This window comes from Vulpes lagopus, chromosome 23 (assembly GCF_018345385.1).
Source record: "Vulpes lagopus strain Blue_001 chromosome 23, ASM1834538v1, whole genome shotgun sequence".
NCBI classification, from domain to species: Eukaryota; Metazoa; Chordata; class Mammalia; order Carnivora; family Canidae; genus Vulpes; species Vulpes lagopus.
In genome coordinates this window covers 63,457,826-63,528,027 of record NC_054846.1, presented here as the reverse complement: position 1 = coordinate 63,528,027, position 70,202 = coordinate 63,457,826, and the positions used below count along the sequence as shown (strand labels likewise).

General features: G+C 53.3%; 1 protein-coding gene and 1 long non-coding RNA gene across 2 annotated transcripts; one reads left to right on the top strand and one right to left on the bottom strand.

Moving 5' to 3' along the window:
* The first annotated feature begins 36,700 nt into the window (after positions 1–36,700).
* Positions 36,701–65,998, top strand: SLC2A1 (solute carrier family 2 member 1). The gene is made up of 11 exons (XM_041738020.1): positions 36,701–36,704; positions 37,308–37,603; positions 49,864–49,959; positions 60,828–60,988; positions 61,126–61,366; positions 62,106–62,268; positions 62,359–62,546; positions 62,744–62,848; positions 63,278–63,379; positions 64,318–64,521; positions 64,909–65,998. Exons 1-11 carry the CDS (start codon positions 36,701–36,703, stop codon positions 65,107–65,109), a joined length of 1,761 nt encoding a protein of 586 aa, XP_041593954.1. The 3' UTR covers positions 65,110–65,998.
* On the bottom strand, positions 44,197–49,412 carry LOC121481557. Its single transcript, XR_005985316.1, has 3 exons — positions 48,923–49,412; positions 48,473–48,566; positions 44,197–45,509 (listed from the first exon to the last, which is right to left on the bottom strand). It is a non-coding gene; the product is annotated as an uncharacterized LOC121481557 (long non-coding RNA).
* Positions 65,999–70,202: the final 4,204 nt, after the last annotated feature.

Sequence of the window (70,202 nt, the reverse complement as noted above, 5' to 3'; positions counted from 1 at the left end):
CTGAGCGCCACCTCCCACTCCTTCACCATCATCGAGGTTCTGGAGCGCCGAGTGCCGGGCACGGGCTAAGGGCGCTGTCTCAGGTGCTGATGGTCTCCTTCGCTGTCCATCTGAGGCCAGGACGGGAGGTCAGGGTTGTTTACTGACAAGGAGTCCGAGGCTCAGACAGGTTGTCGCCTGCCCCAGGTCACACAGCCCTGCCATGGGTGGAACTGAGATTTGCACTGTGTCCTACCGAGTTCCGAGCTCTGTTCCCTAAGGCGCTCACCACCCTGCCTGCAAGACTCCTCTGAGTACAGGGAGGACCTCTGTGGCAGCATCAGTGGACATTCACGATGTCAGCTTTTTGCAAAGTCCCTCTCGCGGGAGTGTGCGTAACGCAGAAAGATACAAAAAGTAGAAGAGAACAGGGAAAGAGGTGGAGGAAATACAACTTTGACAATGTATTAGGCTGTGAGAACCAACACCTCATTTTTTTTTTTTTTTTTTTTTTTTTTTTGCTTTTGTGGGTTTTTTTTTAAGATTTTATTTAGGGACGCCTGGGTGGCTCTGCCTTCGGCTCAGGGCGTGATCCTGGGGTCCGGGGATCGAATCCCGCATCGGGCTTCCTGCGGGGAGCCTGCTTCTCCCTCTGCCTGTGTCTCTGCGTCTTTCTCTGTGTCTCTCATGAATAAGAGAGACACAGAGAAAGAGACAGAGAGGCAGAGGGAGAAGCAGGCTCCCTGCTTGTTCCCTGCAGAGTGGGGACCCCAATGCAGGACTCTATCCTAGGACCCCGGGATCACAACTCGAGCTGAAGGTGGATGCCCAACAGACGGAGCCACCCAGGCGCTCCCAACACCTCCTTCTTCTACTGGAACAGAAACTTAATTTCTGGAAAATTAGCATAGAAACCTGGTAAAGAAAGAGAACAAAGAAAACACTTGAAACCGGGTTCTTGGAGGTGCAGTTTTAAAGGGACTAGAAATAGCCTGAACAGAACTAGTGTTGTTCATCCCACTAACAAATATGTATAAGGCTCCTCCTGTGGAGCAAGCCTTGTGCAAGGTGCTGGGGATGTGGCAATAAACAGGACAGACTCGGCCTCTGTCCCCGGGGAACCTAAAGTGGGTGGGATGGCCACGGCCTCTGCCTGCGAGTATCTGAAGGGGCGTTAGGGAAGAGAGAACAGCCTTGTTCCGTGTGGGTGCAGAAGACAGAGCTGGGATTGTTGTGTGGAAGCCCCGGTGGGCAGACCCCTTCCCTGCGACAGAAGGGCTTGTCAACAGGCACCCCTCTTCTGAGAGGGGATGGCTGCCCCAGGGATGCAGAAGCTCCGTGTCCCAAGAGGACATGGTAAAGGGCCCGTCTTTGTCAGTAGGGCTGTCAAAACAAAATACTCAGACTGAGTGGCTTTATTTCTCACAGCTCTGGAAGCTGGGGAGTCCAAGATCAGGGAAAGAGGGGGGAGAGAGAGAGAGAGAGAGAGAGAGAGAGAAAGAGCTAGCTCTGGTGTCTCTCCTTTGTGTGTGTGTGTGTGTGTGTGTGAGTGTGTATTTTATTTATTCATGAGAGACACAGAGAGAGACTCAGAGACAGGCAGAGGGAGAAGCAGGCTCCATGCAGGGAGCCCAATGTGGGACTTGATCCCAGGTCTCCAGGATCACGCCCTGGGACTGCTGAGCCACCCAGGCTGCCCTGGTGTCTCTTCTTATAAGGGCGCTATCCCCATCATGAGGCCACTGTCCTTGTGACCTCATCTAAACCTAATGATGGCCCAGAGACCCCATCTCCAATTACCATCCCATTGTGGGGTTAAGGCTTTAACATATGGATTTGGGGGGCAGGGGGTGACAAATATTTGGTCCATAACAGGGGTCTCAGCAGGAACACGACAGCTGGACTACGCTTACCATGGAGAGCCCTTCTGTACCTGACTCTGTGCTTCTGGGGAAGCTGAGGCACACATGGACCCCCTGTGGAGGGTCACTGATGACTCAAGCTGCCAAACTTGAGTGGAGGGAGGGGGTGGCATGGTGTGGGGGGAGGTTGGATATCAAACACAACTCCTGTGTGGCTCACCCATGGCTCCCCTCTGCTCTGGGAGTAGAGGTGCAAGATGAGCCAAACCACTACTTGCTTATAAACCCTGAGCAAGTGCCCTGCCCTCCTGCAGTCTTCTCCACCTGAAAAAGGGGGTGTGAGGCTCCCACCTACTCAGAAAATTATTGCGAAATGGGGATGAAACCAGGAAATGTGTGCTAAAGCTCAGCACACCCTGACACGTGACAAGTGCTCAGTGGATGGGAGCTATCATTTCTTTTTTCTTTTCTTTTCTTTTTTTTTTTTTATTTTTTGAGAGGGGGAGAGAGGAAGAGAGGGGAGGGGCAGAGGGAGAGGGAGAGAGAGAATCTTAAGCAGGCCCCATGTCCAGTGTGGGGCCTGACACAGAGCTCAAATCTCATGACCCTGAGATCATGACCTGAGCCGAAATCAAGAATTGGATGCTTAACTGACTGAGCCTCCCAGGCGCCCCAAGAGCCGTCACTTCTGATGACTCAAAATAATTATAACAAGTGCCTGCCATGGGGCATCAGCCTAGGTGGGGAACATTCAGGAACAGCCCAGGTGATGACGGAGTGGAGTCTCTCTACCTCACAGGATGTTTCATTCTCACAGGGATCCCTCCTGGAGTAAGAATTAGGAACGACTTCCTGGGGGAAGGACATTCTGAGCAGAAGCCTGAAGAGGTAGAGGGGTTAGGGGCAAGGCTGTTGTGAACCAAAGGATGAAAGAAAACAGGCTTTTGGGGCCAATTGGAGAAAGAAAGTAGCTCAGGCAACCCCACAAATATATTCACCCATTCTCCCACTCCATCATTCACCACCCCCCACAGCCTCACCTTGCACCCTGCTGACAACTGCAATGGCTCCAGCTCTAAAATCACAACTAGAACATCCACCAAGTGACCACAACCTCCATGCATCACCACACATACCACCTCGGTCCCCTGCAACTCCGTCACACTGGCTTCTCCAGCCACTGGCTCTCTATGTTCTTCTAGTCCATCACCTCTCCTTCCTCATGTCCTTCCCCCCACCCTCGGGTCCCAGTAACCCCTCTCTACTCTCTGTTTCTATGAGTTTAACTGTTTTATTTTGTTTTTAGGTTCCACATGTAAGTGATACCGTCAGTATTTGTCTTTCTCTGACTTGTTTCACTCAGCACAATGCCCTCACAGTTCATCTGTGTCGTCACGAATGGCAGGACTTCCTTCTTTGTCACTGCTGAAGAGTATCGTGTTGTATACACACCAAATCTTCTTTATCCATTCATCGATAGATGGACACTTAGGTTGTTTCCATATCTTTTTTTTTTTTTAAAGATTTTATTTATTTACTCATGAGAGACACAGAGAGAGAAGCAGAGACATAGGCAGAGGGAGAAGCAGGCTCCCTGCAAGGAGCTGGATGTGGGACTTGATCTCGGATCCCGGAATCATGCCCCGGGCCAAAGGCAGATGCTCAACCGCTGAGCCACCCAGGCGTCCCTGTTTCCATATCTTGGCTATTGTGCATAACGCTTCAGTGAACGTGGGAGTGGACTTATCTTTTCAAGATTCTGGTTTCATTTCTTTTGGATATATACTCCAGACTGGGATTGCTGAATCAGGTGGTAGTTCTATTTTCAATTTTCTGAGGACCCTCCATACTGTTTTCCATACTGCTTACACCAATTTACATTCCTACCAACAGCGGACAAGGGTTCCCTTTTCTCCACATCTTCACCAATACTTGTTACGTGTTGTCTTTTGGATTGTGGTCATTCTACCAGGTGTGGGGCATGTCCTCCTTTAATACAGTTCAGAGTAAAGATCCAACATTTCCTTTTTTAAGATTTTATTTATTTATTCATGAGAGACATAGAGAGAAGCAGAGACACAAGTGGAGGGAGAAGCAGGCTCCCTGTGGGGAGACCAATGAGTGACTTGATCCCAGGACCCCAGGATCATGACCTGAGCCAAAGGCAGACACTCAACCACTGAGCCACCCTGGTGCCCAAGGTCCAACATTTCAATGACAGTCTTGCCAATGCCATGAGTTCTCTTGCTCCTGTCTTTCAATTGACTGGTTGAGCAAACCTCTCCCCATCTGCTTCCTGTGACTTCCTGTGCCTGGAAGCCAAACACTCCTGAGAGGTACACACCACAAGGCAGAGGGCTTTACCCAAGAATCTAGAACCCTCACCTCACCTCACTGAACCCTCGCCTTGCACACACACTGCCCAGTAATCAATCACTCTCCAGTGGCCTTGTTGCACCTTCATCACACTCCTCAAATCAGCTTCCTCAGCTCTCATTCTCAGTGGTGATCCTACCTTCTACTTGATAAAGACAACTCCAACCCTTATATTCTCTCTCTCTCTCACTTTCACACACACACACACACACACACACACCTCTACACCCAACCTCTTCTCTTTTTCTTCTATTTCAACATGGAAGCTGACTTTCTCATTAAAGATTGATTTTTTCCACCTGGATTTTAGTGTCCTCCCTTCACTCTTTCCTAGAAACTTTGTGTTTCTTATTATCTCTTATTTCTCTTGGATTTCCTATCTTTACTTCAGGGCCTGTGAGATCTGGCCTCCTCGCCCTTCTCTTCTCCATCCCCACTGCACCCTACACTCCCTCCATTCCCAGGCTCTCACCACACGGGCCTCTTTTGAGTCCCTTACTGGGATCCACCCTTCACAGGGCTTTGTACATGTTGTTTCTTATCTGGAATGTTCTTCCCACTCATGCTGCAGACCTTGGCTCAAGTGTCACTTCCTCAGGGAAGCCCTCCTTGACTTCCCCAAGTTGGTCAAATTATCTTGTCGCATCTTCACTCAGCACTCTATTGTGCTCTTTGTAGTATTGCCATGGTTGTGACTGGGTTATCTGTATGCTTATCTGTTTCCCTTACAATATCATTTCCCTCACTGAATTCCTAGAGTGGATCTTTGCTCACTATTGTATCCTCAGTGCCTGATCTAGCGGGCCTAGTCTCCAAGATTACTAATAATACTAAGTGTTCAATTAATGAGCATATAGTGAGCATCTACTGTGTGCCATGCTCTTCTGTATATTTGGTTGCATTTAATCCTCACAACAACTTTGCAAGTAGGTATTTTGCTCTTAATAAATGAGATCATCAAGGCTCAGAGACGCTAAGAAACTTACCCATGGTCACATGTTGGAGATGACTGAGCCTGAGCAAGAACCTGTCCATCTGACTGCAAGCCAGAGTTCTTATCTGTTTCTCCAGCTGCCAGGAAAGGAAAGGAAACATTCTCTTATCCACTCCCATACTCTGAGGGCCCGTGCATACTAGGTGCTTTAAAGTATTATCTCAGTTCATCCTCAGAATCAGCCTATTAGGTGATCTCCTTTTCCAGATGTGGTCATTGAAATATAGAAAAATTTTGTGAACAGCCCCCAAGTTACTCAGCAAAATAGCAGAATTGAGCTTCTAACCCAGGGCATCAGGGCTCTTTTCACTGTAGCAGGCACGATAGAACAGGTAAGTGAAAGCACAGCCAGGGTGGAGGATCTTTAAACCTCATTAAAACACTAAACTGGCTTCTGGGCCTCTTCTTTGGCCCACACTTGACAACCTGAGTCATCTTGGCTTTGAGGAATACTCGTGCCTGGAACTGTTCTGTTGACCCAAGACCCTGGATCAGAGAGTTTCCAGCCAAGGCAGGTAAGCAAGGGTAGGAGTCATGCCACATCCCTGGTGCCAACCCAAGGATTCATTGTCAAGATGGGAGGTGGCTGCACGATCCTAGAGCTGACCTTCCACCTCCACTTAAAAATAAACCATCTGGTTTTTGGGTAGCTTTTCAAGGACAGCTCTTGTCAGCCATCACCCTCCCTCACATTGTGGAAGCATGGGACAGGTGGGGCCCCAGCGGAAAGTACTAGGTGCTCCAGCCACAGGCTCTGGGCAGAATCAGCCAGTTTCTAGCTGGAATAGAACTAAGAGCCCTTGGGCACTGGAGCTGCTTGGGCCTGACTCTCACTGCCTGCCCTTCTGGTAGGAGAGACACATTGCCTACAATGGCCTATGCTAAGAGTGAGGTTCCTAGGAAGGCTTCCCTTGGCTGGCAGTGACAAAACCACCATCTGAGCGGTAGGATGGACATTGTGCTTCCCTGCAGAGGACCCACTAGTGCCACCATGGTTTTCTTTGCTCATGCCTGTATTCAAGAAATAACCGAATAGAGCAATGTTTCTCAAATTATTGACAACACAACTCAGACCCACCTTTTCGTATTTCACACTTAGATGTCAAACCAATGTCAAAGTGCTGCAAAATGTTTCTAGACACTTGCTCAGAATTTTGGTATTTAACTCACTGTGGTCTGGTAACGAAGAGTGGCTGGTTTCTGTCCAAAGGCTTTCTGTAGCAGCAGGATCGGAGGACTGATTGGGTGAACAAACATTCCAGCTTCCTCATTCCTCCTTGGGACACTTCTGCAGTGTGCTCTACACAGTTTCTCAAAGGTGTCCTGTGGGACAAAGACCCAGTTACTCAAGAGGCAACTTGCTCATCTTTTATTGACTTTCCTCCCTTCTCTCTCTTCCCCACTCCTTCGCTATGCTTCCTGGGGATGCCCTCTTAGATAAAGTACCTGCACCTGAATCTTTGAGTCAGCATCTGCTTTGCAGAGTCCCCAAATTAGGACACTTTCAAAGTTCAAGTCCCATCATTCCCTTTCATGTACCCTTAACTAGAGCCAACTTCAACTATAAACTAGATACTCCACGTGTTGCCATTCTGTGTCTCTGTGCTTTCTGTGCCTGTTACCTAAAAGTCCTTCTGGTTTTTATGTTCGTCATCTCCTATCTGTTTTTCAAGAACCAGCTCAGGTTCCATTTGTTTCAAGATAAGAACAAAGAGTGATGGCTCAACCCTTTGAACTCCCAGAGCAGTCTATCAGTTATGGTATGATCTTTGTCAACCCCACCACCACTCCTGCTGCCCAACTTGTGTTCGATCACTTACTCTCATGGCCACAACTAGACCTTACCATTGCTCAGAATGACGCAGGCTCTGGGATCTTAAATGCCAGGGTCCTCAGGGTGGCCACAGACACGTCTCTCACTCTGTCACTAAGGGCTTATGTTGTCTGAGGTTACCAAGATCTCCATCTTCTCCTCCTTCAGCTGGACCCACTCTTCCAGTCCCATAGTCTTTTGCCCACTCACCAGCCCCTTGACCCATTCCAGCCCTGCAGTTGTACAAAATCCAGCCCTGGTTCAGTCTGCCTATCAGCCTCTTGGGTTTGCTTTTTGCTAGTAGCCTGAGAAGAAATGCAAAGTGACTATGGGCACCCACAGGAGTTACCAAGGTTGGAATCCTGGCTCTACTACATACTTATTGTGTAACCTTGGACAATTACGTAAGTTTTGGGTCTGCGGGCTCTTCATTTATAAAAGAGAAAAAGAAAACATACCGCTCAGGTAGAGGTTCAATTTTCAAATGCCAAAGACAGGGTAAACTCTCCATAACTGCTTTTGTTGACATTGCTTTTATTACTGCATGTCCACTTCATTGCGTTGGTGGTGGAAATTCAATGAAAAAATGCATGTAAAGCATTTAGAATGGTGCCAGGCACAGGGTAGACACTCCATAAATGTTAGCTGCTAGTATTATTACTGAATTAGTTTCTTTTTTTAAAAAAAGATTATTTATTTATTTATTCATGAGAGACAGAGAGAGAAAGGCAGAGACAACAGGCAGAGGGAGAAGCAGGCTCCACTCAGGGAGCCCAACATGGGACATGAGGCCGGGACTCCAGGATCATGCCCTGGGCCAGAGGCAGGCTCTAAACCGCTGAGCCATGCAGGTGTCCCACTGAATTACTTTCTTGGACAACCGTAATAAATCATGGCAAACTGGGTGGCCTAAATTAACAGAAATGTATTGTCTCATAGTTGTGGAGGCCCAGAAGTCTGAAATGAAGGTATCAGCAGGTTAGAACCTTCTGAGCCTCTGAGGAAGACTTGATCCATGCCTCTCTCCTTGCTTCAAGTGGATGTCAGCAATTCTTGGTGTTTCTTGGCTGCAGCTGCATAACTATGACCACTGCCTCTGCGTCACATAGCCATGCTCTCTGTGCCTGAGTCCCAGATCTCCCTGACTTTCTCTTGCAAACATCCCTGCCACCCCTCTAAACCCAGGTTTATCTCCTTTTGAGATCCTTAACTTAATTACATTTCCAAAGACGCCTTTTCCAAATAAATTCACCCTCAGGGGTTCCAGGGGTTAAGATTTGGATGTACCCTGCAGGGGCTAGCATTTAATTCACTCCAGTGATCCTTACAAAAAGTTTCAGTGGACACAGGAGCCGGGAGCCGGGAGCCAAAGCCTGACCACAAAGAATTAAGAGACAAAGAGGGAAAACAAAGAGAGAAAGAAAAAAAAAAAAAAAAAAAGGAGGACAAAGGGATGATGAAGACGTGTTGATAATTACCAGAGAGTCCTAGTTAGGAAAGAATGTGAATGGAGAGGGAGCTGGAAGAGGAACAGTTAGAAGTGGAATTTTCTTTCCTCTTTGAAATTATAGGAGAAACTTGGGTTTCTTGGGGCGAAAGATGGTGGAGAAGAAGGAACACCTCCAAGATGCACGAGAGTGAGGGGAAGAGCAGCGGAGTGAGGAGCAGGCCCCAAGGTCGCCCTAGGTAAATCAGGGCTGAATGGCTGACAGCAAATCCCAGGATGGGCCATAGAGCAAGTCAGAACAGAGATATCATCGGAGGGGAAGAGGGTGAGCCAAGCAGCCACCAAAGACAAGAGAAAACAGAACCAACCAGCCTCAGAAGAGCCTGAGATGTAGAAAGACTGAGTCAGAGATCATACATTGGACAGTTTATAAATTGCTGTCTCCCGTCTCTCATCTGAAGCTCCAAATACTGCTGGAGGGCAGGCAGAATGATGACAGCCCTCAGGTGGGCGAGGGAGGGTCTTGGGGTTACCCCAGGATACACAGAGCCCCCAGGTGAGGAAGCAGGAAGCCCAGGGAGGGCCTGAGGGATCCTCTACCCCCTACCCCCCACCCTTGGTGTCCTATTGCTCACATTCCCTTTTGCACTCTCCTCCCTGGTCTTCTTTGAGATGGGTCGTCCTGGTGTCCTGGTTGTCTACCCCCTGGACCTTTCTCTCAAGCCTTTCCAGAGCACCTCTTCTTCCTCCAATCCTTGACAGACCCAAGACCAGATTTACCTTATTCTCCCCCCAGACTGGCTCTTCCTCTTCTGTTGGTTGGCACCACCAGCCCCAAACCTGCCTCAGTCTCTCCCAACATCCTGTCAATCACCCCCCAGGGCTGTGTGTCCTCCACCTCCTGAATACCTGGTGAGGTTGCCCTCCACGCCCATCCTGTTCTCTCCATCTGCAGGCCTCATCACCCTGTCTCACCCAAACCCTGCAACAGGCTTCCACCAGGTCTCCACTACCTCTTGGCTTCTCCAAGTCCATCATCCAAATGGCTACACCATGGTCTTCCAAAACCACGTAGACGATGTTTTTGCTCATCTGTTGTTGCTCACCTGCCTAAAGTTCTCTGCGGCCTTCCCACCTCTGTTGGGGAAAGCAGAACACAAACTAGCATTCAAAATCCTTCACAATCGGGGTTAATTTCCTCACGGGTTCTCCCCCACCCCACCCCACCCCACCCCCATGCAGTTAGCACAATCTCCCTTTGTGAGGCTGCTGAGACGCTTGCAGGAGCGACTGTGAAGTTCCTAGCACATAGTAGAGCACGGGGCCACGCACTATCCATGGCAGCTGTTACGCATATTTATATAGACATTGTATAAAATTGGAGTCATGCTGTTTCATAACTTCCCCTTTTCACTCACTAGCATATCTCGAGCGTTTCCTCACCTCTTTCATATTCTCTGAGAGTGTGAGATTTAATTCCCCTGCAGCCCTCCTTCTACGCATGTGGCATCGCCTCTTTACTCAGGCCTCTTGCCGTTGAGAATTTAGGAAACTTCCTAATTTACCCCAGTTATGAATAAGGCTGGGATAAATAACCTTTGATTTTTTTTAGGGCGCATCATGGAAGTAGAATTGCTAAGTCAAAGTATAACTCTTTCAAAAGCTTTCGTACACGCTGTCAAACGGTCGTGCAAGAAACGTACAATTTTACCTCCTCGGCGGAGGAAAAGGCTCTGGCTTCCCCCTCATCTTACCAACATCTGGTGTTTTCATTATTTTTATCTTGACCAATTCTACAGATAAGAAAAGCCGGAATCTCCTTTTCATTTGTACTTTGAGATTTCTGACATTTTCATAAGGTTTTTGTATTTCCTCGGTGAATTACGTTAATCATCCTTTGCCCCTGGTGTCCACAGGTCAGTTCCTCTCATTGTTATGGGTTTAGCAGGACTTGAAAGGGCCGCTGCAGATGGGAGCCCTTGGGCAGCTTCCTCCCCGCCCTTCTGACCCTCCTCCTCCCACATTCCCACCCTCCAGAGCCTTCCTCTGCTCCCCAGGGAACCTTTGTCATTCAAAGTAGCCCTTGCTTCCCAGGGTCTTTTCCCAGGACAGCCCATTCGCACCGCCCTCTCCACCTTTTGCTAGCCTCCCCTCTGGGAGCTCCACATTCTTGCAGCTCCCACCTCACCTCTCTACACGCCCTGCACACTCACCCCTGAAATTCCTCAATGAGGCCCAAAGCCACAGAGGACCCAGACTGACCTAGCCCTAGACCAGGAATCTCGGCCCTGCCCTGTTCTGGCCTGAAAGGGGGAGGCCTGAGGAGATAGGGGGCAGTTCAGAGGAACAGTTGTCCCCAGAGGAAGGCCTGGGGGAGGTAGGCCCCATTATGCGGTGGGGGAGAGAGCTCATCTTTGATGTCTTTTTGATGTTTGATGTCTTTAGCACAGAGCTCAAACCCCAGGTCGGTCCCTTGAAGGCTGTCCTTTCACTATCTGGTCAGGGTCACGAAGAGGGGGAAATGTAACATTCTGTGTAAAGCACGTGCCGCGGAGGGAGGTCAGGTGCACAGATCAGCGTAAGGCCCCAGGGAGCAGGCAGGCTGTGGCTTCAACTGCGGCTGAAGAGGGCGACTCGGGCAGAGGGACAGCTTGAGCCAGGACTAGGGGGCAGAGGTTGGGCTGAGGAGGTCCCGGGCACCCAGGGAGTCCCTGGGGTCTGTGCCAGGGCGGACGGGGAAGCCCCCACATCAGCTCGGGCGGTGTCCCCGCCAGCCGCTCCCCTCTGCCCCCTGCAACCTCACCCGCTCCCCACCCCCCCCAGGACATGAGGGTGGCGGTGGCGCCCCGCCCTGCAGGGGGAAGCAGGTCGGAGCCCCAGGGCGCCCCGAAGGCAGGGACTAAAACCGCGAGTCCGAGGCGGCTTCCCAGAAGCAGGCTTCGAGCTGGGCCTTGGGGTGCGGGGTGCAAGGTGCTCGGGCAGCGGGCGGGCCCGGCTGCGAGGCGAGGCGCGGTCTCGGCGGCGGAGGCTCGGCGGCAGAGGCTTGGCGGAGGAGGCTCGGCGGCGGGGCGCGAGGGGGCGCGGGGGGAGGGGCAGGACCCAGTGGGGGGAGGGCCCCGCCCCCGCCGCCGCCCGCGCACGTAGCGCTCGTCCGCTCCGCGCGCCCGGGCAGGTGACACGGGCCCCCCCGCGGGCGGGGCGGCGCCTGCCCGCTACCTGCGCGGCCGCCTGCGCCTCCCGGGCCCCGCCGGCCGAGAGGGGCGGGGCTGCCTGGCGCACCCGGGAAGGCGGCGGGCTCCCAGTGGGCCCCCCATCCCCCCTCCCGGCGGGACCCAGACCAGTGGGCCCCCATCCCCCCTCCCGGCGGGACCCAGACCGATGGGGCGCTGCCCGCAGGGGCGAGGCCGGCGGCCGGGCGGGGGCGAACGGGTGGTGACGTGCTCAGTCCGGGGTTTTGCAGGCGGGCCCCCCCCCCCCCCCCCGTCGTCACGCTTGGCCCGGCAGCCCCCCACCCCCGGCGGGAGGACGGGGACTCCGCCCCAGACCTCCAAGAAGGTCCAGGTCCACAAGCCCGCGCTGCGGAATGCCCTATCTGGGCGCCGACCTTGATGGACCGGTCTCCGAGCGGCTCTAGAAGCAGGATTGTCCTGTCCTGTCCTGTCCTCATCAAAGGGAGGGAGGGTGGCGCCACGGATGCGGGCGCTCACCCCCTCCCTCGTGTGGCCCACGGTCCCGCGTGCACGTGCGTGTAACCCCATAGCCCCGTGCCCAGCTCTGGGCCCCACCAGTCGCTCAGGAGAGCCCCACTGTCCAGAAAGGTTAGAGAATGAATCCCAGGACGATCCTTTGCATCATCCCCCCCTCGCTGGCCTCCGCTCCCCCCTTCACTTTGTCCTCCGTGCAGGGCAATCCCGGGGCAGATGGGGGAGAAGAATGGGGCCTGGCTCTTTGGAGATCAGAAGCACTTGGAGAGGGAATGTTTTCGGGTCGGGGAGCGGCGGCTCACCCCCGCCGCACCCACCGGCCAACCCCCATCAAAGCGGCTGAAGGCAAAGCCTGAGGACCACCCAGGATAGATTTGCAGGCCACCGGAGAACTGCCAGAAGAACTGCAGGCCGGAAGGCTGGGCCCCTACTATTTGGGGGGAGGTGTGGTAGTTGCCTCGGCCTTATCAGTAGGGTGGCTCACAGGGCTGAGCCCCGTGATCTGGCCCCTCCACAGTGCCCTTCTGCTCTGGACCTAATCTGCAGGCCCAGGGAGTGGGGCCCTGGTGTTTACAAATATCTCCCCCTTGCAACCTGGCATAGCATCCCCAGTCCTTGGAGAGGGAGCTCTGGGAGCAGCAGAGAGAAGCTTCAGAGAGGTCAGCTGGCCTGGTCCATCTCCCTTAGGTCAACCAGAAAGGCAGGAGACCAGGCCCCTGCCCTGCTGGCTCCAGGCACTGAGCAACAATTACAGACACAAAGGCCCACACAGGAATGCAGGGGCAGAGGCCTGGGGATTGGTGACCCAAGAGGGAGGGAAGACTCCCAAACAGATGCAGGGCTAGATACACAGGTGGCTCTCAATACCATGTGGTGACAGAATGAAAGAACAAAGGAGTGGATGAAAATGGGGATGACTGAATGAATGTCCGAGGCCATGGGTGTATTTGGGTCGAAAACCCTCAGCAGGTGGAGACTTTTCATGGGTTGTCACTGCCCTGACCCTGGTGGGTGTCATCACCCCAGCAGGCTACAGCTCCTGGGAAACACTTGGATTCTCCCTTCCACTCCTGGGGCCATGGCCTGACATCCACAGGTGGCCAAGTTGTGCTCTCTGAATATCTGGACCTGGATGTGTTGGCTGTTCGTTGCCCCAGACAGAACTTTTCACAGGCATCTGCAATGCCTGGGTCAGATTCCTTCCTGTCCTCATCCCAGTGTCCCCAACAGTGTTAGAGCAAACTGCCAGAAGACAAGGACCTGACGTGAAAGCGGGCCTCGCCACTTCCCAGCTGTGTGGCCTTAGCAGTCATTTCTTTCTCTCTCTCTCTGAGCCTTAGTTTCCTTAACTGTAAAATGGAGACAAAAATGCGGTCTTTGCTTTACTGAATGTGGGGTCACAGGCAGCTCTTCTCCTCCCTCTGAGTCCCTCCCCCTCAGCAACCTCCCCTCAGGGCCTTTGTTCACACTACATACCTTCCTACCTGCCCTCCCTTCCTATCTGACTTTTTACCTGCACTAGCCATCCTCTGAGGGCAGGAATTGGGTCTCTGCTACCTCCCCATGCCATCTATTACCCATCACTGCCTGAAACACAGGCAAGCCCGTGGCAGTGGGAGTAAATGTTCACCGAAGGGGAAGTGATGAGTGTAAGCATTTTGTTAACCAGATGGCTTTGATAGTGACAATAGTATTTTAAGTTGCAGAGCTTCAGGACTCAGATCTCACGAATGAACTGAATCCTCCATTGGACAGATGAAGAAATTGTGCAGAATGTGAAAGAAACTTCCAGAGATCCCCAAGGGAGGTTGTGGTGCTTGGACCTCAACAGAAGGCTCTCCTAACTTCCAGGGGAGAAGGGCTTTCTCTCCAGCTCCCCCACCATCCCAGGTCATTCTCATCAGACCCTCCCCCCCTCCCATACCCACATGGGGCTCCAGCAAGTGCAGACCCAGGGAAGCCCAGCATGTGCACCCCTGACTACCTTCTTCAAGACGCCTGAGAGCTATAAGCGTATCTGGGTTCTCGAGGACTGAAGGGGGGATGCCGCTGGAAAGAGACTGTGAACTCTTGAGTTTGTGCTGCAGGTGGAAGCAGAAGCATCGCTGCAGTGTGTGCATGGCCCAGTGGGGCCTTAAACTGGAGTTGCAGCAGAGCCTGGGGCAGTGGAAGCAGTGTGGGTTCAGAGTCAGGCCAACCTGGCTTTGAATCTTGACTCTGACACTCAGCTGGGTGAGTTAATAGGACAAGTTATTTCATCTATGAGCCTCAGTATCCTCACCTGTCATATAATTCATCCCTACTTGAGATGATTTGCTAAAAACATAGGCATAACCGTCGGTTGTGGTCTGACTGTATCACACACACACACACACACACACACACACACACACACACACACGCACACCCCTCCCTGCAATTTCATATGTTGAAGCCTGAACCCCTAGTATGCTGGAATTTAGGGATGGAGCCTTGAAAGAAGTTATTAAGATTAGATGAGGTCATGAGGGTGGGGTCCTGATTTGACAGAATTAGTGTCCTTGTAAGAAGAGACACCAGAGAGGTTGAGCTCTGGCTTGCTCCCTCACTCTCTCCCCCTCTCTCTCCTCCCCCTATGTGTACATGGAAGACAGACTATATGGCGACACAGGGAGAAGGCAGCCGTCCACAAGCGGGAAGAGAGCTCTCACCCAAAACCCAGCTACTGGCACCCTGGCCTCCGACTCCCAGCCTCCCGAACTGGGAGAAAATAAAGTTCTGTTGTTTAAGCTACCCGGTCTGTGGTATTTTGTTATGGCGGCCCAAGCTAATGTACTGTCTAATGAGTAGGAGGGCCATAACTGTTCCCCCTCTTGGCTATCTCCAGGTTCTCCTCTATTCCCAGGAGGAATAAGGGAAGAACCCTGGCCTGCCACTCCATCCTCCAGTTCAGAGGCCTTGGGAAGACGATTGTGAGGCCTGTGGTGAGCTGAAAGCAGTGCCGCAAATGATACCCACGTCAACTCCCTGGAACCTATGAATGTTACTTTATATGGCAAAAGATGTGATTAAGCTAAGGATTTTTTTTTTTTTAAAGAAGTGGAGGGCAGAGGGAAAGAGAGAGAGAGAAAATCTTAGGCTCTATACCCAGGGCAGAGCCCTACACAAGGCTCAATCTCACAACCCAGGTCATGACCTGAGCCGAAATCAAGAGTTCCAACCTAACAGACTGAGCCACCCAGGCACCCCGAAGCTAAGGATTTTGAGAAGAGGAGCTTCTCTTGAATTACCAGGGGCCTTAAATGTCATCATGAGTGACCTTATAAGAGAGAGTCAGAAGGACAGAGAGAGGAGAAGACATACATACAGAGAGGAGAAGGAAGCATGAAGTTGGAGACAGAGACTGGAGTGATGTGGCCACAAGCCAAGGAATACCCTGCAGCCACCAGAAGCTGGAAGAGACAAGGAATAGAGTCTCAGAGGGGACTGAAGCCCTGTTGGTGCCTTGCTTTCAGGTTTCTGGCCTCTGGAACTATGAATAAATGCATTCTATTGTTTCAAGCTCTCTAGTTTATGGTAATTTGTTATGGTAGCAGCAGGAAACCAATATAGGTCTCTTGGTTCTAGCTCCAACTCAGCCAGTCCCCTGCCTCTGGACTTGTCATCTCCCGGCCAATATCTGACCTAGAGACCCAGGCACTCACTAAGCCCCAAAGCCTAATCCTGGGTGGGGTGGGACACCTGCCACCCACAAGGTAGACTGAGTCCTAACTGCCACCTGCTCCCTGGCCCTATCTGCCTCTGTTGCACTCTACTGATAGTTTCTGGCCTCATCAAGACCACAGTGGGAGTGGGAGGTGGGCATGCCTGCAGGGGTCAAATACTGGTTAGTTGGGCGGGGGGGGGGGCGGAACTTGGGAAAATCAGGAGGCCCATACTATAATTTTGCCCCTATATGAACTTGGGCAACTTCACTTTAGCTCGCTGGGCCACAGTTTGTTCAGCTGCCAGATTCATAGATTGGAGCACATGCTTTTCCTGAGCCTTTTAGTTCTGACTGTGAATGAACAAGGAAAGGGGTGGGAGGACTTGAGAGGAAGGATGAAGATAATGAATGCTGAGCATAAAAATTCTATAAATGAGGTTTGGGTTTCTCTCATGGATTGGATGAGCAGTGTTAAGATCACAGAGTGACTCAAGTTTTATGAGGAGGCAGGGCCTAGGGTTGGAGGTCTATATGAGAGGTGTCCATTGCATCACAGGACCCACCATACCACACTCCTTTTCTTTTTTCTTTTCTTTTCAAGATTTTATTTATTTATTTAACAGAAAGAGAGAGCACACACAAGCAGGCAGAGGAAGAGGGAGAAGCAGGCTCCCTGTTGAGCAGAGAGTCCACCACAGGGCTCAATTTAGGACCCTGCGGTCAAGACCTGAACTGAAGGCAAACATTTAACCAACTGAGCCACCCAGACATCCCACCACACTCCTTTCAAGGCCATCACTTAGTCCCCAATCTTACAGCCCAAAATATATATGAGTTATCACATTTGTCCAGTGCAGATTGTTATTAAACATCTATAAAGGAATCACATTTTGTCCAGAGAATAAATCATTTCAGGATCTCTTTGTTGTGATTGTCGACATTTAGCCACTGTCCCTTATCTTTAGGGGCCTGCCTGTATCTGGACCTCCTGAGGCCCAGTGCGGTAGGATCTTCTTAAGAATATTCCTGGGGGGGGGGGGGGGGGGATATTCCTGGGATTTCACTTAGTGTACCATACATATTCTCACACTAATGCCTCTTCATCCTTTGCTTCTTGCCACTGAAAGCTCTTCATCAGAAAGAGATCAGGGTCGTAGTTTATAACTAAGGATTAGGTTAAGATTAAATTTAGGATTATGGTCACGGAAAACCTAATTGATGCTGCTCCTACATGTGTGTCTGACGCATAGTGAGTGGTGAGTATGTATTGTTCATTTAAATGAATGAATGAAAACTGATTTAAGCAGAAGGAAGCTGTTAGTTGGTTTCAGGTGGTTCAAACAACATCATGAAGGATGGGGAGGGGGTTGCTTGCTCTCTCTCTCTCTGCCCTGACCTCTACAGCATCCTTCAAACCACCAACCATCATTCTGCTAAAAGACTCCCTGTGCTTCCCTCTACTGTCCCATAAAGGAGTGTCTCCCTAGTAGCACCCATGGAGGAGAGAAGCCACTTCTCCTTCTCAGGATGCCAGAAGAAGTCTCCTTGATTTTCACTGGCTCTGATTTGGTTTGGGGCCAAGCTGGGACAACAGCTGTCGATATATGGACTGGCTAAAACCAACCAGAACCTATTCTTGGGGGTGCCTGGGTGGCTCAGTTGGTTAAGGGTCTGCCTTCGGCTCAGCTCATGATCCTTCGGTCCTGGGATGGAGCCCCTCGTCAGGCTCCCTGTTCAGCAGAGAGCCTGCTTCTCCCTCTCCCTCTGCTGCTCCCCCTGCTTCTGCTCTCTGTCAAGTAAATAAATAAAATCTTAAAAAAAAAAAAAAAAAAAAGGAACCTATTCTTAGTGCTGGGGAGGGAGCTATTTCCTGCAGATGTAGGGAGTAACGGGTGTGTGGTGATCAAAAATGACAACTGTCACCAGGATGTCAGGGTCTAGATTCGAGCTCCCAAAAGGCTCCAGCTCAGACTGAGCAGTGAAAAGGTTGAGTCATGGGTTTTGGGGACAGGATAAGGAGGAGAAGTGCCTTGCATTCCACTTTTCAGGCCTTTGCCTGAAAACAAAAATCACCTACCTAAAAGCTGTTCTTCATGGTGTTCTTTACGCAGGAGGGCGTATGACCTCGTAAATACATAAGGTTAGGGGAGAGGGAACACATTTTTATACACGTTATTGAATGATGGTAGTAACAATATCGTCTTCCTATGGACAAAATTATGGAAAAATAAATATCACTGGATGTGCTAGGATATTTAATGATATACAGGGATTGACTGAAAGCAATTTAAAAGTTTCAGTTTAGTTTTCCACCAACATCACAATGTTTGCATAACCATAAGAACACATCAGAACACTTTGGATTAGGTTAGGAATAAATGCTGGTGGGGTGGGGGGCATCAGACCGCCTTTCCTGGCAGGGTGGGAGGAGTGATTTAACCTCTGCAGGATTCAGTTTCACCGGAGACAATAGTGACAGCGCCACCTCACCACCTCGTGAGGCTACGGTGAGGGTTAAATGAACGCTTCACCTATGTAGTACAAGTACTGAGCACACAGTGTTTGGTGCACACTGACCTTTCTATGTGCCCTGGCGGTTAGGAGGAGGACAAGGGGAGGGGATGCCTTGTAAAGGCCAGAGTGGCTGTGACTGTACATAACTGGCATTGGATTTGTAAAACAGTTTTATTGAGGTATAATCGACATACAATAAATGGCACATGTTTAAATTATACAATCTGACAAGTTTTGACAAATGTACACACACTTGAAATCATCACCACCACCACCACCACCAAGATAATGCACATATCTATCACCACCAAAAGGTCCTTATTCCCCTTGGTGATCCTCCCACTCATCCCTCCACCACCCTCCATCACAGATTACCATGTGGCTGCCTCCTTTCTGTCAACATAAATTAGTTTGCTTTCCTAGAATTTCATGTAAATGGAATCATATACATCATGTACTCAGTCTCTCTCTCTCTTTTTTCTGGCTTCTTTCATTCAACTTGTTTTGAGATTTGTCCATGTTGTTGCATGTATTAAAAGCTAGCTCATGCTTTTTCATACCCATTGTATGGATAGATCACGATTAGTTTCTCCAGTGAACATGTGGATTGTTTCCAGTCTTTGGCTACTACCTAGAGTTGTTATATGAGCTTTTACATACAAGACTTTGGGTAGACATAAATGCTTTTGTATGTCTTGGGTAAATACCTACCAGTGGGATTGATGGATTATAATATAAGTGTGTATCTTTACAAGAAACTTCCTGGCAGTAAATGTGACATTCCAAGTGCACTTGGCAGGTGGAGCCATGCCAGAGTTCATCCTTGCAGGAGCTCGGAGCCAGGGGCAGGACAAACCCAGTGTAGACTTTGGGTGCCCAGATTAGGGGCAGATGGTAATTAGTCAATATGAGAAGTCTGAGGGGAGCCTCATCTGAAGGGGTCCCAGCATAAGAAAATAGCCTCAGGTGCCCCCACAGCCCATCTTTATAGGTGGCAATAGAAGGGAGGTGGTTCATGACATAAAGGTACTAGAGCCAGGAGTCTCTGCTCTTTGCCTTGTGGCCTCTCCCTTCAGGATCAGGCAGTGATCCCCATGTGACACCTTGCCTGGTTCATGGGAACTCTTTCCCAGGGCTGTACCTTGCCCTGATTCTGGCATGTACACCGTAGTCCTGCTGTGGACCTCCCAAGTCTCTAGACGCAGACCCAGTTGCATCTGTTGACCTTGAGCCCAAAGCCCAAGAGTTCCTAGAGTTCCTGCATGCCTCAACCTATCTTTGCCCTCAAGCCCTGGACATGCCCAGCTGCCCTAAGTGGGGCCAGCTCTGCAGCCTGTCTGTCCCATGCTCACCTTGGTTCTTATGCCCAGAGGAGCACACACCTGTTGACCCACCTACCTGTCCCTGCTCTGGTTAGGTCTTGGCTTCTCCCACCTGGACCATATATCTGGTCCTCTTCTGGCTGCTTGTCTGGGCCTCTCCTTCTCCAGCCCATCCCCTCAAACCAGCTTCCACATGTCGTCATTCTGAGATGCAAATCTGACCACGTCCCTCCTCTCCTCACAAACCTACAATGGCTCCCCATTTCCTAGGATAGAAAGTTCTAGTTCCGGGAAGCCCCTGTGGCCCAGCGGTTTAGCGCCGCCTTCAGCCCGGGACATGATCCTGGAGACCCGGGATCGAGTCCCGCGTCAGGCTCCCTGCATGGGGTCTGCTTCTCCCTCTGCCTGTGTGTCTCTGCCCCCCCCCCCTCGGTGTGTGTGTGTGTCTGCCATGAATAAATAAATAAAATATCTTTAAAAAAAAAGAAAGTTCTAGTTCCTTAGCCTAGCATTCAAGGCCCTTCGTGGACTGTGCCTCTCACTTCTCCAGCCTCCACTCCCTCTGTCCCTTGAGCCTTCCCTGTGCTCTAGCCATTGCAAACCATCTTTCACTGCCTTCAGACTTGCTATTTTCACCGCTTGGTAGGCTCTTTTCAAGTTCCTATTTCTTCATTAAGAATCAGCCTTCTCTTGGTTCCTCCCTGGGTTCTTGGCACCCTGTGCAAAACCTCACAGGGGCAGGGTGCCTGGCAGGCTCAGTCTGTAAGAGCATATGACTCTTGATCTTGCGGTTGTGAGTTCAAGCCCCACGTTGAGGGTAGAGATTACTTAAAAATAAAGTCTAAAAGAAAGAAAGAAGAAAGAAAGAAAGAAAGAAAGAAAGAAAGAAAGAAAGAAAGAATAAAGAAACCCTTCACAGTGGCAACAGTCACATTGCATTAGAGTTCAACCATTGGTTGTTTACCCACCAGCTGGGAGTTACATGAGGCCATATTTTGCAGATCGCTTCATCCTCAGGGTCCAGTATATGGTATGTACATGTTGAATGAATGAATGAAGGAAGAAATGAATGAGTGAGTGAGCGGGACAGTGACCTGGCAGCAGCCACAGTGGTGACGGCGTGGGTAGGGTTGGAGCGGGCAAGGGATGGTGAGGAACCAAAAGAACAGAATAGAAGCATGAAGATGGAGGAGATGGCTGCACCGGGGAGGGGAGGAAGTTGCTGCGGCAAGGTTCTAACCCCATCTCTCCGCATGGGGCCATCCTGTACCCAGGCTGCTGTGCTCTGAAATCCCCAGAATCCCTGTCATTTCCTCGTGTTTGTTATTTCTGCTACCCCTGTGAGGAAATGCTCCTTGACCCAGCCCTTGAGGGGAGTTGCTCAGGCCTTTACCCAAGGCTGTTGGCTTCTTCGTGAGCTGGGGGTACACAGAGCACCCTTCCCCCGGGCACCACAACCGTCCCAGCAGGGGCACCATGAGGAGGACCCCAATTGCTGGGCAGGCAAGGTCTAAGCCATAGGGGTGAGGAGGTTGGGCCTATGGGACAGGGGGAACCAGGAAACCCTGGGGTCTGGAGGCTGGGCCTCTAGGCTCTGCTGCTGTCTCTGAGCCCCCCAGGTGGTTTTCCTGTCCTAGTTCTCTTGTACTTAGCCACATTCCTGATGACAAAGCACTCCGCTCTGTGCTCAGCCAGCTTAGGGAGGCTGAACTGATGGAAAGTTTTGTAGGCAGGCGTGGAGTGTCTTCTATATTCACCACCGTGCCCAATACCAGGCCAGGCACATGATGAAGGAGCTCAAAATCTGTCGGATGAATGGATGGATGGATGAATGGATGGATGGATGGATGGGTGGATGGATGGAAAGAAGGTTGTCCTGTATGGGGCCAGAGGGCTATAGGGGGGTAGTGTCTATGGGGTCCATGCCTGTAAATGTGGCCATCAGAGTGTGAGACTCTGTTGGAGAGGGTAAGAGGCTGGGGGTCTGAGTCAGGGATCTCTTGTACTACCTCCCTACCTTCTCAAGCTCTCTGCTCTAATCTTAGAGACCTGAGACTGGTATCTCAATGAGGCCTATCCTTGCTGAGAGGTACCCCTTCTCCATAGCAGGGGTTCCCATACCTGGTCGGGCATCAGAATTTCCTGAACTAGAGATATTCCTGGGTCCCACCTGAGATCTACTGCTCAGAATATCGCCGGGTGGGACCACAAAATCTGTGTCTTTTCAAGTATCCTGAGTGATTCTGCTGTGTAGACAGGCATAGAAACTCCCCCACCTACTTGATCAAGTTTAAACCTCCAGGCAAGGCGTCCTGAGTCCTTTGCCATGTGGATCCAGCGGCCCCATGCAGCCTCATGTCTTGCCCTTCGTCCCAAACACATCGCCTAACGAAACAGCTCCGTGGTCCCCAGCCAGGCCCAGGCTCTCTCACCACCCGGGGCCTTCACTCAAACTCATCTCTCGACCTGCCCCCCCTCCTCTACCCGGGAACTTCCATACATCCTTTGAAGCCCAGAAAATGCCACTTCCTTCCTCAGGAAGCCTTTCACACCCTTCTTCTTACCCAGCCGGGCCAAATTTTCATCTCCTTCCTATAAATTTCTAGCACCTCCTAAGACCTGTCATCCTGCTCAGTCACTATCTGATAATGCCTGCACCAGACCGTGTGCACCAGCAGCCCTGGTCCTTTGAGGTAAATGGTGATGATGATGATGATGATGATCATGATCATGATCATGATGGTGGTGGCAAAGACCGATTAGGTGAAAAGCCTGCGTGAAGCCCTCTACTTAGGCCGCTAGGCCCTTAAATCCTCACAGGAGCCAGGTGAGGTTAAGTCCTGTTATTATCAGGCCCATCATACAGATGAGGCAACTGAGGCCCAGAGAGGCAAACGCCCTTGCCCTGAGTCACACTGGAAATGTTAGAGCCGGGATCTAACCCAGGCAGTGCTCCAGGTACCACAGTCTTACCCACCACACTTCAGCCTTTGTACGTTCGAGGCTCAGGGAAATATTTGCCCAAACTCGCCATTGTCCTAAGTAGCACAGACACCTGATTCCTGAACTCCATACTCCCACGTGGCCCCCCTGTCAAGCTTTTGGTCTGTAGTGGCAAGCCAAGCCCAATTCCAGCCTCCCTTCCACATCCCAGGACCCCCAGAGACCGGCCCTTTCCTCTTCCTGGACTGGCCTGGCCTCTAAGCTCACTCCTACTCATCCTGCCCCACCTCAGAGTTCCATGGGAGGAACATCCAGCACTTGCTGGGGCCATCTGAAGTCCTACATTGCTGGCAAGCTTTCTCCGTTCCTTCCCCATCCAGCATTCTGGACTGAGCAGTCTGGGGCAGTGGAGGAAGTAAGCCTCCTCCTCTGCCTGGGCCTCAGTTTCCCCATCTGGAAGGCAGACAGCAGCCTTGCTTCGGTTGTCCTCCAGGGCTGAGAAGAGGCTCTGGTGATGGCAGGACGAGAGGCTTCGTAATTGCTGGTGGTCCAGCCCTGAGCACCGCACTCCTGGGCCTGGTTAGGAGGGCAGGATCCCCAGTCAGCCTGAAACCCGCCCCCAGCACCCCATCCAGGGAATGGGATCCCAGGGGGAAGTGACTGCAGAGAGGCCCTAGGAGGTGCATGTAAAGGGCATAGCCCAGGGCCAGACCTCCCTGTGGAAAGGGGAGTGGTCACTAAGTGAAGGGCCCTGCCTCCTCCGGAGGGGAGAGCAGACCAAAGTAGAATCAGAGCTGTGAAGTCAGGTACCTTCTTGGACAAAAAAGCGGTAATGTACCTCCAGTGGTAAACTTGGCTCCCCAAGGCGGGTCCCCAGCCCAGCCAGCCCACCCACTGAGAAGGCTGTTCCAGTCCAGCCGGGCGGCAGCAGGGTTTCTAAATTGCACTGCAATTGCAGATGTTCTTTACCATGCGGCAGAGCTCTGGCGCCTGGCCTTTTCTCACCCGATCCTTTACGGAACCCGTAAAAATGAGATTGCTTGGGCTTTGGCTCCAGGCTGGCCTGAGCTCACGTTTCCAGATCTGCTACTTATTAGCTGTCTGATCTCAGGCAAGTTATTTTCCTTCCCTGGGCCTCACTTTGCCTCATCTGTAAAATGGGTAGGGTACTTCCAACCTTTGAGGCTCCTGTGAGAGTTACAGGTATTAGGCTTAGAGAAAGTCCCTAATCCTGAAAGCTCTATTACCCCCATGTTCTGGTGAAGAAACTGAGGCCCAGAAGCCTCCAAAGCTTGCTCCACGACTAGGAAAAAGCAGGCTGGCTCTAGTCTGGGACCTCTGCTACCATTCAGGAAGCTGTCCTCCAGATCACGAGTTATTGAGGCCATGAGGGATGGGTCTGACTGTTTAAGGCCAAGGACACAGGGTCCTGGAGCTTTATGTGCCTCTCCTCATAACTCTCAGTTAGTCATAGCCAACCAGGTCCAGATCAGCAGGCCCTCCAGAGTGGGTCAGAGGGGAAAGGGCCAGACCCAATATGGGTGTGGCAGGTGTTGCAGGTGTGGCAGGTGCACGCTGTCACTACCGGAAGACCTGCAGACACGGGACCGGAAAGCAGAGGACTTGTCCCAATCAACTGCCTGGTGAGGATGCAGTGACCTCATCTCCACTGCCAGGAGTTCAGCTGTCAGCACTGTGTTCCCTATAAGAGCCTGAGTCAGCGGACTCAGAAACACATTGCATCGCACTGGTTTGTGTCTACTGACTTTATTAGGGCCACTTCTGATTTTATTAGGGCCACTTGTAGACAAAGCAAGTTATATTCAGGATGATTTGCACTGATTCGAGCAGGCTTCATAAGTTTTTCCACGTTGGGGTTTGTCCTGTTGGAACACACTCTATTATTGGCCCCAGCCCTGGTGTTGTAAGGAAGCCCAGGCTCGGGACACCTGGGTGGCTCAGCAGTTGAGCATCTGCCTTCAGCCCAGGGATTGATCCTGGGGTTCTGGGATCGAGTCCCACATCAGGCTCCCTGCATGGAGCCTGCTTCTCCCTCTGCCTGTGTCTCTGCCTCTCTCTGTGTGTCTCTTATGAATAAATAACTAATATCTTTTTTAAAAAATTATAAAAAGGAAGCCCAGGCTCTGAGGCTTGAGACAGAGGAGGATGTGACACCGTGTGCAGAGGATGGCCCCGGCCGGCCATCCCGCTGAATGCCACTACATGAGCAAATTCAGCTTCACTCTGGGGAACAGAATTGCCGAATCTACAAAATCATGAGAAATAATACATCATTGCTGTTGAAAGCCACTAAGTTTGGAGTAGTTATCCCATTCCACGGCAATAGATAGTTGAAACACCCCAGAGTCCTCATTTCCCAGATTTTCAGAATGTATGTAGAGCACTAAAGCAGAGGCACCTGTGTCTGAGCACCCAGAGCCCTGTGAGCCACCTGAAGGCAGAGCCTCGCCTGCTCCTGATTATTGAGCCTCTACTGTTGGCCATTGTGTGGCTTACACAAACACCATCCCGTGCTAGGTGCTTAATACTCATTGAATAAGCTGATACATGTCTTAGCACACCACACTGCAGCCCTGTAAGAGTTGTTTTATAATTACTCAACCGATACTCATTCTTTTTTTTTTTTTTAAGATTTATTCACAAGACACAGAGAGAGAGAGAGAGAGAGACAGAGAGAGAGAGAGAGGCAGAGACACAGGCAGAGGGAGAAGCAGGCTCCACGCAGGGAGCCCAACATGGGACTTGATCCTGGGTCTCCAGGATCATGTCCTGGGCTGATGGCAGCACTAAACCGCTGAGCCACCGGGCTGCCCCAATACTCATTCTTTAGAAAGAAATCAGAAAGATGCAGACATTACAAAAGATGAAAAAAAAATTACCCCTAACTCTGCTACCCATAATTTCGATTAACATTTAGCATGTATGTACAGAGATTCAATTACATTACATATGCATCTTTACTTTGAAAAATGTGATGGGGCGCCTGAATGGCTCTCTCTCTCTCTCTCTCTCTCTCTCTCTCTCAAATGAATAAATACAATCTTTAGAAAAAAAGAGGGGCACTTGGGTGGCTCAGTGGTTGAGTGTCTGTCTGCCTTTGGCTCAGGTCATGACCCTGGGGTCCTGGGATCGAGTTCTGCCTTGGGCTCCTTGCAGGGAGCCTGCTTCTCCCTCTGCCTGTGTCTCTGCCTCTCTCTGTGTCTCTCATGAATAAATAAATACAATCTTTTAAAAAAATCAAAATAAAAAAGTTAAAAAAAAATTTTTTCAAAAAAAGAAAAATATAAACATGCTGTTCTGTAACCTGTTTTTTCATTCGAAACTATCTGGGCTTTCTTTCCATGCCCATGAATGTATATATCTCCATTCAACAACATTTGTAATGCATGCATGTGTTAGCCTTCATGCCTCTATTGGGATCATACACCTTCCTCTGCCCCACCCCCACGCAGAGGTGAGCCCTGCCAGCCTGGTATGTGCTCTATGACCCAATCACCTGACCACAGCCGGTTGGTCCCAAGATGAACATCGCACACACACTGGGCTGATCTCTCATCTACAAACTTAGAATCAGGACCCAGAGACAGTCAAGTCAGCCTGAGGGTCACTGAGATGGTCCTATGTATGTCCTGGCATCGTGCGATGGCATAATCTGCCAAGTGGAGACATGTCTGTCTGGGCAGAGAAAGAGGAATAAAGTAGGGATGAGTGACACCGAAGGTCCTGGTGGCAGCCTCCTCGCTGAGTGCAGAGTTTTGTCAGCACCCAGTGGCCTTTCTGCCCCTGGTTTGGGAGGCACCTCTGTAGTCTTTCATAAATTCTCCTTTGCTGGCTGAAGTTGGCTTTAATATATTTATACTTGCACCCAAAAATTCCCAACAATTATTACTCTAAGGGTGTAAGAAAGAAGGGACTCTCCCCCACAAGACTGGGCCTCTGGGAACCAGTAAAAAGAACCACCCAAGATAGAAGAATATTGCTCCAGCCCCTTCTATATGCAGAGGCTTTATCAGCCAGGCACTTTACAAAACTGGGTACACAGGGGCACCCGGGTGGCTCAGTTGGTTAAGCATCTGCCTTTGGCTCAGGTCATGACCTCAGGGTCCCGGGATTGAGCCCTCCTTCTACCTCTCCCTCTACCCCTCCCCTTGCTTGTGCTCTCTCTCCCTCTCTCTCTCTCTCTCCCCCCAAATAAATAAATAAAATCTTTTAAAAAACAAAACAACCCAGGTACACAGGATGGAATGCAAGCTGCCCTAGGGGAGGGCTCCGTAGCCGAACAGTCAAGGCCCCCTCTCTATGCCATGGTCTCCACCTTCCAGCCTCAGCAGCAAACATCTGTTAGGCACCTGCCTTATGCAGAGCACTGTGCCCAGGGCATGGATGCACACAGATGCATAGTGTTCCATGTGCGACTTTGGACAAGTCATTTCTACCTCTCTGGCCCTCAGTCTTCCCATCTGTAAATAGGTTGAAATGTACAATCTTTCCAGCTCTTTCACCTATAAATCTAGGCTAGGGTCCCCGTCCCAGCATTCCAGGAAGAAAGTACATATGACAAGCTCTGGAGTGGTGTTGGACTTGCCAAACGCCTTCATCCATTGTCTCCTGTGATTCTCCCAACAGCCCCACAAGGCAGGGCTCATTAGGCCAATTTTAGGGGAGTAGAAATGGGAGTCAGCAGAGAGGTTAAGCAACGTGCCTGGGAGTTCAAGCGGTTGAGTGAAAAAACCGGAATTTACATCCAAGTCAGAGCCAACTGCCCCACTGAGAGAAGCATCAAGTAACTCTGGACTCTTATTATCATAGTTTTAAAGATGAGGAAAGTTTCTGTGAGGTACCTAGAGCAGTCAAATTCATTAAAATTAATTAAATGCAATTCATTAAATTAATTAAAGTAAAAAGGTGGTCACCCTGGGGGATGGGAGATGGGGAGTTCTATTCAATGGGTATGGCATTTTACCTGCAAAAGGTGAAAACATTCCAAAGATGGAGGGTGGTAATGGTTGCTCAACAGTGTGAATGGACTAAATGCCATTGAACTATACACTTACAAATGGTTAAAATGGCAAATTTTAGGTTATATACTTTACTGCATTTTTTTTAAATTTTTTTTTTCGCATTTTTTTTTAAATGAGAAAAATGAGGTCTAGCGAGATAAATGGAGTAGACGTAGAGCAGTTTATGAGAGTTCTAGGGACAGACTGGGTTCAGTTCTCAGACCTGCCATTTTGCTTACTTGCAGGTCAACTGGGATATGACCCTCTGTAACTGTGCCTCAGTTGCCCTCCTTGGAAAAGGGGCTGGCATCCGTACATCTGGGATTGGTTAGAAGAATTAAAGAAGATAATTCCCTGCCAACCACTTAGCCATGTGCCTGGCACACAGCAAGCTGTCCATACGCATGACTTCTGATGACAAAGGTACGTGTTAACAACCCCTTCATTACAAAAGGGAGAGGCCGAGGCTTCGAAAGGGACAGTGACTTATCTGAAGTCACCCAGCAGACCTGCCTGCAGCAGAGCCACCACCCGCCTCTGAGTGCAGAGATCCCTGTCTCCAGCCAGCCCACAGCACTTTTCCCTTCTTTAGAGCTAAACTGCCACGGATTGGGGCATTAATCTCAAGCCTCAAGGCAGAAGGGAGGGCTTCTCTGGGCTCTCGACTGGTTTTCACTCTCCCTCTTCTAAAGTGTGAGTCAGCTCTGGTATAAATGGTGTGAGTCAGACAGCTGCTCCGTGATGAATGTGCATGTGACTGCCAGGTGGCCTCCAGGTGGGGACTGGGGGAGGGGGGTGAGCACAGCGTGACACCTGCTGGGTCTCAAGGCCCCTCGTTTGGGGCATGAGCTGTGTGCTACTTCTGGATCCAGACTGCTGCTCGGTGGCATCCAGCAGTTAAGAGGTCTGGGTTTCCTACCTTCCATTTGCTACCAAACTCCTCCTTCAGTGTGACCTCAAGCAAGTGGCTTTAACTTCTGCATGCCTGGGTCTCGTCTGCATGCTTGGGTCTTGTCAACCGCCCCATAGCCTAGTGAATAAATCTAGTCTTGCCCTCAGCACAAGGTGTGAGGAGCAAAGGAATGAGGAGTGGGAAGGCATTTGGCATACTTAAAAGTTGCATCGGCATAAAGGACATTGTTATTTCACTTCTCAGGAGAAATAAGTTTCTATGAACATAACAGAGACCAGTCAAGCTATTTATTTATTTTTCCCATTAGCCCTTGGGACTTCTCAGGGTCGCTGAGACCCTCCGGGCTCCTTGCTGTTCCTACCTTAGGGTGTCAGATGAATTCCTCAGTTTCAAACTTCATGGAGATTCTACTGGGCCCCAGGCCCAGGGTCAAGCCACTGAACCCTCCCCAGAGCCCCACAGGGTCAAGATTGTTCTGAGCTCTATCTTACAGAGAGAAAATAGAAGCTCACAGAAAGAGGGCAACTTGGCAAAGACAGCACCACCGGCAGGGTGGAGCTGGGCCATAAAGCCAACTTCTGGACTATTCCAGCACCCTCCCTCTCTGTAGTCTTGAGGAAGAAAGCCCTGGGGGCTGCATCAGGTCCCCTCCTTCCAACTCCAGAGACACCCCCTCAACCCCTAACCCCCAGAAAGCAACGCATGAAACTGAAACAGGTTGATTCCACCCACCGTGAAATGAAATAAATCAGGTTTTGCGAATATAAAATGCAGGTGATAATAATATTTACCATTTTTGAGTATCTATTTTTTTTTAAAGATTTTATTTATTTATTAGAGAGAGAGAGAGAGAGAGCACAAGCAGGGTGAGCGGCAGGCAAAGGGAGGAGAAGCAGGCACCCTGTCAAGCAAGGAGCTCGACTTGGGGCTTGATCCCAGGACCCCAGGATCATGAAAGGCAAACCTTAACTAACTGAGCCACCCAGGTATCCCTCAGGTATTTAAAATATGCCAGTCACGGGATCCCTGGGTGGCGCAGCGGTTTGGCGCCTGCCTTTGGCCCAGGGCGCGATCCTGGAGACCCGGGATCGAATCCTACATCAGGCTCCCGGTGCATGGAGCCTGCTCCTCCCTCTGCCTGTGTCTCTGCCTCTCTCTCTCTCTCTGTGACTATCATAAATAAATAAAAATTAAAAAAAAAAGAAAGTATTTAAAAAAAAATATGCCAGTCACCTGACAACCACGTCCTCACTTCCTATTCTCAATAAATTTTTGAGTTAAGTACTGATATTCTTATTTTACAGTTGGGGAAATCGAGACTCAGAAAGCCTTAGTAATATGTCCAGAGCCACACAGCTAGCAGATGTCTCTCCAATGCCTGTGCTCTACACCACATATCACGACAGACCCCTCAGTCGCTCATTCATTGCTTCATTTGTTTGTTAAACATTTTTTAAAAATTTTATTTATTTATTCATGAGAGACACACAGAGAGAGAGGCAGAGACACAGGCAGAGGGAGAAGCAGGCTCCATGCAGGGAGCCCGACGTGGGACTCGATTCCAGTACCTGGGATCATGCTCCGAGCTGAAAGCAGACACTCAACCGCTGAGCCACTCAGGTGCCCTGTTTGTTAAAAACATGTAGAACCTTTTCCTTGTGCTAAGTAACCAGCTGGTCAGAGGGAAGACAGGAGTGCCAGAGCCCCTGCCCCAAAGAGGTTATTATCTGGGGAAAGATAAGGCACAAACACTTGTAATCTAAGAGATAAGAGCCAGACCCAGGTCCGATGCTTGGGCTGGTGCTGGGCCAGGTATCTCAACAAGTAGTGTTTGTCAAGGTTTTGGCTCGTTTATTTTTTTCATCGAGGTGCTAGAACTGACACTTACTACCTGTTCACTACCTACCACCCACTCTCTGATCCTGGGCAAATTACTTCACTTTCCTGAATCTCTGTTGTCCATTTAAGAACATGGGAGAGAAAACATTCATCTCATCAAGTTCTTATGGGAATTAAATTAACTGGGATGATACTGTATTCATTCATCCAACAAATATGTACGGAGTCCCAGTTTGTGCCAGGTACTCTTCTTGGTGCTGCAGATGCTAGAGGAAGTGGATGGCAGACATTCCCTTGGAACCATGGAGAGAGTTTGATTTTTTAAATTTAAAAAAAGGAATTGTAATTGAGGCACAATGTGCATACAGAAAAAAGTGCAAAAACTGGATGCGTATAGCTCGATGAATTTTCACAAACTGAACACACCCATGTAACCAATACCCCAACGACAAAACATCACCAGCAGAGCAAGGAGGAGGCTATGGCAAATGAGGCACTCACCTCCACGGTAAAATTTTAAAGGGGTGTTTCCAATGCTCAGTCATCAAGATAATGAGTCAGTGTGATATTTTTTAAAAATCAAAATTAATGAAAAAAAAAAAAACACAATGACATGGGACACCTGGGTGGCTCCGCGGTTAACCACCTCTGCCTTCGGCCCAGGGCGTGATCCTGGAGTCCTGGGATGGAGTCCCGCATAGGGCTCCCTGCACGGGGCCTACTTCTCCCTCTGCCTGTATCTCTGCCTCTCTCTGTGTTGCTCATGAATAAATAAATAAAATCTTAAAAAAAAAAAATAACCCACCGTGTCAAAACATCAAAATTTTAAATAAAGAAAGGATTAGTCGTAGCGCCACATTGAGTCGTATGAAAGCTCAGGGCAAAAGGAAAACATCAGTAACGTTGATCCTGCCTTTCCCTCATCCCAGCCCTGGTATCAGCCCCGCTCATGGTCACTGCCTTCACTCCAAGGGTAACTATTATCCAGACTTCTAATCCCAGAGGTAAGTTTTACCCGGAGGTAAGTTTTACCCGATTTGACCTTTGTACACATGAAATCACAGTCTTTTGCATACAGCTTTACTCCCCATGACGTCTGTGAGATATAACCACGTTGTGCCCGGAAAGATGGTTAAACAAAGAAAGGATGAGGTGGCTGGATGTTTTAGAGAGACCGGTGTGGTGGCAGGTAGGAACAGGATACACAGGGGTCCTAGATTGTGCTGGCTTGGGACCAGTGGGGATGAAGAAGAGGGTCAAGCCCAGTGCTATTTTGTAAGAATAGAGTCTGCAGGACTGACTGGATATAGGGGATGAGGGGAGAAGAGTCAAGGAAGATGCTAGGTCTCTGGCTGGGCCAATTTGGTGGATGAAGGAGCCATCTCTGGGGTGGGGACTAGGAGGGAGGGAAAGATGCATTTTTTAAACTTTTTTATTTTATTTTATTTCATTTATTTATTCATGAGAGTCACAGACTGAGAGAGAGAGGCAGAGACACAGGCAGAGGGAGAAGCAGGCTCCATGCAGGGAGCCAACGTGGGACTTGATCCCAGGACTCCAGGATCACAACCTGGACCGAAGAAGGCAGGCACTAAACTGCTGAGCCACCCAGGGATCCCCAACTTTTTTTTTTAAGATTTTATTTATTTATTCATGAGAGACTCAGAGAGAGAGGCAGAGACATAAGCAGAGGGAGAAACAGGCTCCCTGCAGGACTCGATCTCAGGACCCGGGGATCAGGACCTGAGCCAAAGGCAGACGTTCAAACCACTGAGCCGGGGATCCCTGGGTGGCTCAGTGGTTAAGCGCCTGCCTTTGGCCCAGGGCGCAATCCTGGAGTCCCGGGATCGAGTCCTGCATCGGGCTCTCAGCATGGAGCCTGCTTCTCCCTCCTCCTGTGTCTCTGCCTCTCTCTCTCTCTCTATGTCTATAATAAATAAATAAATATTAAAAAAACAAACAAACACTGAGCCACCCGGGCGATCAGCGTTTAGATTTAAATAAGGTGAGTGTCGGGTACCTGTGGGCTGTTCAGAGGGCTGACCTGGAGGCAGCTGTACAAGAAGCCTGGTGCTCAGGAGAGAATGGGGCAGGGGCATGTTCTCCGTGTGCCCCCAGTATCAGCGAGCTGGTGGCAGCCCCGACGAGCACGCTTGCAGAGCCCTGGGGAAGGGCACAGAAAGGATGAAGTTCTGAAAAGTTCTTTGAGAGCAGGTGGTTTGAACAGGTGTGCGAATCAGAATGAAAATATTAAAACACACACCACCGTCCAGCTTGGCCCGTCGGGCCCTCCTGGAGTCCAGCATCGTGTTTACCTGCAGCCTGGGAGGATCTGAGTTGCACAACAGCCAGAGGTTTAGGGCTCCCCAGTCCCATCCCAGGCCAGCCCCCACCTTGCATCAGAGGCAGCGGTGGCGGCTGACTCAGCAAAGCTTTTTTCTCCGGGACGATTGCCTTTAAAAGGCAAAATGAAAAGGAAAAAAAAAAAGAAAAGAAAGAAAAGAAAAGAAAAGAAAGAAAAGAAAAAAAAGAAAAGAAAAGAAAAGAAAAGAAAAGAAAAGAAAAGAAAAGAAAAGAAAAGAAAAGAAAGAAGGAAGGAAGGAAGGAAAGGAAGGAAGGAAGGAAGGAAGGAAGGAAGGAAGGAAGAAAGAAAGAAAGAAAGAAAGAAAGAAAGAAAGAAAGAAAGAAAAGAAAAAAAGAAAGAAAAAAAGAAAAAGAAAGAAAGAAAGAAAAGAAAGAAAGAAAACCCTTTTCCCGGGTGCCGTCCGCCCTCCGCCCCGCGCAGGCCGCCCGAGCCCATGTGCGTGCTCCCAGGCACGCACCCCAGCACCCAGTGCCGCCGGCCACCTGGCACCGCCCCTCAGTCCCAGAGCCCTTCCTCTGGCTGGCTGGCGAGGCCTGGAACTGCTTGGAATGGGACCCAGAAAAAGTGCGAGTTCCTTCCAGGGCTAAAGGCAGCCTCCAGGGAACAAAGCTGCCAGTGTGAGCACAGCTTGGGGTGGAGGGGGAGTGGGGGGGCCCTCGGTCCTTGCAAGCTGAACCCCAGGACTCCCACAAACTCTGCAGCCTTCTTCAAAGCTTCAGAGCAGGGGAGGCTCAAGGGGAGGCTGCGATTTCCTCAGGCCCCTCCCCTGCTCAGAAACCATCCATGGCTCCCCACTTACCCCTGAAAGAAGTCCTAACTCCTATAAACTGGCAATTGAGGGCCTTTAGGACCTCACCTCTTCAGCTTCTTTTGCCCAGGTTCCCCCTAACTTCATCCCCTGTCTCTGCCACCTCCCTGCACGGCCTCCCCTGGGGCTGCTTAGTGGGGCTCTGCGGTTCTGTGGCTCAGCTGCACCTTCCTGCCAGGCTCCAGGCATTAGCTCATGCGCTCTGCTCCCCCCAGCTTCCAGCCTTCCAGGCTCAGATGCCATTTAGGCTTTCTCGGGTGTTCCCTCTCTGGTTGGACTTACATTCTGTTTCCCAGGACTCAACCACCCAAAAAATAAACTAGCCCGCCTGCGAATCTAACCTCAGATCCAGTGTTAATAATAGCTTCTCATGAATTTACCTCAAAACTATAGCCTTTAGCAGGCCATGAAATTTTTATAGAGAGAGAAGACCTAGAAATGGAATTTCAAGCAGATAATGGGGGTCTGTTTGGGCGCGTAGGGTGAGGTGCGCGGCAAGAGCAAGGCTGTGTTTCTAGCCACTCTGCTTTGTCTTCTAGTGCTACCCTCGCCAGGGGAAGGGGATTGGATGGGACATCATGAATTAGTACTGTTGGGGCACCTGTGTGGCTCAGAGGTTAAGCTTCTGCCTTTGGCTGGGGCCATGATCTCGGGGGTCCTGGGATCGAGTCCCACATCCGGCTCCCCTCTGGGAGCCTGCTTCTGCCTCTGCCTGTGTCTCTGGCTCTCTCTGTGTGTCTCATGAATAAATAAATACAATTTAAAAAATGAATTAGCACTGTTTATTGGGATAAACTTCTATACACATCCATTTTTCCTCAGGCCTGCCCAAGAGGGAATCATTAAACCCATTTTACAGATATGAGTCTTGAGGCTCAGAGAGAAGGGATTTGCTCAGTGATTTTTTGTTGTTGTTGTTGTTTTTGAAAGATTTTATTTATTTATTCATGAGAGACAGAGAGAGAGAGAGAGAGAGAGAGAGAGAAGCAGAGACACAAGCAGGCTCCATGCAGGGAGCCCGACATGGGACTCGATCCCGGGTCTCCAGGATCAGGCCCTGGGCTGAAGGCAGCACTAAACCCCTGAGCCACCCAGGCTGCCCTCAGTGATGTTTGTTAAGTAAATAGCAAGAGCTGGGACTCCAATCTGAATCCGGGCATCCACGCTCAGTCTCTGAGTGTGGTCTAGAGATCCTTCCTTCCTTCCAGCAGTTACTCTCTGCCTGTCTGCTGCTTTTTTTTTTTTTAAATAAAGATTTTATTTATTTATTCATGACAGACATAGAGAGAGGCAGAGACACAGGCAGAGAGAAGGGATTTGCTCCGTGATTTTTTTTTTTTTTAAAGATTTTATTTATTTATTCATGAGAGACAGAGAGAGAGAGAGAAAGAGGCAGAGACACAAGCAGGCTCCGTGCAGGGAGCCCAAGGTGGGACTCGATCCCGGGTCTCCAGGATCATGCCCTGGGCCAAAGGCAGGGGTTAAACCGCTGAGCTACCCAGGGATCCCCCGTCTGCTGCTTTTGTGCATGTTCTTCCCTCTGCCGAAAATGGCCTTCCCTATGGTCTGCCTGGTATTCAGCCTTCCACACCCAGCTCTGCATGCCCCCTATCTTCTCTGAAGCTCTCTCTACCCCCTCGCCTTCCTCTATGGCACAAGTTCTTCTCCTGTACACATTCTCATCCCTGCACACTCCACTTGGTATTATTGCTGCCCATTTCCCCTCTGGCATCCTTTCCAGTTCGGGGGCTCCCCAGGCTAGCAACAGACTCACATGCCTCTGACCCTGGGGAAGTGACCCACACAGGGCTGGCCTAGAGAAGGAAAGGGAGCCTGGTGGTGAGTGTGACCCGTGGGCTGAATGAGACATACCCCCAGCTGAGAAGAGGCCTACACAATATGCCTGGAAACCGGGAGCTATGGAGACTCTGAGCAGGAAAGTGGCAAAACCAGAAAGGTACTTAGGGAAAGACTTCAAGTGTTGGCAGAAACAGGCAGGCTAGCTCCTCATAGGATCATTCATTACTGCCTGCATTCACTCCTTCCACCCATGTGTCTCCCCCACAGAAGCCATCCTCGGTGGGGCTCCATCTGGGGGAAGACAGGACCAGGAGCTCACTGAGAAACACCCAAGGGTAAAGAAGATAAAGCTTCTTTCCTGGGGGACTCTGGGACCCTTTCCGGAAGCCCCATTCCAGAGGTCCTCTGTGCCATCAGAAGCACTGTGGCACACTGAGGGTGGCTCAGAAACAACCCGAGCAAAGGTAGAAACAAGAAAATGCCCAGTGGGAGAGGTCAGGCAGGAGAGCTCGTGAACTAAGCCAGGGCCTGCTCCCTCTCAAGCAGCATCAGACATATGAGCCTGAAAGTGCTGGTTAGGACTAGAGGAGGTGAGAGCAGAGGAGTGGAGGCCCTGCAAACAGCAGGAAGGGAGGGAGGATGGGGGGGAAGGGATACGTGGAGTGAAAGCAGCAGGACTTTGTGGCCTCTGGTACTGGGGTGGAGGCTTGTGGTGGCAAGAGGAACCCCCACACTTTGCAGGCTGAGCAGCTGGGAGACCAGAGAAATAGAAGCGGTGGGCAGCGGTGTGCCTGGAAGGCTCTTGCTCCCCGTCCATGGGCTGCTCCACACCCAGCCCGGGTGCCCCCTTGGCAGCACTGGACACCCAGTCTGGACAGATGAGTCCAGCAGTCATGTGGTCAGCTCAGCCTCCTCCTTTCCAACCAGAAGTAACCCCTCCCTGTCCCTCTCCACAGGGAAAGGGGGACACTCAGCCTGACCTCAGGACTTTGGACAGGGGGGTCTTTCCCTTCGCCATGTCTCAAGTAAGACTTGGGTTTAGAAGAGGAAATAAGGTGAAATGTTACCACCGCCATTAGGAAAAAAAAAAAAAAGGACTTCCTGTGTGTCAGCAAGTGCTGAGAACTTCATCAACTTTCTAGAAATTCTCTCATGACAGCACATGAAGCTTGGAGGTGGTATTGATTCCGTTTTACCTTTGATGAAACCGGCTCAAAGGCCAGCAGGTTGCCTAGGATGGTGCTAGGACCCGGTGTACTATACAGAACTGGCTCAAACCCAAGGACCCATGTGTTCTCAGCACTCACCTGTCGCCATGGGTTCGCATGTAGTGTCAGGGGTAGAGAAGATTTCACCAAGGCGGTGACAGGAGAGCCCAGGGAGGAGGTGGGTATGATTTTCCGGCAGAGGGCCCAGCCCGTGCTAAAGCAAGGCTTGGCTTGCAAACAGGAATGTCGGGGGTGGAGAGGGGCTAGGAGAAAGTCGCGGAGCGAGACCTCCTGTAGTTGGTCCAACAGATCCTGACCTACTGCTTACAACGAAACAGATGCCGCCCTACGCACTCTAGAAACGTTAACTCGCTCGAGCTTCCTAAGGAGCCTAGGCTCGGTCCTCTGTCGGTCCCGAGTTTCCCCGAGGTCCTCCGGCGGCGGAGGGAGGACTCCAGAGTCCTCCCTTCGGCTCCGCCATTTCGCAGGAGGGCGCCGAGGCTCAGAGAGGTGCGCACACTGGCTCGGCGTCGCCCAGCGGACGCGCCTCCCCGCCCCAGGGCGCCCCGGGGGGCCCCAGCGCCGCGCCGGCCCGCCTCGCAGCCCCCTCCCCGCCCCGCCCCGCCCCGCCCCGCCCCCGCGGGCCCCGCCCCGGACGTGCCCCGGGCCCCGCCCCCGGCCCTCCCCCACGCCCCCCACACGCCGGCCGGCCAGCCAATGGCCGGGGTCCTATAAACTCCCTCTCCGGGCTGAGGGCGACAAGCTGGAGGCTGCCCGGCTGGCGCGCAGGTCGCGGGCCCCGGGTCTCGGGAGCGAGCTCGCCAGGGAGCGGGAGGCCGAGCGACCGCGTCCGGTTCGCGGCGGGAGCCCCGGGGAGCGGAGCCGGAGCCGCAGCCGCAGCCGCAGCCGCAGCCGCAGCCGGAGAGCGCAGCCCGCCCGCCCGTCGCCGCCCGCGCACCCGGCGCTCGCAGAGCCTCCGGCGCAGCGCGGCCATGGAGCCCAGCAGCAAGGTGAGTGGCGCGCCCGCCCCGCCCCGCCCCGCCCCGCCCCGAACCCGGCGCGGACCCGCCGCCCCCGGCCGCGCTGGCCTCCGAGCCCCCCGCACTCCCGGGCGCCGCCTGGAGCGCCGCGCCCTGCCGGGGCGGGGGGCGCGGGCGCGGGGCGCGGGGCGCGGGGCTCCGCGGCGTCCTCGGCGCCCGCACTGCCTCTCCGGCTTCCTTCCGGGGGCGCCGCGCGGTCCACGCGGCCGGGGGAGGCCGGGGGAGGCCGGGGGAGGCCGCGGCACCGGGGGCCCGGGCGCCGCACGTCGCTCACGACCGCCCCGGCCGAGGCCCCGCGCCGACTCCTCCCGGGGCGGGGGAGGGGGCGCGAGCGCGGCGCCCATTGGCTGAGCCGGCCGAGCCCCCGGCCCGGCCCCGGCCCCGGCGCGCGGAGGCGGCAGGACCCGCCCCCACCCGGCGGGCTCGGCGCGGCTGCCCTGCGCCCCGGGGCCACGCTCCGCGCGCGGCCTGCAGCTGGGCGGGGGACCGGCCTCGCGCGCTCCCGGCGCCCGCCCTGCGAGGGCCCGAAGCGCGGGGGACGCCTGCGGCCGGGATGCCCGGGCCTCCGAGGCCCCCTTCTGCGTGGCGCAGGCCCCAGTGCGGGGAGAGGTGCTCGGAGGTGGCCGGGCCGAGGGCGCGCCCACCGTCCCGGGGGCCCGGCCGGGGGGGGCCCAGCAGGAGCCCCAGCGGGAGGTGCGCGCGCCGGGGTCGGCGGCCCGGGGGCCCCGCGGCCGCTGCCGGGGTTCGACGCGGTCTCTTCCCCTGGGGGCAAGCAGCTGCCCATGTAGGATCTCTTTCTTCCTCTTAGAGACGCTCGTCGCGCTGGGGAGCTTTGTGACTCTCAGAACGGTTCCTTTTCAGCAAATACTTACGGATCCCCTCAAATGCGTGCGGGGCATTGTTTCTTACCCTCTCTTACCCCTTGCATAGAATCTTTTAAAATGACTTTCTTTTTTTGAAGCGCCCCCTCCTGAATTTTCTCAGGTCCTTTGGCAGGGGAGGCACAAGGATGTCCCCCTCCCCACCCCCACCGCCACCTTTTTTAAACCCGGAGTGCGGGTTAGAACTGCGCTCCCGCGGGCTGCCCAGGGGTCCAGCGGGACTGCGAGGGGCCCCCTGGGGTCTCGCCTGGGCCGAGCGCGCCTGCCTGAGGCCCGGCTGCCCTCTCCGCCGGGAAAGGCTCCTTCGTACCTGTTGAATTCAGACAACTTGTTTCACCTCACCTGGCCCTTGGGCTTGAAATGAGACCCCGAGGGATCCCTCCAAAGGGTGGCGCAGCGGTTTGGCGCCTGCCTTTGGCCCAGGGCGCGATCCTGGAGACCCGGGATCTAGTCCCACGTCGGGCTCCCTGCATGGAGCCTGCTTGTGTCTCTGCCTCTCTCTCTCTCTCTCTCTGTGACTATCATAAATAAATTTAAAAATTCTAAAAAAAAAGAAATGAGACCCCGAGTCTCCCCCCCGCCCCCAACCCCAACAGTCCTGGGTGAACCTTTATCCTGGCATATGGATATAACGAAATAAAAATCAAACAAGTGACTCCAGCTACTGATAAGGGCTTGAGACCCTGGAGTCCACATATTTACTGTTTTATCTCGGGGCTCTCACGGGCCACTTAACTTCTCTGGGCCTCAGTTTCTTTATGAAAGAGAAGGACTTTTCTCTTTTACTTCCTCAAGAGTCAGAACTGTCTTGCTCCGCAGGACCTGGGGTTTTTTGTTTGTTTGTTTGTTTGTTTTGGAGTGGATAAGAATATTCTGAGCAGAGACAGAAAAGTGTAGGAGAAAAATCAGTAGCCACTTAACAGTTTACTAGACTTCTGGCTAAAATGCCACCGTGTCACACTGACCCTCTGTAAGGAGCCCTAGTGGCTCACACGCCTGGAGCTCAGAGAAGAGAGGTAACTTTCATGAAGTCCCACAGCTCTAAGCAGGGCTGGATTTGAACCCAGGCCGGTGAAAAAGGGTTCTCAGTCTCCGCTAGCCCGTCTCACCACATCCTTTCTTGAATTTTGGGCTGATCAGAGAATTTGCCTAAATTCTAAGGCTGCTCTTGTATGAGTTGGTTCTAAATGCTGTAGCTGGTAGGTGTTTTCGAGCAATACTCCAAGCTTGGACCGTCTGCCCATCAGTAAATAACTTTGGAGCACATCCTGCTTAGTGGTTTATCTGTATTAATAAATTCATATACATACACTGTTATACTAGTAGATTATATGCCTACTTAAGATAGAATTGGGGCAGCCCAGGTAGCTCAGTGGTTTAGCGCCGCCTTCAGCCCAGGGCGTGATCCTAGAGACCTGGGACCGCCGTCCCTCCCTGCGTGGAGCCTGCTTCTCCCTCTGCTTGTGTCTCTGCCTCTCTCTGCATCTCCCTATGTATGTCATGAATAAATAAATAAAATCTTTAAAAAAAAAAGAGAGACGTAAAAAGACGCAGATAACAGTTATGGTTTAAAAAAAAAAAACATTTTTTTTTTTTAATGGTTAAACCCTCTCTGGGTCACTAGTATATATTCTGGAATAAAGACTCTCTCTTTGGAGGCTGCCAGTTTGATCAGCAAGTACAGCCCTTTTGTACAGGGTGTATAGACCCAGGCCTGGAGAGGTTACCTCCCTTACCCGGGTCTTTCAAGCAGGTGTCTGACTCTGAAGTTCTTTCTCTCTCTTTTAAAGTGGGTTTTGTTTTTGTTTTTAATTTTTAAGTAATCTCTATGCCTACCTTGGGGCTCAGACTCGCAACCCCGAGACCAACAGCCGCATGCTTTACCAACTGAGCCAGCAGGGCGCCCTGAAGTTCTTTCTGCTGTGCTCCCCTTCACCTCCTAGCCCCTGAGAATAGACTCTACTGACCTCCCTGCGTTCTGTCCTTTTCTCTGCACATCACACTAAGTTTAACTGAGTAGGAAATGGGGGACAGGTTGCATGCCTCCTCTCCCAGCCAGAAGTTCACGCATGCCCCCTCCTGGGCAGCAGGCGAGGACATCTCCCCAGCCCTTTGTGAAGAGTTCCTCGCTGGTCCCTTGTGGTGCCCTGGGCCTCTGTGGGGCCTCTGCCTTCCAGATAAAAGAGAAATCAGAAATCTGCAGAGCTCCTCAGCCCCCCAGTGGTATGAAGAGCATACACTTTTTTTTTTTTAAGAATTTATTTATTTATTTGACATAGGGACGCGGTTGGGCGGGGGGGGGGGGGGGGGGTTGCGCAGAAGCAGGAGGAAATGGCAGAGTGAGGAGAGGCTCCCAGCGGAGCAGGGAGCTGATGGGGGGCTGGATCCCAGGACCCCAGGATCATGACCTGAGCTGAAGGCAGACGCCTCACTGACTGCGCCTCCTACACGATCCAAAAGCATAGACTTTTGAAGTCCTGTGGATGTGGTTTTGAATTCCAGTTTACTTTAGTTGCCTCATCTGCAGAGTGATGTCATTTTCATTATTAGAGTGTAAGGATTCAGACAAAAATGTGTTTGTCTCCACAGACACTCCATAAATATTCCTTTCTTCTTTGGACTTCCACGACTCACTGCACTTACCTGGGTCCCACCTGGGTTGTGGCCTCTATCCAGAAGTCTGGCATTCTGACAATATGAGCTTTTGGGGAGCCCCGGGATGCCCAGGCCTTGAGGGGCGGTTGCTAAAGATCCCACTGGCTAACTCTTCTGCAGCAGAAGTTTGTTGGGAGGCTTGTTTGCAGAGGTAGCACCTGGCTGGGAGTCCGGGCCCAGAGATGGGTCAGCTAATGTGGCTGCCCTGCCTCCCCTGTGAGGGAGATACAAGCCGCGGTGACATCACTGTCTAGTGAAAAATGACTTTCCCAAGGTCACACACTGAGCCTCCTACTGCAAAACGTGCTGCCAGCCTTTCTAGGATGACATAAGAGGGTAAAGGAAAGTGGGAGCAGGAAAAGACTTTCTAGTGCATGGCCTAGCCTTCCATTGGACAGATGGAGCAACTGAGGCCCACGAAGGAAAGAAACTTGTCCAAGATAAGGCTGTTACAAAGAATTTGAGGTGTTCCAGAGTGTTTTAAAAAGGACACTGTTTTCCAAACCCTTGTCCAGTGTGCCACCCTCCACTCACCCCAAATGAGCAGGAATTCCTACACTCTAGGACTTTCCAAGCTCCTGGGTGCAGTAGGAGTTTAAAGGTTGGATTAGACATAACTTGACAACTGAAATCCTTCTGTGAATGGAAACAAAACATGACCTTGGGCAAGTGGCTTTCCTCAGAGCTGTAGAGCTGGACGCCTGCTCCCCCGTGGCCAGGTATGGTGAGACCGGCCAAGTTCCCCAACTCAAAGTGGTGGCTATTTATGTGGGAAGACCCTTTCTATGGCTGGTTTGGGTGCACAGACAGTGTAAACATCTCCATTACGATCCTTGTCCCATGCTGAGCCATTCGGGGACCCAAGCCTACTTGCCCCGCTGCTGGGTCAGTCCCAAATCCCCCGTAATCAGCTTGTGACTTCAGGGAGCTCAGCTATACCCAGTGCCTGCTGGTCACGGGGTGGCAGGGCCTAGAGCTCTCCTCTGGCTCTGAGGGTACAGGCATCCAGTTCCCCCTCCCCCAGAGTTGGCAGAGCCGGGTAAGCCCGGAACAAAGGGGGAAGTGTGCAGCATTGGCTTGGGACTTGCAGCCTCATCCTTCTCCTGCCCCGCTCCTGGGCACGCAGGTCACAAAGCCATTCAGTTCAGTAATGGGCAGCCAGGATGGTGGAGGCTGAGAGTGCTGCTTCTCGTTGGCTTCCTGGGCCCAGAGAGGCTGGGACCAGGCTGGCAGGTCAAGCCTGGCCTCCAAAACAAACCTCTGATTGTTACCTCCCTCCGTGGGAGGGGTGGAGTGAGGCTGAGGCTCTGCCCCCAGCCACCAAGCCAGGGAGGCAGTAGCCAATGCATAAACGTTGGGATTTTGTAGTTAACTGAGCAGGGCTCCTCGGCCTGTACTCAGGGTAGAACAAGGGCAGAGTTTTGTGTGTGTGTGTGTGTGTGTGTGTGTGTGTGTGTGTGTTTAAGATTTTATTTATTTATGAGACACACACACACAGAGGCAGAGACACAGGCAGAGGGAGAAGAAGCAGGCTCCATGCCAGGAGCCCCATGTGGGACTCAATCCCAGGACTCCAGGATCATGCCTTGGGCGAAAGGCAGGGGCCAAACCACTGAGCCACCCAGGGATCCCCGAGGGCAGAGTTCACCCTCTCTAAGACCTCAGCACCAACCCTTTGCTGGCTTTGGCCTCCCAGGGGCCTTGGCACCCCAGAAGGGGAGAGACCTCTTGCCAGAGCCAGCTTATGGAAGCTTTGGCCACCGAGGCCTCTGCTGGACAGGATGTGTCCCCCAGGTTGCCTAGCCCAGAGCCGGCCTCAGAAACAGCTCTATCATTTGACCTCAGGGAAGCCACACATCCTGTTGAAGCCTGTTTCCACTGCCGTGGGGGTGATAATCTTACCTCTCTGGTCAGGTCGTAGATGTTTGGAAGTGATAGTCAACTATAGAGAAGCATACCAAGTAAGAGTAAATGTCTTCTCCCAGTTGTAATGGTTTGGCATTTCTCCTCAACAGACCTCTTTTTGGGCAGGTGAATGTGGGTGCCTATAACTGGATCGCGCTTTCTACATGGTTCTTTGCGCCCCACACACCCTATCCTGTTCACCCACCACTAGGTGGGTGACAGGTCAGTGTTTACAGTTGTATCTACTCTGCACATACAAGCCAAGTGCCATTATACAAGTTCATTTTCTCCTCCTTCCTTACACAAAATGTACATCCTACACATTGTTTTTCACCTTGCTTTTCCCCTTAGCAATCTACCCTGGCACTCGCTTCGTATCGGAGACATACAGATGTGCTTCATTCTTTCCAACAGCTGCATAATATTCCGTTACAGGCATGTCCCACTGTGATTAAGATACAGCACTTTCTTTCTTCATACCACTCGCCACCTGATGTCTTTTAGGTTTTTATTTTCTGTCTTCCCAACCCCAACTTAAATATCAAGTTTCATGAAGGCAGGAGTTTGGTTTGGTTTATTGCCGAATGCTCATTGGCTAGAATAGTGTAGGGAACAAGCATTCAGGTATTATCTTTCCTTAGTAATGTTTTTTTTTTTTCCTTAGAAATGTATTATTAGGAAACTTCTCTTGTGGAGAAAAAGAAGTCTGGAGGGATTGGGCTTTTTGAAGGTCACACAAGTGAGGGGAGCTGGGACTTGTCCACCAACAGGGACCTCTGCATATTCTCATGTTCTGACCAAATTAACTCATCAGGTCGATTTGGTGCCCATCTCACCATTGGAATGGGTACCTATCAGGGGTGTCCACTTTTTCAGATGTTGGGACCTGCCCAAGGCCCATGCACACAGCCCCCCACGGAACCACTTTGTTGCTTTTAACATCCTGGTTTTTTTTGTTTTTTTGTTTTTTTTTGTTTTTTTTAGATTTTATTTATTCATGAGAGACACACAGAGAGAGGCAGAGACACAGGTAGAGGGAGGAGCAGGCTCCATGCAGGGAGCCGGATGTCGATCCTGGGACTTCAGGATCACGCCCTGGGCTGAAGGCAGGCGCTAAACCACTGAGCCACTCAGGGATCCCCTAACATCCCGTTTTAGGACAAACACCTTTTTGGTTACTTAAAGAAGATGCTCTGGTATGACGTGGAAGGCTCGGAAAATCCTGTGTGGTTCTTGTGCTAGGTTTGCACATAGCAGTTCCAAGGACTTACGGCTTCAAGTAGAAGCTGACAAACCTTTTCTGCTCCGTGGCCCATGCAGTCCCTGTGCCATTGTAGCACAAAAGCAGCTATAAACAATATATAAATCAGTGAGTGTGACCGTGTTCCAATAATATGTTATTAGTGGTCACTGAAAGAGTTTGATATCCTTTTCATGTCACACAAAATATTAGTCTTTTTTTTTTCCCCCTTTTCCAGCCACTTAAAAATGTTATCCCATTCTTAGCTGGCAGGCTGGATTTGGCCAACAGGCCATAGTTCGCCAACTGAGGCTTAGAGCAAAATCCACCCAAGTGACCAGAGGTTTCTGAGCTTTGGCCTGGGCTATCCTGGCTCGGACAGGGCAAGGCCCCAAAGGTTGCTAGGATAGAATTTGACCTACACAGAGAGCACAGGGTAGAAGCCTTGTTTTCTTCAGGGGCCAGTGCCCAGAAGCAAGGGGGAGGACAGGGGCAGGAAGGGCATAGGACTTGGTGTCAGAGACCTCCTACCAGAAGCGTCACAGAAGCCAAGGACCTTCTGGTTATCCACCTTTTCCTCTCCAGCCTCCCGTTTTCTCGTCCGTGAAGTGGGAGCAGTGTCTCCCCCAGCGCCTGTTCATGGTGGAACAGATGTGGAAGCAGACCCTGGCATGGTGCCTGGTGCCTCACTGGTGCTGCAGGTACTGATAAATGCAGCAGCTCCCTCCTCTCCTCTCTGCTTTTAAGATTGATGAGTACCTTCTGCCCCCAGGGCCACCGTGGGGTGCAGGGGAGGCTCAGCCATGCAGAAGTTCTGACATCATGGGGAGAGCTCTGAGGAGATGGCCTCCAGAGGAGCCAGTGCCTGAGGTCACCTGAAGGTTAGGCTTTGGAGGGGTAACCCATCACTCTTCTTTTTTAAAAGACTTGGCAGGATGGAAGAGGTCAGAGGGTAAACTGTCAGTCAAGCAATCGAAAGGACTCAAGTTCCAGCCCTGGCTTTTGTTTGCTGACTATTCTGGGAGTTTGCTCTCTGACCTGAGGTCCCCATCTGTCACACGAGACTGTTACAGCAATTCTGCAATTCCTTGGGCTTCTCTTCTCTTCTCTTCTCTTCTCTTCTCTTCTCTTCTCTTCTCTTCTCTTTTCTTTTCTTTTCTTTCTCTTCTGTCCAGAATTTTGTTCCAATGAGATCCTAGGAAAAACGTACACAAAAGAAATGAAAAGGGAGCTGTTATGGATTCTACTCCCCTGCCTCGCCCCCTCCTGTCCTCCTTAGAACTGGGGACCAGGCAGTTAGGAAGCCCATGTCGTGTGCCTCTGTGCACATCAGGAAACCATGAGGGAGGCTGTGGGAAGCGGATAGGATGGGAGCAACATCTGGATTGTGCCAACACCTGGGCCTTCCTCTAGCAAGGAATGCCCTACCTCTGAATGGCAGTAGCCACATGCCCTCCTTCTGCCAATATTGACCAAGGGCCTACTGTAGGCCAAGCCCAGGGCTGGAGCACTGTGCTGGGAAGGGCACATGGGCATGGGTCAAAAGGCCACGGTGCTTAGCAAGTTACGTGACACGGCCGGTGCCATCTGGCATCCCGGTGTGTGGGAGGAGAGGTCCTGAGGCTGACACCTCATCAGTGGCTTCCCAGGAAGGGGAGGCCCCTCGCCTTGGGATAGGGCTGATGGGGGTGGGGGTGTGACATCCTTCTCTATGCCGCACCCTGAGCCTGGGCGTTTGCTGAACTCAGATCTGTGGCACTCCTTAGTCAGGATTTGAACTCGGGTCTGCCTCATTTCACCCGGGAGTTGGGAGTTCCTGTTAGCCTGTGTCTGCCTTCAGAGCTGATGTTCTAGTACCCACCAGGGGTTTGATAAATGGCCAAGGTAAAATCTCTTAGGATGAGCATGGCTCTGGCAAAATGGATACACATGGAGCCTGTTTTGCCTGAAAGCGAAATCCAGAAGTGGTTTGTTTTACAAATGTTCTGTACTATGCCCCCTACCCTGGGCACTCTGGCTGCAGGGCTGGGTAAGACCCAGGTCCCATTCTTGGCGGGAATTCCCCAACTGGTGGGTGAACAGCAGGTGGGTATTCTCAACTGCTAGAAGCCCGAGCTGGAGACTGCAGAGGACACCACGAGAAAACCCCGGAAGAGGGTAGGATGTTCTAGAAGGTAGCCTCAGCCCTAGGGTGGTCACAGATGGGTGTCAGGGCGGGCTCCTGGGAGTCACAGATTCCAGACTCCACAATTGTTCCCCTTCTCTAGGTCTCCACCAAGTAGTCCATCAGCTTGGCCCTGAAGGAAACCTGTGAAATGAATGGATTTCATCAGGGCCCTTCAGTTGCAGGCAGAGAGCTGGTGGGGGCAGATGCGCCGAGGTGGCCCTGGGGAGAGTGGCTTCCCATCCTTCCCTAATTCAGCTTGTCAGGGGAACCCTGCCAGGCTCTATCATGTCTTGACAGCAAGTCTTTAGGGAGAAGGAATTCTGATCCCCCATTTCCTACGTCAGAAAACTGAGCCCAGAGACCTCCAGGTATCCCAGCTCCCAAGTGAAGGGCAGCGGTTCTCTCCGGCTTTCTTCCCACATCAAGCTGGGTGTGGTAGGGGGCGTGCCTGCCCGGGGGCTGCGGTGGGCTCCCCCCCTGCCCTGACACCCAGCCACACTGAACGCTCCCTGTTTGAGCCAGCGCTCCCTGTTTGAGCCAGCGGAGTCAGGCCCCTCTTCCTTCCCCTGCACGTACTGTTCTGTCTACCTGGAATGCAGTCTTGCCACTGCTTCCCCACTTGGCAGACTCTCTGCACGTCCTTCACGGCCCAAGTCCAATGTCACCTCCTGCAAACCTATCTTTGATTGTCCCCAGGCAAAATTAGAAGTCTCTCCCTCCAGGGCTCCCACCACACCTTCTCCCACCTTGGTGTTGGAATTCAGACCTGGGGGAGGCCCCCACCCCATCCTGATGAAGGGTCAGGACGCAGGCCTGCTTCATCCAGGGCCTGGAGCCCGGGTCACTGAGTCTTCCTGAGTCCTCGTGCAGCAGCCGGCCCAGGTGGCTCTGGATGTAACCAGGGCGTGGGTAGGCGGGTTTTCTAAAGCACAGTGTGACCTTGACCTGCACCAGCCCAAGGGTCTGTCCTTGGCTCCCGGGAGCCCCCACTGCCAGAGGCCATAGCTGCTCAGCCGAGCCCCGAGAGCAACTTCGGAGGCCCAGACACCCCAGGAACATCAGAGCCACACTGGAAACAGTTCCTGTGCCACCGGCATGGCTCTTAGAGATCCACGCGTCCTCTGTATTACATTTCACTTATATTTTTATCTAAATGCTTTGTTCTAAGTAATATGAAACCAAGGGGCTTATAAAGAAAATGTTTTGAGTACACGACCCACTCACATGGTTCAAAATTCAAAAACATGCAGAAGGGTGTAAAAGTAAAGTCTCTTCACCCAGCCTCTGCCATCCAGATCCCCCAAGGGGCCACATTACCCTTCTTGGGCGTCATTTTAAGCAGGTAGATAGGTATGGTCAGCCTCACCCCCCACCCTCAGCCTTTTCTTCTTCTTCTTCTTTTTTTTTTTTTTTTTTAAGCAGGCAATGCACCCTACTGTGAAGCTAGCTTTTTACTTAATGTATCTTGGGAAGTGTCCCAAATCAATAGGTAAAGAGCTTTCTTTTTTCTGTATTCTATCATAAAGCCATGCCACACTTTATGAAATCCTATTTATATTTATTCTAATGTGAACTAGAGAAATCTATCTGGCTCTCCACTGATCCCACACTTTGGACAACCCCGTGAGAAACCCCGTGGGAGCGAAGACGTGTGCCTCACCTTGGGGGCCTTCAATGCCACTCTTCAGCCCTTCTCCCTTGACCCTCTGCGCCTTGTGACAGCCTCTCCCTTCATCTCAGTGGTCACCCTGTGAGTTTGCTGGGCTAGGGCCCATAGAGGACATCTGTCCCGTGCTCCCCACCCACACAGGGCCGACAGCCCTGGGTCTGGAGGCTGCCTGGAGAGCTAAGAGAAGGGAGAACTTGGGAAGGATGGGAACCAAAGGGAGTGCGGCCCACCACGAGGAAAGCCCCGGCCTAGGATGAATGTCCACAGTTGGGCCAGGAAGGGGCCAGGTGGCCCGGTGGGGAGAGACCGTCCCAGCACACACCTGGTGAAGAACAGACTCTGCTTATGCGCTCAGGCTAGCCGGAGCCTCTTCCTCTTTCTCAGTCTCTGATGGGAGATCGTTGGCCTGACAGCTTCTAGAAAATGAAAAGACAGTACTAGGAACCTGTCTGATTCGCCATAAACCCGGTGCTATCTGTGAGGATCTTGAAGTCAGGGCTGCTTCTGGGTTCTGTGGGGAAACTGAGGCCAAAGCCTGTGGCTTGGTGCTCCTGACCGTCCCCTCTAGCGCCCAGCCCGGTGTGGCACACAACGATCAGTGGTGAGCACCAGTCCTGCTTTGGCGCCCACCCCCTCTCTGCCTCCCCAGTTTGATTCTCTCACAATCAGTTAGGGACCTCATGTCACATCTCTCGGCTTCTTCATGTTGAAAGGCAGAAAAGTCCTCTCCCTTTCTCCAGCAAGGCACCTTGCTCACCCAGGGCTCTCCTACCTGCCGGCCTCTTCCCTGCCTGTGATCTTCATGCCCCAGGCTGCCAGGGGCCAGAGCCCCACCACCTTTCTTCTTCCCCAGCCCTTTGCCCATCGTAGCACGTTGGCCCAGCACTCTTACTTGCCCAGTGTCATGTACTTTTCCAAAGCGCATTCCTGCCTGTTATGTCATCTGTGTCCAAATAACCCTGGGAAGCTCATGGTCTGTGGATGGTTGCCACGAGAGGCACGAGATGGGGACCCAGGAGCCCTGAGCTCCAGCCTGGCTTTTTGCAGAGCCCTGAGTAATCTGGGGCTTGTCTCCTCTCAGGACTCAGTTTCCTGCCCTGTGAATGGAGGGAGGAGAGGGCAAGACCACATCTCCAATGCTGTCAAGCATGATTTTCCTGCCTTATACACAAGAAAATGGGGATCCAGGCAGGATTGAGGAAGGGTAGCAGCCTGCTGGAATTCACAGAACTAGTAGCAGGTTGGCTGGAATCAGAAGCCATCACTTTCCAGTCCAAATCCAGGGTGCTCCCCCCTACCTATGCTGCTCCTCCTCCATAATTTATCGTCCCTCCCCACCCCCCCACCCCCAGCATAGGGGAGTTGATTCCTGGGCCTCCCAAACAGAGTCTGGAGCCACCTGGACCCTGGACATAGCTCCACCAGAGGAATGAGACTCCACAGAGGGTCAAGACCTGGCTGCAGAGAATTCTAGAGAAGACCCTAATTCCCCTCTCTTCCCAGGAATGAGTCTGGCCAGCCCAGTGTCTAGAAGTCACTGGGGCTGGTGTGGGGCATCTGAGGTCAGGAAGTGGCCGAGTTTCCTGGGAAAAAAACTGGTATGGTGCCAGGAGTCAGGCAAGATATCTGACCGAGGGAACCTGCCAGCCCATGCCCTGCCCTGCCGCCTGCGCCCAGACATACCTGTAACAGTGTGGTGTTTTTCCTCTGCAGAAGCTGACGGGCCGCCTCATGCTGGCTGTGGGAGGGGCAGTACTCGGCTCCCTGCAGTTTGGCTACAACACTGGAGTCATCAATGCCCCCCAGAAGGTGAGTGCTGTGCCCTCCTTGGCTTGTCTACACCAGCTTACTCTGCTGTGTGCTGCACACCCCACATGCTCACCCTCCCGCTCACCCTGTCTCTTGGGTGTCCGTCATTTACATCAATTCACCATCTGTTCCCACCAGCCAATTTTCTGGCTCTGAACAGATCAAAAACTCTTGGTTTTAGCGTCGGAATGTTGGGCCTGCAAAATGGTGGGATCTTTCGAAGTCCTCTTGACCAACCTCCACCCCAACAGAGACATTTGTAATCATCAAAGCTATGCTTGATATGGTGATGCTTCATTTATGTGACCCTCAAGGGTTACAGAGGGCTTCGTGGGGCTTATCTCACTTGCTACTCACAATGTTCTCCAAGGTAGGCGGGCGGGCAGGCAACAGTCACTGTTCCCATCCTGCAGGTGGGGAGAGTGACCAGAGAAAGGAGACCTGCCCGGCATCACCCAGCTAGGCAGGGACGAAGCTGGTATCCAACCCCAGGTTGCCTTGGAGCCCTCCCAGCGGGGAGGTCCCCAAGCCTGTGCTCACACCCATCCATAAGCAGCACCCCCCCTTGTACGGCATCCCGTTCCACTTGGAAATAGCCTCCTTTCCCCAGAGACCCTGTGCCAGGCCCAAGTACAAGTGGCGTCTCACTGTGGGGAAACCACAGGTAGTAGGGATCTGTACTCACTTCCTTCTCCCCGTGGCACTTCCCACTTGTTCCCTTGAGGGTGGGAGGGACCCCCATGATCACCCCCAGCTCAGCCCACCTGCTTCAGGGAGGAGAGGAGAGGAAAGGAGGTCAAAGGGCAGGGAAGGGTACCATAAGGAGTCCCTTCCCTATACCTGCCTTTCACATATGTTTATGAGGTTGGGTGGTGAGTTCCATTTTATGGACCCAGAGACTGAGGCCCTGGGCAGATGAAATAACCAATGGGTTCAAGGTCACATAACTAGTGAGGGGTGGATTCAGAAGTCAGACTGTACAACCTCAGGCTGTCTTCCTGACCAGCTGCTTTATCAGTTTGAAAATCTGTACCTTCTTGGGGAGGACAAAAGGAGAGCGGACAGTCTGGTCAGGACCACATTCTGTTGTCCAGAGGGTGAGGCCAGAAGGTGAGTGGGGCTGACCCCCGAGAACCGACAGCCTGTCCAGGGGAACTGGGCAGTGTCGGGAGTCAGAGCTGGTCCTCCTCCAAACAGGCGGAGGGTGGCTGTGGGGGGCCACGCCTGATGCCCGGGAGCAGGTCACCAGGAAGGCCTGGCCTGCTGAGTCATGCTCAGCTGCAGCGGAGGTGACGGGACTTTTCCAGACTTGTGTGAGATGGCGCCCGCACTGGGAACAGCCCCAAGCCCTGCTTTAGCTGAGTATTTTGAACAGCTCCTGCCAAGGTGTGTGCCTCGGAGCTGGCTCCTTTTGGGAATCATACAGATGGAAATTCTGCACGGCCTGAGAGGGAGGTTGGGTTCTGCACTTGAGTGCACCCCCCTGGATGCTCCCGAGTCTGATGTGTTTGATCTGGGATGCTGTTTGGGCATCGGATGTTTAACACGCCCCAGCCAATTCTAGAGTGTGGCCAAAGTCAAGAGCTCCTGGATTAAGTGAGGTCTCAACTGTGATCGCCTAGTGAGTTAATGACAGAATGAGGACTCCAAGATCTGAGTAGAAGTGTTTTCCAGAAACGGAACGGAGTTGGGTAGGCAGAGGAGAGAGAGACTGGTGTGTCCCAGGGTAGGATGGGCGGGAGGAGAAAGAGGTCTGGGGCGGCCAACAAGGTAAACCCAAGGCTGACTTACAAAGGGTCTTGTTGGGTAGATTTCATCTACAAAATACCAGCCACTGGCGCGGCAAGGCCCCGTGAGGACAGGCACATGGGCACTGGGTGGGCCCAGCTGGGAGGATGGACTTCAGACCGAGGACAATAGGGACTCGTTGAAGAGGACAGATATAATCAGATTTGCATTTTAGGGAAAGGACCTGGGCATCTGGGCAGTGGGAGGGATCTGAGGATGGGGAATGAGAGATAGGGAAATAGCGAGAAAGCTGGTTTGGAATCGGGATGGGAAAACAAACACCAAGCAGGAAGAGTGGGCAGGATTTGGTCATGAGTTTAGTGTGAGGCCGAGAGTGGCGTTTAAATGTGGCTTCTAGGTTTCTGGCCTGGGTGGTGCGGGGCCTGGAGGGGGAGCAGGTATAGGAGGAGCTGACAGGCGCAGGTGGGACACTCCAGAACTGATGGGCCACAGTTGGAGATGGCAGGGAACACCTGGACATGGGGCCTTGTTTCTTGGGCGGGTGGTCAGCTGAGTCAGCTGGGGGGAAACCGGGAGTTGGTCAATGGTACCAAATAGCAGGAGAGGGGGGTGTCCTAGAGAGACTGGGATAAAAGGAGAAGAGTCGAGCTCTCAAGTTTCCCAGAAGGTGACCTGGACAAGTCAGCCCGTGTTGCCCAATGCCAGACACTGGATGGTGCCCGTTGGTGACCAAAGTTTGAGTGGGAGGAGCCACGTGGGTAGAAACCTCCTTGCAGCCCCTGGAGGATGGAGGGGGGATGGGAAAGAGCCAGGATGACCCTTCCAAGAGCCTTGGTGGTGGTGGAGAAGAAAAGAGGGTGGTGGTGGGAGGGGTGGTCCACCCGGGATGCTTTTTCATATGTGATTTCATGTTTTAAATGTGCTGTAAGGAATCTGCGGGGGGAGTAGGGGGAGAGATGGAGAGGGGTCCCAGGAGGCAGGGGCTGGGGGAGCAGAGGCACAGGGTGAGGGTGGGGGGCTGCATTTAGCTGGGAGCCACTGAGAAACTTCTTAAGTTGCCGATGTGGACAAATGCGCCGGGGGGTTCCTGCATCCTGGGGCCTCCGGCCCTAATCAGAGGCCATTGGAGACCGGCGGAGGGGGAACAGCTTAGGAGACAGGGGTGGGGGGGTGTCACTGAGGGCCCCATGTCTACGGGTGCATTTGGGGGCAGCTGTCCCCGGCTCAGGTCGGGAGCCCGCCGGCAGAGCCTGTAGCGCACACTCCCTGTGTTGACACCTGCACCTTGCACTCACGCACCGCGTGCCTGGCCCCAGCCCTGCCCACCGGAGTAGAGCGGATTCGAGGACCTGATAAACCTAACCTGTGTGAGGGGATCAGGTGATGCAAGAGTAGGAGGCAGTAGCAGGGCCTGCCGGGGCCACCCTCGGTGACTCAGGCCTGCTGACACTTTCACTCAACAAGGGCTGCGCCAGGCTCTGTCCCAGACAGTCGGGAGGGGTAGAGGGTGACACACGGTCTGAGCTGGGCCCCACCCGGCCCGGCCCTAACCTCCAGCCTCCGAGGACTCGAGGGGGCGGGGACCCCCCCCCAACCGGAAGAGCCAGAGCCAGCTAATTAATGCAGGGTTTCCGGGTGCCTCCAGAGCCCAGAGGACCGCAGGCTGCCACGGGCCTGGGGGGGGCGGGACACGGCCCTGCAAGGAGGAGTTGGCAGCCGGGTAGCCCCTGAAGGGGACTCGCCCATCAGGGGAGGAGAGGCAGGTGGCCCAGGCAGCGGGGACTGCCCTGCTGCCGTGTGGTGGCAGGGAGCGTTGCCCGACTGCCCCTGGGGGCCTAAGAGGGGCCCTGGGCTGCTCCGGTCGGCCTGCTCCCTGAAGGAGACTGTGCCGCACCAATGGGGAGGATGCCAGAGGCCGGGGCTCCTCCATAAAACAAGCCCCAAAGGGCTTCCTCCTGGAAGTGGTTAATTAATCATAACATTATCTTAAATGTTTACAAAGCACCTTCCCATAAATTCCGTCCTCATGGCAGCCCCACACGGTGGGTGGGGCTAGGTTATCTTGCCTTCTCAAGAGGAAGCTCAGGCTGGTGAGGTTACCTGGAAAGTGAGAGGCTGAGCTCCAGGTGGCCTCCAGGCCTCACCCTGGAGTGATGACCACATCCCTGTGACGCCCTTGCCAGGCCTCCTGTCTCCTGGGGAGGAGGGAGGAGGGAAGCCCAGCCACAGAGCATCCTGACCACCATACTGGGTGGAGAGAACTGCCTCTCCCTTCCTCAAATGGCTGAGTTGCCAACAGAGATGACTAAAGGCCATTTAGAAACCATGAGGTCCTGGCCAAGGGACAGTGTCAGGCATGTCTCAGAATAAGGCATCCTCAAAAACCGGGGCTGGGGCTGGAAGTGGCCTGATGGTGCACTGGCTCAGCCCTCCTTGTTTGACAAAGAAGGAACTGGGCTTGGAGAGTAGACGAGATCTGCCCTGGGTGACCCAGCCTGTAAGTCAAAGGACTAGAGGCAAGACCTCCCATCACAGTGCTCACAGTGCCCATTAGGGCTGCTCCGTCCTCCAGGTCCTCCAGGCTCTGGGCTCTCCCTTTCCTTATCTCTGTCAAGATCCAGAAAGTTCTGGGTCCCTCCCCTCTCCCATTCCCTCACTTCCACTAATACAAATCCTTAGAGCTTACTGTGTGTGCCAGGCCTTGTTCTCAGTGCTTCAGAAATCAATTCAGTTGTTTCTTTTTTTTTTACTAACCTCATTAGGGAGGCACTATAATCCCTGTTTTTTAAGGAAGTGGGGCACAGACAGGTTAAACAATTAAAGCAAGGACACACAGCTGGTAAGCGGCAGGTCTGGGATGTGAGTCCAGGGAGTCTGGACCACCGTAGCATGAATGGAAGTTTTATACTAGGGCCAGATGGGTCCCCAAACACCTTTCACACACCTACAACCACTACCCAGCTGGTCGCTCTTGCTCTGACTTCCAGGCCAAGTCAAGCTCAGTCATGTACAGACCTCTCAACGGTTTCCCACACACAGTTGCACAATCTCTTACACCATCACAGCCTGTCACAGCTGTATCATCACTTCAGCCCCTCAGATTCATGGTTTTCTACCCCCAGCTCTGTGCTGGGACCCAGTGACACAGATAAATCAGACGCCCCCAATGTTGAAATTTAGTCCCGAGGGAGCACATGTTCCTTTGAAATAAGCTGTCCTGGAGCAACATGGATGGAAGCATGGACAGGGGTGTGGACAGGCCCTGCAGGAGCAGAGAACAGGGAGGGAGAAGGTACCTGGCCCACAGAGCAGGGGTTTTCTCCACATTGACCTTTGGGGCCAGATAGTTCTTTGGTGTTCTGGGAGGCTGTTCCACGTGGTAGGATGTTCAGCAGCATTCCCGCCAGTGTGACCAGCAAAAACATCCCCCCCACACAGCCCGGTGTCCCCTGCAGGGCCAGATGGCCCCGGGTTGAGCACCACCACCCACCACCGCAGGAGAGAAGGGGGAGGGTGGGTTCAGAGGGGTATGGGTGTGCTCTCTGCAAGGTGAGGAACAGCCAGCTCGTCGGGGAGAAGGCAGAGAAGCAGCCCAAGCAGAGGTATGGGGTGCCTGGGTGGTACGGGGGGGTCGGTGGGGGTGCGAGGAGGGCAGTGGGGAGCCAGGAAAGGCTGTGAGGGGACCACACAGGAACTTGAAGATCCGTCTGCCGGCAGGGAGGCTCTGGAGGTCAGGGACCAGGGAGGAGGCCAGAGCGAAGGCCTGGCCTGGGTTTAGAGAGAGGCTGTGTCAGGGCCCTTCTGGAGCACCAGTGTGGGTGGTCAGAACCTCTGCTGTGGGGTCGGGGCCCAGCTCCTGGCTCCAGCCCGCTGCCTGGGCCTCTTCCAGGCCCCAGAGAGGGGCCCCAGGGTACCTAGCAGGTGGGGCTATCTGTCCAGCCCCACCTGTAGCATCTGCTCTCAACTCCCAGCTGACCCTGGGGTGTGACCAAGGGTTGCTGTGGAGACAGAAACTCTGGACTGAGGGAAGCTAGCTTCGGGGGAGGGGGAACACAGGGCCTAGGAAGCACCAGCTGAGGCACCCAGCTGGGCACACTGGCTCTTTCCTCTTCCTAACTGGGGCTCAGAGCTGAGGTGGCTCTAACCCTCTCACCCCCCAGTAACATCCTAGATGAGAGCGCAGGGGCTGGAGAGCGAGCTCTAACTCTCCGACTCACAGGATGATCTAGAAGACTGTGGGGTGGAGAGGGGAATCTACGGGGAAGGATGTTGCGACCAGCCAGAGGTTCCAAAGCATACCCCTTCTCTTGGCAGTAATCTAGAATTCTAGATCAAGAATTTGGCAGGCAGGCCAAATCCAGCCAGCAGCTGTTTTTGTACGGCCCATGCGCTAAGAATGGTTTTTACATTTTTAAAGGGTTGGGGGACAGGTGGAGAAAAATCTGCACCTGTGGCTGTACGTAGTCAGCAGACCCTACCTGATGCTTTCTATCTAGCCTTTTATTTATTTATAAACAAGTCAATTTTTTTAAAAAAGATTTTATTTATTTATTCATGAGAGACACAGGGAGAGAGGCAGAGACACAGGCAGAGGGAGAAGCAGGCTCCATGCAGGGAGCCCGACACGGGACTCGATCCCAGTTCTCCAGGATCACGCCCTGGGCCAAAGGCAGACGCTCAACCGCTGAGCCACCCGGGCTGCCTGTCTATCTAGCCTTTTACATACAATGCTTGGCAATCTCTGCTCTAAACTTTGGCTTGTATGCTTTCTGCTGACAGGGAACTCACTACCTGTGAGGTGGGCAATCTCATCCTCTGAAACCTAGAAGGGTTTTCTTCCCTGAGCTGAAGTCTGCGCCCTGGGGCTCTGTAGGCTGCTGGGTTTCTGTGCCTGGGGCAGCCAGGCAGGGTCTGAGGACACACTCCTGGAGGCAGGCCCCTAGTTCTTGAGGTTCTTTCTGGCACTGCGAATTCCTCAGGATAATTTGTCTCCGGGCACTTTAAAAATGGGGACCCTTGGGATCCCTGGGTGGCACAGAGGTTTAGTGCCTGCCTTTGGCCCTGGGTGCGATCCTGGAGACCCAGGATCGAATCCCACGTTGGGCTCCTGGTGCATGGAGCCTGCTTCTCCCTCTGCCTGTGTCTCTGACTCTCACTCTCTCTCTGTGACTATCATAAATAGATTTTAAAAAAAAATTTAAAAAAAATGGGGACCCTTGTCTGTGCCTTGTGCTCCCCTGAAGATGGCACTTCTCTGCTGGAGAGAACAGGGGTAGCGTGTGGAACAGCTGATTCCGTGTGCGGGCCGCGGACTCTGGCTCATGCCCAGGGCTGACTGCAGACACTGCCCAGACACAGAGGAAGTCCGAACTTCCTCTGCAGACACGCATGCATGTGGTCCTTCTACAGTTACGGGGCGGGAAGCAGGGGGATTCCCAGGGAGTCAGATGTGATGCAAGCTTGCCACCCCCAGGAGAGCCCCAGGCTGAGGAGGAGCTGTTCACTGGGAGCCCCTGTGCAAGGGTCTCAGCTGCCCAGAGCAGCTCGCTTCGCCACGCCGTCCCCCACGGGGTCCCCAAGTGGGCATCTGGGGTTAACGAGGGGAGACTGGACAGCTTGCACCCTGGCTGCTGTTTGAGGATTCCCTTTGTGAGCTGGCAGGGGCAGGATGCTTGGGCAGACCTATCTGCTTTTAAGGCCATAGAAGGATCTACCCCCTAACTTTTCTGAGACTGTCATAGGCAGGGTTGGGATGGCCTCTCCTTATGTGTCCCCAGTAGAAATCTTTGATGTGGCCTAGTGCATTTTTAAACTAATATTTGTTCCCAAAAAAGTCCTTGAGCCCCTGTGTTTTTTGGTTGGTCCAGATATTAGTGAATTAAAAATTGCCATCATTGCTGGGGAGATGGGGGGTAGGGAGCAGAGATGGCAGGTGGATGGCCAAGCCTGGCGCCTGTGCGTGCAGGCCTTTGGTGCCCTGATGGGGAGTAATTGAGTCCTGGGGAGCAGATGGGAGGCGTCAGGGGCAGAATCCAGGTGAGGCCTAGGGCAGGTGTTGCGTGGGTAGAGACTAGGACAGATCCAGAGGGAGAATTGGCGGGACCTGGAGATTGACTGTGTGGGGGTGGCGGCAGGAGCGAGCGTGTCTCCCAGGCTTGTGAGGAGCAGGTGGAGAGCGAGCTTTCGGGATCACAAGCCAGGCTCGTGGAGGCTGCCGGTGACCCTGTGGTGGGACTGGGTCCATGGGCTCCTTTTGAGGGAATAGGCTCTTTTTCAGGTAAGGGCACTCAGCTGCGGCTGGGATGGATGGGGAGGTCAGCCAGTGGGTGGAAGGTGACCCCAGAACTCCTCCCCATGGAGGATTCTTCTGATTGTTCAGGGACTTGCCGCCTTTCCCGGGCCAAGGGCCAGCTCAGCCCCATGTGAGGCATGGACCCCCCGCAGCGAGAGGACACAATGTCCCCACTCCAGCAGCAGAAATGGAAAACCAAGCCTAGCTTCTTCCCAGAAATGTCAGGTGCCAGATCAAAAGGCAGGAAGCCCCAGCACAGCCTCAGTCTGGCCAGGAAGGGCTGCTGGGGGGTGGAAAGGACGAGCCTGGGGCCATAGGGAAGGCGAAAGGGGCTGGCTCCCTACCCTCACCCACCCCCATAAAGTGGTCTGAGTAGCAGGGGAGCTCATGAGCCCCTGAGCTAGCTCTGGACAAGGCTTGGTCCTTCTGACTTGTTACCACCAGTGCACCCTTAACCGGGGCTGGGGAGCCCCCGGGAATGTGGTCCTCTTGTTGGCTGCCTCAACATCTCCAGCCAGCCTCAAGAAGAGGGTTAAAGACCTGAAAGCTCGGCCTCACATGTTGAAGCTCACTTAGGTAGTAAGCCCTTACTCAGCACTTGTTGACTCTTTGCACGCAATTCAGGCAATTCCATTAGCAGACGACTTGGCAAAAATCAGAATGATACGTGGATAGTTCTCTTGAGATAGCATCTGAACCACGGGGGCGCACAGGGAGACCCTGAGAACTACAGGAGTCAAAAATTAAAGGCTATCTGGGACAAATACCTCTCCCTGCCCCTGTAGAGAGCCCCAAGGGCAGCAGAGTGAGATCGGCAGAAGGGAGAGAGATTTCCACCCCGATGATGGGTCCTCAGTGGGGCGAGTGTCATTTATCTGGACTGTCCCCTTGTCCAGGACAGCTTGTTCTCTGCAGAGCCTGATAAACAGAGCATTACTTCTCCCAACCAGTCCTTCTCTGAGGTTGGTTCTATCCCTTGTTGAACAGAAGCACTTTGTTTTGTTTTGTTAAAATCTGCCTTTCTGCCCCCAGCGGAAGCAGGGGCTCCCAGGAGGAGAGCGTAAGTAAGGCCCTCTCCTCATTGACCCTTCCATCCACTCATCAGGATAGGCCCCCGTGTGAATCCAGTAGGCTCCCTGCCCTCAGGGAGGACAGACTTATGGGACCCTTTGAGCTGGATCTCAAAAGGTTTCAGCATGGTAAGATGGCCGGTCTGGCGCTCCGGGCCAAGTAACCATGGAGAGTGTGGAAATGAGCCCTAGAGCTGGGGTAGAGATGGGGGCAGGTGGGGACATGGGGCTGATCTCTGGCCCGAGCCTTGATTTTGAATTAGGGGCTGCAGGGTTGGTAGGGCTTGGTCAGTGGTCTGCAGTGCCCTTGGGTTGGTTCCAGAACTGTCCCTTGACTCGGTGACGATGCTGGGCACTGTGCAAGCACTCTCTGTCTCATTAATCCCTTACAGCACTATGACATGCATCCCGCTACTGTCGCCGTCCCAGATGACATGATTTGCCCTCAGTCGCAGTGGCAGAGTTGTCTAGGTTCCTCACCCCTGCGCTGTCCGGCTTCTCGGGACCCATAAGTAGATCATTAGGGCCACCTCCCTCCCCTCCCCACACCCATGTCAACCCATCCTAACCCCTGGAGCCTGGCCTCCTGTTGGGTGTCTGCAGACCTGGGATAGACCGTGGCAGCAGGGCAGGAAACAGAGGCCAAGGACCCATCGCAACCATGAGCATTTCTGGGACCGAGGGCCTCGGTTTTCCCCTTGGCAATTGTGGCTACCCACCGCCTTCCGTCAGACCCCTGGAGCTTGGGATGATTGGGGATTCCAGAAGCAGCGGAGGAGGTCATGTAAGGGGTGCTGGGGGCACAAGGAGCCGAGGTGGAGCTGTCAGTGGTTGAAGGGAAGGGGGCCAGTCAGGTTTGTGACCGGCGGGAGCCAGAGCATTCAGACTGAGCACGAGTATGTGTGTGACGGTGCGTGTACACAGGAAGCTGTTTCTGGGCATGTTGGGCCCATGCCCAGCTCTGCGGGCAGCTGGGTGGGTCAGTCCAGTCCTGTGGCCCTGGGTGTGTGTTGGTGTCGCCTGAGAGTAGGGTGAGTGTTCTCAGGCAGAACCGGTGGATCAGGCCCAGCCCCCCTCGTGTGGGGCAGGGCTGGTGGGCAGGCGCCTGGGGCAGGTGCTTCCAGTTCCTGGAACTGCTTCCTCTTCCTTAGCCTTCCCCATCCCTCCCAGCTGGGCACCTGGCAGGGGGGAGAAGGCCATGGGTTCTTCAGGGTGAACCCCCACGAGCAGCTGGGCCTGGTGCTCAGGGAGCAGTTAGGAGAGGCTGGGGAGCCCTCCAGCTGGAGCACAAGGTGGTCACACCAGGCCGAGGGTGAGGGTGAAGTCAGCGAGCCTGCCCTTCCCTTTGTACCCAAGCATCTGGAGGCAGCTGTCCAGCTGTATTTTCTCCCCAGCAGGGGGGTTGGGGAGAGCGCCCAGGTGGCAGGAGCCTAGGGCCTCAGGCATCTTGAAGAGAAAGGGGCCAAGTGGGGGGAAGCACTTTCTCCTGAACATCTTCCTGCCCTGGGCCTGACCGTCCACCGTTGGCCATTTGCTGGCCTCCCCAGCAAGTTCCGTGGGACCTGTGACACCACAGGGCCCCGGGAGCCACACCTGGGGAAGCATGACAGCCCGCACCACTCCTCGAGATGGAGCCCAGCCCCTGGTTTCTCACCTGGGGAAACTTGAGGCCCACAACAGGCAGGGGCTTGGCTCAAGGACATGCAGTGAGTCGGGGGCCCGACACCTCGCTCAGCAGGCTGCTTCTCCCCCTGTAGGTGATTGAGGAGTTCTACAACCAGACATGGATCCACCGCTATCAGGAGAGCATCTCCCCCACCACGCTCACCACGCTGTGGTCCCTCTCCGTGGCCATCTTCTCTGTAGGAGGCATGATCGGCTCCTTCTCTGTGGGCCTTTTTGTGAACCGCTTTGGCCGGTGAGCAGAAGGGGTCCTGGCCCTGGCCAGGGAGGGGGGAGAGACTTCCCTGCCCGTTCGGGGTGTTGCCTGTGACCTAGCCCCTGGGAATCTGGGGAGATCCAGGCACCCATCTGACCTGTGACCCCCACCCCCAGGCGGAACTCCATGCTGATGATGAACCTGCTGGCCTTCGTGTCCTCTGTGCTCATGGGCTTCTCGAAACTGGCCAAGTCCTTTGAGATGCTGATCCTGGGCCGCTTCATCATTGGTGTGTACTGTGGCTTGACCACAGGCTTCGTGCCCATGTACGTGGGGGAGGTGTCCCCTACGGCCCTTCGCGGAGCCCTGGGCACCCTGCACCAGCTGGGCATCGTTGTCGGCATCCTCATTGCCCAGGTGAGCTGGGGTGGGGTCTCTTTGCTCGGCACTGCCCGCACCCCACCACTTCAGTGGCTCTCGTGTCTGTGTCCAGATGATGCCCTGACTAGAATTCTCACCCAGCCCTCCACAGCCCGGCGAGGGGCAGCCTCATGGCACACACGCTAGGAGGCCCGGGTCCTGGAGAGCACTGTGCCGCTCAGTGCCCCTGGGGCCTCCCTGGTGGGAGAGCCAAGTCCAGATGACTTTTTTTTTTTTTTTTGACCATTTTAATCAGTTTTATTGATTCATGCTTTCAGTTCTTATTCAGTTAAAAACAAGGCACATTAGGGACAAGGTGGGACCTCTCGTCCCACCGCCTCATCCCTGTGTCTTGTCCTTTCCCTGGGATCCAGCCCCAGGGGAGCCCACAGGTGCCTCACGTGCCAGGCTCTCCTGCCTCCAGCCTCGATGCCTTGACCTGGACACTGCGTTTTCTCCAGGAGGCTGTCCCTCCCCATCCCCAGAGCTCCCATGCCCTGTGACCGCTGCCACATCTGTAGCCATGCCACTTGTCCTCCCGCTGGTGCTTTCCCCGGGTGGCAGACGAGGGACCCAAGGCACAGAGAAGTGAAGCTTCCCGGCAGCGCCCCAACAATTGGGTGCTTGCTCTAAAGCAGCAGCCCACGGCACAGCAGGCGGAGGCCAGAGGGGGAGCCGGGGGTGGGGGCCAGGGCAGGGGTGCTCGGGCCACCTCCCACACCCCTGCTTACCCCAGGTGTTCGGACTGGACTCCATCATGGGCAACGAGGACCTGTGGCCCTTGCTGCTGAGCGTCATCTTCATCCCAGCCCTGCTGCAGTGCGTCCTGCTGCCCTTGTGCCCCGAGAGCCCCCGCTTCCTGCTCATCAACCGCAATGAGGAGAACCGGGCCAAGAGTGGTATGGGCAGGGCCCTGCCCTCCTCCCCACCCCCGGCCCCGGCCTCCTTCCGGCTCTGAGCCACCCCCACCTTCCCTCCGGTCCCCCCAGTGCTGAAGAAGCTGCGCGGGACGGCGGACGTGACCCGCGACCTGCAGGAGATGAAGGAGGAGAGTCGGCAGATGATGCGGGAGAAGAAGGTCACCATCCTGGAGCTGTTCCGCTCGCCCGCCTACCGCCAGCCCATCCTCATCGCCGTGGTGCTGCAGCTGTCCCAGCAGCTTTCGGGCATCAATGCTGTGAGTGCCCCTCAGCCGCCCCTTCCGGCCCTGCGGCCCAGGTCCCGGCTGAGACAGACCAGCCCTGCCCGAGGACAGCCATCCCTGGCCCGGTGCGGCGGGCCCTGTGTCTGTGACCCACCCCATGTCCCGTGGGGACAGAGGCAGGACAAGGGCTGCGGCCCCGGCCGAGCCCCAACAGCCTCTCCGTGCCCTAGGTCTTCTATTACTCCACGAGCATCTTCGAGAAGGCGGGGGTGCAGCAGCCCGTGTATGCCACCATCGGCTCTGGCATCGTGAACACGGCCTTCACCGTGGTGTCGGTGAGTCTGCCCGGGCCCCACCTCCGGTCCGCTGCGGCACAGGGGGCCCAGGGCCTCGCGACCCAGTGGCAGCGTGTCTGTGAGCCAGGCGGGTGTCGGGTTTCTCCTAAGTGCGGGCTCCTCTCATCCTCGGGTCACGCTCATTACTCAGTGAAACCGCGCGGGGCGCTGACGCTCACGGAAGCACAGCGGCTCACCGGGAGTGGCAGCCAGGATGCGCCCTGTCCGGCTCTGGGTGGGCCCCACCGTCACCCCGTCCTGCTTCCTGGAGCCCGCTCTTTGCCCCTTGGGTCCCACGTGGTCCCTCGGCCGAGCCCCGGGGGAAGGCAGTACCGTTTTCCTGGGTGTCTGCGGCGCCGCGTGGCTTTGCCAACACCTGGGGCGAGCCTCTGGGTGCGGTGGGGTCACCGACATGGTCTCTGCCCACAGCTGTTCGTGGTGGAACGCGCCGGCCGGCGGACCCTGCACCTCATAGGCCTGGCTGGCATGGCAGGCTGTGCCGTGCTCATGACCATCGCGCTGGCGTTGCTGGTGGGTTATGGCGCTGGACGGGGGTGGGGGCAGCGGGGCTGGGGGGCGCCCACCAGAGCTCCCGGTCCCACACTGACTGTGTCCGCCCCAGCGCGGCTGGTGGCATCCAGAGCCCGGGTGGGGGCTGCCCTCTCCTCCTCCCCCCACGGGCTCAGGGCTCACCTTCCAGCCCCCGAGGCCATCCCCTTCCACCCACTCCCCTCTGGTCTCCCACGGGCTCCTCCCCGGTGGGTGCTTTCTTACCACAGCACCTCTGGCCCAGGACCCAAGTCCCTCTCCCCAGGAATTGCTCTGCCGGGAAAGCCTTTCAGGGTCTTCCTCCCGGGCCTTCGTTCATCTTCCGAACAGCCCTAGAAAGTAGGACCCACTTCCCCACCAAGTCATGGAAACGTGTTAGTATCCCATTATGCAAGTGAGGAAACATAGGCCCAGTGAGGTTAGGAACGCAGCAGATAGAGGACAGAGCCAGGAGCCGACCTCAGGCCTGCTGGCCCCAAACCTGTGGCTCTAACCTCTGTGGGAACCGTGTGCCACCCACTTTCCAGGCACGAACGCTCATTTGTCCATCCTCTGGTCAAGGAAGCCAACAGTATGGTCATTTTTAACACCTGCCCCCAGCAAAGCTCTTCCACATGATTCAGCTTCAGGCAAACAGCTCTGCATCCAGAGCCGGGGACCGCAGGGACCTTAGCACCTTCCACATGCACAGCAGGTTACCATTCCCAGAGGGAATGCTCGATCTCATGCTCAGTCCTATAGGACTTAGAGCTTCGTTCAGATGAGGAAAGCAGGACCCAGTGGAGGGTACCTGAGTCACGCAGCTGATCAGGATCAGCCCCAGGCCTACTCCTGCTCCCAGCCCAGAGCTCTCAGCCCTGTTCCTTGGTGCATCCATCACAGCCTAATCTAACTTTCCACCCCTCTCTTGTCCTCAACAGGAACAACTGCCCTGGATGTCGTATCTCAGCATTGTGGCCATCTTTGGCTTTGTGGCCTTCTTTGAAGTGGGCCCTGGCCCCATCCCATGGTTCATTGTGGCTGAACTCTTCAGCCAGGGTCCTCGCCCAGCTGCCATTGCTGTTGCTGGCTTCTCCAACTGGACCTCAAATTTCATTGTGGGCATGTGCTTCCAGTATGTAGAGGTGAGAATCCCCAGTCTCCATGCTTACGGTTCTTCCACACAGGACCCCGCACTGTTGTGCAAAGTGCTCTCCTAGCTCTTCTCATTAGAGTCCTGTGGAGGAGGAAACTGAGGTTCAGGAGCCCAGGCCACAGCTAAAAATGCTGACCGCAATTCCAGGGTTCTTTCCTTAGCTTTGAATGGTCTCCCTTCTGCTCTGCAGGGGGACCCTGCTCCCAGGAGCCCATTACAGGCCAGGTGCAGGCAGGCTCATTGAGTCACCCTACCATTCCTGGGTTGTGGATAGCTGTTCCCTTTTTCAGATCAAAGGCCCCAAGTCCTACAGGCCAACGTTCTACAGCCAGGCTGTAGGGTCAGTACTCCAACCAAGTGTATGTGTGTCTTTCAGCAACTGTGTGGTCCGTACGTCTTCATCATCTTCACTGTGCTCCTGGTTCTGTTCTTCATCTTCACCTACTTCAAAGTTCCTGAGACCAAAGGCCGGACCTTTGATGAGATTGCTTCCGGTTTCCGGCAGGGGGGAGCCAGCCAAAGTGACAAGACACCCGAGGAGCTCTTCCACCCCCTGGGGGCCGATTCCCAAGTGTGAGGCGCCCCACACCACCAGCCTGGCCTGCTCCCAGCAGCTCCAAGGATCTCTCGGAGCACAGGCAGCTGGATGCGATTTCCAAACTGACAGATTTCAGCAGAGCTGGGCCTGGGGCTCCTTTGTTCAGCCAACAATCATGTCCAGAAGAGTATTCAGGACTTCTGTGGCTCCAGGATTTTAACAAAAACAAGACTGTTGCTCAGATCTATGCAGACAAGCAACAAGTTTTATAATTTTTTTATTACTGATTTTGTTATTATTTTTTTATCAGCCAGAGTCCCCTGTATCTACACCCCAGACTTCACCCCGAATGGCTCAGTACCTGAAGGTGGGGACCAAGTCCTGCCTAGACACTTGCCTTCTTCACCATGCTAATCTGTAGGGCTGGACCTATGACCAAGGACACACTAATCGAACTATGAACTATGCGGCTTCTACCCCAAGAGGTAGCTGTGGCCACTCTCTTCTGAGGCCTGGATCTTCCTACCCTGAGGGTCAGGCTCCATTAGGGTTCGCCCTTATCCATCTCTTCCTGCCCAACCACTCAAAGTAATTTTGCCTTGCCTGAGACCAGTTGGGAGCACTGGAGTGCAGGGAGGAAAGGGGAAGGGCCAGACTGGGCTACCAGCTTCTAGTCTCCTTTGCACTGAGGGCCAGACGATCACCATGAGAGGAGGGCCATGGGAGGCTGAGAATTCACTGCTCAAGAAGACATGGACACTCCTGCCCTGCTGTGTATAGATGGAAGATATTTATATATATTTTTTGGTTGTCAATATTAAATACAGACACTAAGTTATAGTATATCTGGACAAACCAACTTGTAAATACACCACCTTACTCCTTCTGTAACTTACCTAAACAGATATAAATGGCTGGTTTTTAGAAACACGGTTTTGAAATACTTGTGCTTTAAGGGTAGGGAGATTTGGATGGGAGAGGAGCACCTGCTATAGTGACTCTGGGTTTTGTGACTCGAGCTTCCAAGCACTTCTGATCAGCACCCTCTGCTGCTTAGTCCAGGGCCACACCACCCTGAATGCACCTGACCTCATCTGATCTCCAAAAGCTAAGCAGGGTCCGGCCTGCTTAGTACTTGGATGGGAGACCCTTATTGCTTAAAAATCTGTATGGTCCCCCTTATTCAGAGAAAATCAAAATATCCTGGCATTTCTATTTCACATGACAACTGGTATTCAAAAATGATAGTTAAGTGCCAACCTTTGTGCTCAGGCCTTGATATGCATTATCTTGAATGTGTGGTCTGTGCTATAACTGCATTTGACAGGCTTGGAGAGGCCTGAAATCTCCCAGCAAGCCATGCTAGAACCCCTATTTTTTTTTTTTTTTTTATGATAGTCACAGAGAGAGAGAGAGAGAGGCGCAGAGACACAGGCAGAGGGAGAAGCAGGCTCCATGCAGGGAGCCCGACGTGGGATTCGATCCCGGGTCTCCAGGATCGCGCCCTGGGCCAAAGGCAGGCGCTAAACCGCTGCGCCACCCAGGGATCCCTAGAAGCCCTATTTTAACAACACTACACAACCCGTACCCCATACCTGACCCCTCCTACCAGCACCCCCTCCCCCCAGTGGGCCCAGTGAACAGGGTCAAGCGGCCTTACCCGTCCATTTCACTTGGCGATGCCCCCTCCAGCTGATAGGCCACTGTGGCCTCTTCTAAGACTTCTGACCCCCTTTCCCACCCCGGAATCTCAAGAGGTTCGCCTGTTCCTTTCCTCGGGCACTGCCCTTCCACCCTGTTCCGACAACTCCTCGGTTCTCCCTCTAACCAACTTCATGGAAAGAAGTCCATTTGGTTCATCGTCGTCTCTGGCATGAAAGGCGGGATTGGCACACAGCAGGCACTCGGAAAACAGTTGATGAAATACAGCACCAGGGAGATGTGTCCCTAGAGGTTCAGCTGAGAGAATCCGGGGCGGGGATTTGCCTGGAGAAGCCCTCATACCTGCACTCAGGCAAAACTGTAAAATTTCCTTGGCACGAAGCGTGGTCGTGGGAGGGAGACGGGGAAACAGGCACTTGGTAAAGGAAGTGCCTCTGCCTCTTCCCATCAGGTACAAAGGTCTCAGTCCTCCATCCCCGTCTCAGAAAGGGGGCGCGTGGCTCAGAAGGGTTCCTAGGCTTTGCCTGAGGGCTTGAAGCGGGCCGGGTTCGCGGAGGCGGAGGAAGCCTGACGCTGTCTCCCAAAAGCTTCCCCCGGACGCATCCTTTTTGTGAGCTTCGAGGGGCCCTGGAGGGGCAATGCAGAGAGGAGAGCCCAGGAGCCGTTCCCGCGGGGCGCACCGGAGGCCGGAGCTCCAGGATGCGGCGGCGCCGGCGCCCACGAGCCCCCCGCCCCGCGCGGCCCCGGGTCCCTCCCGCCCCGGACTCGCCCCTCCTCGCCCGGTGCGCGGCGCGCGCAGGCGCCGGGAGCCCGGGCCCGCCCCAGCCGCGGCCCACAATGCTCCGGGAGGCGCAGCTTCCGTGCCCCCGCCGGCCTAGCCGCGCGGGGCCGCCGAGTCCCGCACCACCGCGCCGCGCCGACCCGCCGTCCCCGCAGGCCCCGCAGGCCCCAGCGGCGGGGCTCCCGGACCGGCTCCCGGACCCGCTCGCCTTGCAGGAAGGGGGCGGGGCTCCGCAGCGGCTCCGCCAATCAGACGCGCTGCTGGCTGGCGAGGGGGCGGGGTCCGGGCCTCCACCAATCAGAGCCTGGCCGCCGGGGCGGCACGCGGGAGGCGCGCGGGCGCTGGGTCGGCGCAGGGCGCTGCGGACTGTCGCTGCTGCGGGGGTCGCGGTCGCCCTGGGGGTGACCGTACGGCTCCCGACGGAAAGGGGCAAGGAGGTAACGAGGCTGCCCCCGGCCGCCGTCCTTTCCCGGGCTTCGCTAAGCTCGCCGGCGCTTTGAGAGATGCTCCATCCGCTGTCCCGGGCCCGGGTGGGGCGCCCGCCGCGGCCTCCCTGTGCTCCGCCAACTGCGCAGGCGCAGCCCGCCCTCCCCGCGGACCCGGGTCCCCCCGCACACTGGGCGGGGGCTGCGGAGGGACCCTGTGGAAGTCCACGATCTCGAGTTCCTCCGGTGCAGTTCTGGGCGTAAAATCCAACGATTCGGCATGTGCACGTAGTAAGAGGGAACGAACATTCATTCCCTTCTGTTAAAACAGCATTTTTAACGATCTGGCCCGTTCCGCCCACGGCGCTTGCTGGCGCTCATGCTCTCCCGGCATCACGGCAGCACGTCCTCGCTGTTCCCTCTCCTGTCTCTGCAAATCCACACTGCAAACCTTTTTTTTTTTTTAAGGTTTATTTTTAAGGAATCTCTATAACGAGTGTGGGGCTTGAACCCACAACCCCACGATCAAGAGTTTCATGCCCGACGGACCGAGTCAGCCACGCACCCCTGCACATCTCTCCAAAATGCACCTCTGCATTAGGTCTCTCTCCTACTTAACACCTTGCCTGGGTCCGCATTTCCCCTGGGATAAGGTCTAGCTTCCTTAGGCCAGAAATTCAAGGCCGTTCAGGATCAGTGTCTCGCGCCCAGAAGCAGCCTCGTCGCTGCTCATCACCAATGCCCCCACCTCACCCCAACCATCCTCTAGGCACTGATCACGCTGTCCTCTGACCTCCGCATACTCCTTCCCCTGTGGGCCTTTGGGTCTCGTCCGCTCAGATCACCCCCTGCCATCTATACTCTTGTTTTCCACCAGGTGATCTATGCCATCGTCGCCCTGGGGGAAGCTGCTCCTTGGGATGCTGCTGCCAACTAGTGGCTGTTGTGCTGATAACCTCAGCCTCTCAGGGGTTCAGAGAGAATAGATTGCTTCGGAGAGAACTCTTCACTGGGGACATTCCAACACTCCATTTGGTGACCCTGTCCCTGGCATCCCAGAGTGACCTTCCACATTTCAACATAGATAGTTTTCTATAATAAAATACAGTTGTAAGGTTACAACAACCCATGAAAGATAATTATGAAAAAAACCTCTGACTGTTACAAGAATTTCATTGCCTTTCCTAGTCAGGGGTCTTCAGAATTCAATTGCTCTTTATGATAGAAATAAGTATAAAGAATAAGGATAGATTTAACCTAAACTGTATAAAAACTGGCAGGTAAATATTCTCTCACCACTTTCCTTTCTAAGCACAGGATAGAAGATTGTTTTAGTGTTTTATATTTCAAAAGAGCTTGTGCCAACAGGCTGCACTCAAAGTTTCTCATGAAGTGTCACTGATACTTGAGATACTTCAAGTTATTAGAAGTATCATCAAGATTAGATTTATTATTTTTTTAAGATTTAATTTATTCATGAGAGACACAGAGAGAGAGGCAGAGACACAGACAGAGGAAGAAGTAGGCTCCATGCAGGGAGCCCGATATGGGACTAGATCCCAGGTCTCCAGGATCACGTCCTGGGCCAAAGACAGACACTCAACCACTGAGCCACCCAGGCATCCCAAGATTAGATTTAAAGTCAAATTTTAAACAAGGCATATCAAAGCATTTGGGGCTTATCATTTATTTCCATACACCTTAGTGCAGATTGTGATATAATTTATTATGTCTCAGTGCCTCCCACACACCGAGGATAGGAGTTAGAAGTACAGGCTCTGGGGGCATATTGCCCAGACACAAAGTCCCATCACTTTTTATTATCTTTTTACAGAGGTGGGAATGAGAGCTAAGACAAGGGACACAGGTAAGAATATTTACCCCAGAGATCTTTGAGGATTAGGCAAGGCCAAGTGGTATACTCTTCATGTACTGCTTGACCAGATACATAATAAAAAATAAGAACTTTTATTTCCCAACCCTTTTTTTCTCCACCCGTGTCATCTCTTTGAGTTCTGCTTTCTGTTGGTTAACTAATCCTCCAAACTGAATGCCAGCTGAGAGGAAGCCAAGGTGAGCGTGGGCTTCTCTCCTCTCTCTGCTTGGAGGTTACATATATTTATGGCCGCAATGATCCCTGGTGGCCTATTTTCTATCTTTAATACCAATAGCAGCTGGTGTTTAGATAATGAGTACTATTTGTCAACCACTGTTCTAAATCTATGACATCGATTAATACGTTAGATCTTTAGAAACACCCGAGG

Bases quoted from the DNA above. Each gene is read 5' to 3' on its own strand.
- SLC2A1 (XM_041738020.1), top strand. The intron at 60,989-61,125 runs GTGAGCAGAAGG...CCCCACCCCCAG, and splicing joins TTTGTGAACCGCTTTGGCCG to GCGGAACTCCATGCTGATGA. The intron at 63,380-64,317 runs GTGGGTTATGGC...TGTCCTCAACAG, and splicing joins CCATCGCGCTGGCGTTGCTG to GAACAACTGCCCTGGATGTC.